The sequence below is a fragment of the Conger conger genome, chromosome 3 (assembly GCF_963514075.1).
Source record: "Conger conger chromosome 3, fConCon1.1, whole genome shotgun sequence".
NCBI lineage: Eukaryota > Metazoa > Chordata > Actinopteri > Anguilliformes > Congridae > Conger > Conger conger.
In genome coordinates, this window is record NC_083762.1 from 18,502,007 (window position 1) to 18,559,463 (window position 57,457).

Here is a 57,457-nt window from a genome sequence, read left to right on the forward strand (position 1 = left end):
CCGCTTACAACCCTGTTCAGGATAAGCGGGTTAGGATAATGAATTCATTAATTAATGTATGTCGCTCTGGATAAGAGCGTCTGCTAAATGCCTGTGATGTAATGCAGTGGAGTCTTGCGAGACCATTCCGTGATAACAGATTAGCAGAAGATGCGGGTATTTACGGGGCCTGCCTTACGTCATCTATCTCACAAGTGACTTTGTTGCGACCTGCATATGCACAAGATGGAGAAGTACTCCTGCTTAAAGCACTGTCTCTGATAGTCATACAGAATCAATAGAACAGTTGTTACATGCTTACATCTCATTTTGTTTGAGCTAGATAAACGAAGAAAGTTTTTTAAACTTGATTTGCCAGTGCAAAAAAAAAATCATCCTTTTTGACTTTTCGTTTTTGACGTTTTGACTTTTCAAAAAATAGATCAATCACAGTTGGACCATGCAACCCTGAAAGGCGGCTGAAAGAATTTGATGTTAGACAGGTTTTGGTGCGAACCCCCAGGGGCTAAGTGACAAAGAGAAGCATGAGCATGACAACAAGACAGGAAGAGCAGGCAAGACTGGAACTGGTGGTGAGTCAGGAAGAGGAGGGGAACAGTACATTGATAGAGCAGTGGGCTCAGTCACATGACCTTTCCAAAGGCGCTGCAGCTATTAATTCAGGCACACACAGCTCATTGGTTGTCAGGAAAATAAATGGCTAAAACTCCTATACAATATACTGTAACAAAAGGGACAGAAACTCACTATGGGGAATTACATTTGACAATTATGATTATCCAATGCAATAAAGGCTCAATAAATATGAATATCTTTTGTTAATACATATACGCAATATTTAGACCAGAAAGTAGCTTTTCACTAGCTTTCAAAAGGCCACTGTACTTTGTACCTTTTCCTAAGAATTCTCAAAGCCCATCACTCACACAGAAGTGAAATCTGATTGACTGGTTTTAAGGAATTTGCTTTCATTCTTAAAAGGGAGAGGGTAGTTATATTATATATAGTTAAATTCACCTTAACTATTCACATTCAAAGGTTAAAATGACCCAATATGAAACTGATGTTTATTGAGTATTGAGTGGGGATTAAATAAAATTGGAAGATAGCCACTGGGGGGTCATATACGGCAGTTTTTCATTCATTCTGTAACCCAATCTTTAAGATGCTAGCTCCTCCTTTCCCATGTACACAAATAATCCCAGTCCTTTTTTCCTGCCCATGCTGACAGTGTTGGCCAACATCTGCTGTAGAGATGAAGAATCGACATGTTTTTACACTGGGTTGTTTCTGTACTTTTTTCTTGATTACATATCACCTTATGTTCCAGCACATTGATAGGTAAGTCTCACAATGGATTGAAAGTATATTTTGAGCTCATGGAAAAGTGTCATTATGGAAAACATGTTTTATAATATTTTACTTGAGGGGCTTAAAATGGTCAAATGTATTTTTGTATTGTAGATTTACAAATAATGTCCAAATTGTTTACAATTTTAAACGTATTTGCGATGTGTATTGTCACGCTATAGGTTCACTCAGTGCATTGGGGAAGATCCTTGAAGAGCTGTTATGAAAAAAGGTTTTTTTTTTTTGTGCGATGATGATATTGGATAGGCTATTTTAGATATTTATAGTTGTCCGTTATCCGTAAATAGCTAAAATACGTTTCTGATGACCTGCTGGCAGTGACTGAAATAGTGGCCTTTGCAGATTTCTGCACTTGTAAATCCAAAACTGTATAGCAATGATGGAAGAATGTAGGTCACCTGATTTTTTTGTTTTTGTTTTATGTATTTACTATTGCATTTTTAACTTTTTCACACAAAAGCTGAGGCAGCTGTACTTGGAGACAATTTGAAATACTAGCCAATGTCTGTATTTATGTAATTATGAGTTTTGTAGCGATTGACTACACACTCTTGGACTTATAAGCCTATGTCATACGCCATACCAACAAGTGTTTAAGTTGGAAACTAAATTTCATTTTTAATTTTCGTTTTAGGGCCAGATTTACGTACACGAAGCTAGCAGCGCAAAATGAGGGCTGATGAGTTAGTGCGGTTGCAGTCTGCCAGTGATTAACATGTTATGTACGAAGGGTACAGTCAATTACATAATCAGCTGGCGACAGCGAATACAAACCGCATTTTGCGAAGTATCTTAAACAGCGCAGTTAAGTGTTTTGTGCATTGAATACCTTCCCTGCGTGTGGCGATATCCATGTATGGGCTGGCACATAAAAACGTATCCAGTGCAGGAAAAAATGTGTACATATTCCAGCTGGGGCAGCTATTTTTGTCAGGTTTTAGTCGGTGGAACTTAACAGAATTGTTGTCTAATTTTAGTTAAATATTTTGGGCTCAACTTTGAAATATTAAAGAGTAGAGTACATCTCAGTAAATTCATACATGCACATATTAACTTTACACATTGCATTTGTGGCGTACAAATGATTGTTTGTGGCCTTATGGATCTTGAGATATTAAACAATATACAGTATACTGATTTCATTGAGGGACAAACCAGGGGCCTGTTCCCTGAACCAGGATTGGCTGGATAAAACCCGGAACAGCTCTTTTTTACTTCAGTCCATGTTTCAGACTTGGGAGAGTTCCAGGTTTTACTCAGTGCAGTTATCCAGCTAAGTCAGCAATCCTGCTTCATGACACAGGCCCCAGGTGGATTTTGCAGTTGAGCCATCATACTCAAAAGCAAAGTAAGCATACAAATTAGGTAAGCATACTAGTAACCAGATAATTAAGGTGTGAGAGCCAGCCAAGCGCCCTTCTTATATAACCTGCGCCTGTATGCAAATACTGGTACCAACTCAAAGTGCGCTTTTACTGGCAAGTTGCACATTAGCACAACAGGCATTTACTGACTATACCCAAGCCTTTTCAGTTTTGAGTGTAAACATGTAGCTACAGTACACAAAACAAGCACAACTGCATATGTCATAGAAACTAAGATTACAGATACTTTTTGCAGTAAGTACATTTTTGTAGTTAATTGAATTGTATTTTCATGTTTTAGACCACAAACTCCAAAATGCCCCTTTATAAATTATACAGCCATTATAAAGCCGACAGGTTGTCAGAAACCTCTGTAAATGTCAACAGCTTCTGGGCCAATTGAAAAAGGAATCAATATGAAAAACAGGAGATGGAATATCATTTGAGGCATATTGAATGATTGAAACTATTTTTTTTAAACTATCATGTGCTGTGTTGTAGACAAGAACCTTTCTCTGTATTGCTGAGACTGTATCAGTGTGAAGAACTGAGGAAAAAGTATGATTCAATCAAAGACCTAAAACTGTAAGTATTTCAGATTCATGGCTGAGATCTTGTTGGTTCTGTTCTTCTACTTTTTCACTTTTCCGGCATAACTTGCCATGCAAGTAAATTTCCATCCTTTTATCTCTCCTCTTATCTCTTCCTTTAAATACTTCTTCCACGAGAAATAATTCAGTGAATTATTTTGGCACTTACAAAATTAATGGCAAACTAAAGATGGGTTTAACAGATTTACATTTATTTTTCACACAAAATGCATGTGACACATGACATTCACTACACTGCCTGTGGGAAAAAAAAGGTTCAAAAACATTTTAATTGAAGAACATATTTTAATGGTGTAAGGGGGAGGACCAAATGCAACCGAGTTGGGTTCTAAAAGTTACCCACAGGACGTGAGATAACCACTGATATTTTCTGAGGGCACTCCTAGAGACATGGGATACACCCCAGAGGAGGAAGGGCAACTCCTTGGCAATTAGCCAACTAACAAAATGACCTATCAAAACGGTCAAGAAGTTTAATTAGAGTCAAGCAAGGAAACAAACGGTAGGGAAACTTACATCCTACTGATTATGGTGGTCGTAAGACGAGGCGAGTAGAACCTATGTACGCCTATAGCGAGAGGAAGACGCCTACCCAGGCACCCTACTGCGCTATAGCCTACCTAGGAACGGAACGGTAATGCGATTACGAAAAACATACAAGAAATCCCGTCTCTGATTCCACAGCAGGAATACTGGCCCTAGCACTAGAATACATGAAATAACCTTTACAATTCAATTCCCTGACAAAGCAGGATTACTTTAAAAAGAGATGGGAACTATGAAACACATTAACCCAACTTCAACAACCAAAGAAGGATGCTTATACTGAGGCTAGAATACACAAAACAGCATTATGCCTCGAATGCCCCTAACAACACAGGATTATTTATACATTAGCAAAAAGTGCAAACAAACAGCCACGCATGTATCAAACACAAAAAACCCCTGGCCACCGAGAGTCACAGACCTCTCCAACTGAGCGGTCTGTTAACACCTCATATTTGTGCTCAGACAAATTAAAAAGTCTAACAGTGCTGAAGAAGTGATGAAGTATGACAAACAAGTCCCAGTTAACCAGGACATGGGACTTAAATAGAAAGGCACACAGCTGACCACAAGCGGCAGACAAGTGGAATCAGTAGTCAGCACGAGGGTATTGATTACCTGATAGCCAAAGTGAACTAATCATCAAATTGGCAAAAATACAACAACACAACTTCTAGTGGCGCAAAAAAGGTAGTGCCTGGAAATGACTATGGAAAAGCCTAGAACTGTGACAAATGGCAACGTGCACTCAAGCTGGTATGGACTTCACAAATTTGTTCAAAACATGATGATTCATGTTATCTCAGCATTATTTGACAATGTTCCAAAATGTATTTTGTGATGTTACTGAATGCTTTTGTTATGCTGCGTTCCATTTGTACTGGGAAGTCGGAATTTCCGAGTTCCCAGTCGGATATTTCAACTGGAACGCCCCCTGAGGTGGGATTTCCGACTGGGAAAGTCGGAAGAACTGAGTAACCCCGAGTTAGAAATCCAAGATGGCTGCTCCGTGCGTCAACGGTTAATAAAATCTCTCGTAATGTATTATTTAGCGCTTCTGTTTTGTTTTTGTGTAATTAAATAAGTGGTATACGTAGTACTGTCCAACGTCTATCTGTGGACATGTTACTACGGTGTTTGTATGTATAGAATATCGTGTAATGTGGTGTTTTCAACTGGTATTGCTAACAATGGCTACAACGATAGCAACAACAGCACTGGAGGCGTCCATCTTGGTTATCCGAGTTGTTTACTGGAATGCGGTCAACTCGGGTGTGACGTCATTCCCAGCTCCGACTTCCGAGGTAAATGGAACGCAGCATAAGTCTTCAAGTACCCCCATAAATATTCAATGGGGTTAAGGTCAGGTGGTTGTGAATTGTGCTTCCTTGGTCTTCGATTAGTTCTTGCAAAGCTTTGAAGTGACTTTACTTTGTTAGAATTCTTTCCAAAAACTTTGTTTATTTCCAGGATTACATGAAAAAAAAACATCCCAACAGGCTTGCACTTCCTACTGCAAATGATCGCACCTCCTCGCTTTCTTGATTGGGTGCCTGATAGAACCAATCTACTTCTGCCTTTAGAACACATACCAATACATAAAACTCCAGGCTCCCAAAGATTCAGGCTCCATTTTTCCAATGCGCCAAATTTAATTTTTCAAAATTCAGGTAGTAAGAAATGAGTTTCCAAACATGCACAGAGCATCCAGGTTACTCAAGAAGAGGAGAACATGGAAGCATTAGATTCTCCCTGTAGCCAATTATCATCAATCTCTGAAAAGGAATATAAATTATGGAATTAAACACACTTTACAGCCATGCACTTTCATTTCCGTGCACAATACGCACAGCTGAGACCACTCGTAAATTTAATTCGGCACCTACGAAAAAACTGACAGATTTACGTTCAATTTTGTTTGGCTCACGTTTGATAAACGAGGCCTATTGAGAGCAGGTGCCCTCTTTAACAGTTGTGTACACATACACACAGCAAACTAAGTTTGCCAAATTAGAAGAATTCCGTCTTGCCTTATCTTTCTTCCAGAAGGAAGGTTTAACCTAATTTATTGGCTAAACTAAGGACAAATGGTCTGGAGGTAGCCAAATAAAAGATGGGAAACTAGTAATCAATGTGTTCTTAAATTACATTTTTTAAACCTTACTTACTGCCATAGGTACCATCATGTGCTACTGAAGCATTATAGGGGCGTTGTTGTTTGCCAGGTCAGTATGACTACTCCAAGGCTCTTGCTCTCATTTTTCTTGTCTTGACAGAAACGAACAGTTTCCAGGCGATATGAAGCAGCTCATGAGCTGCCCCTGGAAAGTAAACATAACTCAAAAAGAGCGCTACAGGTACATCCCGCCAGGTATCCTGTCTGCTGCAACTGTTCATTATTCTGAGCTCACCAAATAAAAACATATTTATTTATTTACTATGCGGGCATTTTCTTGTATCCCCATCCAACTACAGGGTTGAGCTGTACTACAGTTGTAATGCCACTGAGGATCTGATTCTGACACAGCAAAACATAGCCCTGGGTCAGAAGATTACTTATGATGGAGAAATAAGAGTGAAAGTGGTGGACGACGCACTGCTGAAAATGCTCCCTGAGGTTAGGATATGTGCTGGAACAATTTGATTGTTCACAGAACAAGTCATATTTGTGTGTGCATTTGCGTGTGCGTTTGTGTATGTATGGTGAGCTCAATAATGTGTGGGAGAAAGACAAACACATACAATAATATTTGTCCCAAATGTTATAGTGGCTTATAATGAGAGGCAGTATGTATAAAAAGTGCTGTCATTTCTACATGGTGAACCAAAGTGTATAAAATTCATATTTGTCTCTGACTGTTTGTTTCTGATTTCCCAGCCTAATGGTTTCCATGACTTTCATTAGCACATCTCTGGTCCTCATGTTGACAAATAATGGTGTTGACCAATAACAGACTCCCAACACAATCAAAGGCCTAGACTACACTAGATACTGAAAGTTCTTATCCTTGCTCTATAGAAGCAATTTCATGCACCTGACTAATCAGAATTAGAATGCAATTGCTTTTTTTCCCTTAAAATGGGGGGGATATGGATAAAAAGGGATGTAATTTCTACAGTGATTACCCGATATGAATGTAAACACATGAGAGTCTGCTCTTTAACCTCATATTCATTCTTACATTTCAAATCCAAGTACCAAAAGAGCCAAAAGAACAGTAATTGTAAATGGTTGGCATTTATATAGCACCTTTATCCAAAGCGCTGTACAATTGATGCTTCTTATTCACCCATTCATACACACACTCATGGCGATTGGCTGCCATGCAAGGCACCAACCAGCTCGTCAGGAGCATTTCTAGGGGTTAGGTGTCTTGCTCAGGGACACTTCGACACAGCCCGGGCAGGGGATTGAACCAGCAACCCTCCGACTGCCAGACGACTGCTCTTACTGCCTGAGCCGTGTCGCCCACACTAATTGTACCTCTGTCCAAATACAAACAGACTGCACTGAATGTATGTATTTGTGAGTGAATAGCTTGGTTTTTTTAATTTAATAAAAAAATGTTGAGGTACTATTCCCCCCTGTTAGACAACCCCCTGGAGGACTGGAGGTCATCTTGGGCGCTGTGCAGTCGTTGGGAACGGTGGGATTCTGAGGAACAGCAGTTGTGGTTCACAGATTAACAAAGCTGATTTTGTTATAAGGTACAGTTTGATTATTGTTGGAATACAGAACATAGCCCTTGTTTGCACTGTTATCCAATGCAGTTGATAGATCAGATTTTCATAATTGCAATACGCTGTAAATATGATTCTGTGTGTTTAGACTGAAATCACATCAAGTTGTTGTTCTCAGGATTCTTCACTAACTCAAGACCAGCTATGCAATACAATGTTTTGAAAATCCCGTACATTTATTACAGGTCAAAAAGGGAAGGGTTGGCATACATTCATTTTATTCCTTGTCCCTGGACATTGCTAGCAGCTGCAGACCTGTAAAATATGATGGCTGGCATGGTGGCATAGTTAGAAGGGGGTCCTGGGTTGGCCTGATCCTCTGTAGGTGCATGTTCTCCCCATGTTAGTGGGATTTTCCTCTGGGTACTCCAGGTTCCTCCCACAGTCAAAGACATGCATGTCAGGTTTGGTACACTTCTGCCACTGCCCAAGGCACTGGCTTCAGAATAGGAAGTTGGTCCCTGGACACTGCATTGTCCATACCTACTGCTCAACTAGTATTGGTCAAATGCAGAGGACAATAAAGTATATCTTATGATGTGGTTCTTTCTTACTGTCTTATACAAAATATATTTTAATAGGGTTTAAGAAAGGTTTCCAGTAGTAGAATTCCTCCTGCCCCTCAATCGCCAAACTAAATGTAATGTTTTTTTTTTGCTTTTCAGGTTGAACCTAGCTCCCATCACATTAAGCCAAGATGTAGGAGTTAAGACAAGCTTGATTACTGCTAACCCCAGTCAGATCGAACGCAAGTAGGTACTTGCACTATTACTTTGAATACATCAAACATTTTTTGCATTGTTTAAACAGAATGTAGTATGTACTTGCAGTCAGCATGCTACTCTTTCTTTCCTTTCTGTCATTCACCAGAAGCCAAAATAAGAAGCCTGCACTGTTCCCTTACCCTATAAAATAGTCACAGGTCCATGGCCATCTTATACATCGCTCATATTGATAAACTCAACCCATACTCAACTCCTCCATCTCTGCAGCTACCCAAACATGAAGAAGCATCGGCGTCGTCTGGCACGTGATCTGTCTCTCTACGGAGGTGCCCCCCTTCTCATGCCTGCTTTTGCCTATAGACTCTGCACGGGAATCTCCTTCAGAGTTCACCAAGCCCTCCGCTTCCTCAACCCTCAGCAGAAGGTAGTTTTCTTCAACCCTAACTACTTGCGGGATCTGCACCATTACTGGCGGCGGAGGGGCCAGCGGGCATTCCGACTCTCCACAGGGTTAATGCTGGCGAGTGTAGCCCTGGAGCTGTGTGACGAGGTGCACCTTTATGGGTTCTGGCCCTTTAACTTTGACCTTTCCCTGAAGCAATTGTCCCATCACTACTATGACAATGTTGGACCGCGTCGTAGGGCACATTCTATGCCCCAGGAGTTCCTCCAGCTGCTGAAAATGCACGTTAAGGGGGCAATAAACCTCCATGTTGGGAAATGCCAGTGACCGCCTGCAGAGTCCTGTTTAGGATCTTGCTGTTGTTTATCTGATCACTTAAAAGACTTTACTCACCATCTCCACCATCAATAGATGAAATAGCGAAATGAATAACAAAACAGGTAGCCAATTGTACCCTATCTATATAATTCCAGCATTATGGATGTGAAATTGACAATGGATGTGAAAATGACAAACCAAATAACTCATAAATAAATTCAGATATTGTCTGAAGTACTTCTTGTCAATAAAAGGAAAAACAAAAAACATTTATCTTTTACTAAAGGCTTGTACAGTACCTGTTGTAATAATAATGTATATTTTTTAATATTATTATTATATTATAAAATAATATAAAAAATCTAAACATTTAGAGGGGTGGAAATCTACAGTGAGGTCCTTAAGTATTTGAACATTGGTACCATTTCTGTTCTATTGGCTCTGCGAATATGAGGCGTGATGCAGGCCATAACACATAACACAAAACAGGCCAATCAGACAACCCAAAATGCTCTGATGGCAAGAAATCAAAGAGAAGGTGAAATCACAAAATTACCTGCAGCAAACTCATGCTTGTAACATGCACAAACCAGCTCCCAAACCCAACCTTCCTCAGGCCTGAAAAACCAAGCCTCTTATGTAGCCTACTAATTAGGGAAGTGACCATAGCTACAGTGATTGCGAGTAATGACAGCTGGGGCCATACCTGTATACAGGGCTGGTGCTGCCACCTGGTGGACTGCACCGCAGTCATCCTTCCTGGTGCTACCCAGGTTGAAGTGCAGACTGTCACCTTTAATTAGACAGCGCATGCATATCAGGTGATCCGTGGAGGAATTACATCCTTTTTTATACATAGTATAAAAAAGCACAATAATGTTCACTGGGAGGCACTGTAATCATACACGTATGCATGGATGTATGAAATTGCTTACCAGGATTTTGGGCTGAAACAGAAAACGCCTTGCCTTGAGAAAACTGAAAAGCATGCCTAGAGCTTAATGGCTTGTTCCTATGATGAAATTCGATGAAGTTCAATTCCAAAAATATCACTGATCAGATTTTGATGGAAAAGATGGGTGACAGAGAATGATAGAATGATAGAAGTGCTAGTGAGAGCTCTATACACCAGTGTCAACAGTTTCACCAGCACTCAATCTCAGGGTTCCTTTTATTTTGAAGATTAAAGTCAGTCTCAAACTGGAGGATGTTTTTTCAGAGCCACATGAAAAACAACATATGTATTTAATAAAGATTGTGAGATGTTCAAGTTAGCACTGTTAATTAGCATCACTAAGTGTACAGAATAAGGCAGGACAACAGACAATATGTAGTTTACGTGTTTAAACGTAGACATCCTATACTATGCTACATTAAATGTCACTCACCAGTCCTGGGTCAAATATGTAAATGGAAATACTTTTCTATGCTTTACTGAGTTTGCTTTGTCTATGCTTCACTGTCGTTTACATATACAGTATTTATATCATGGTCTGGGTGAACACTCGATTGTGATTGACTGGAAGATGCATGTTAAAATGGTAATACACAGTTTGCTATTCCTTGCTATTATTTCTGTATCTGCTATTCCTAATCCATGCCTTCAAAAATTTTGTGCTGCCACCACTACCTCAGCATCCACCAGTGAGATCCCCATGAGGGGGGTTTGTAGTCACTCCCTGTTTCAGCAAGCTTTACAACAGGGATTGATAAGAAACAGAGCCGACGCTAAAGTTTGCATTTACAGTACCCTCAAAGAATATTGGAACAGCAAGGTCAGTTCCTTTGTTTTTGCTATACACAGAAGACAATTGAGTTTGAGGTCAAAGGATGTACATGAGATGACAGATCCAAAATTCTGCCTTTATTTCCTGGTATTCTTATCTCGATTTGTTAAACAACTTAGAACATATCACCTTTTGTATCAGACTACCCATTTTTAGGTGAGCAAATGTATTGGCACATGTGACAGGTGTTTCTTGTTGCTAAAGGTGCTATGTTCTAAGTAGTTGAAAACATCTATGTGCAAGTACAAGGAAATAAAAACGTTTGTCTCGTGTTCATCTTTTTATCTCAACCCCAAATGTATTCAGTATTTTGCAAAAACAAATTAATTGGCCTTACTGTTCCAATACTTTTGGAGGGGACTGTACATTAAACCACAATAAATATGGCTTAATTCATTGTGAGTTGGCTGACTGAATGTAATAATTTCCCAATAATTTCATTTAATATTTTGCACTTAACTTAATCGAAAATATAATAAAACCCAATAATATACGGTAATAACTTACACAATAATGTAATAATGTAAATATCCTGACTGATATTGTAATAAGGAATTACAATATCAGTAAACATGTTATTACATTATTGGGAATGTATTATGCTGTTTTTCCACTGTTGGTTCCAGGGTGTTGACATTGATTTCCTATAGAAATGAGGAAAGAAAATATTTATGCTCATCTCTTTCTCCTATACTTTTTTCTCATTTTCATTTCAAGTCAATCTAATGCTTTACAAAAGTAACATTATTTACAATATATCATATGGATCATTGTAATGTTCTGTTTTTAAAGAATCTAAAGTAATGTTGCATAAGTAATGTTACTAATAAAAGTCTGGAAAGTGCTGTCTTGTTTGTGTGTGTTTGTTTCTTTCTCTATGTGTGTGTGTGTGCGTGCGTGCGCATGTACGTGCATGTGTTAATAATGTTATTTACAGTGACTTCAGAAAGTATTCAGACCCCTTCACTTTTTGCACACTTCATTGTGTTGTAGATTTAATTTTAAATGGATACAATTGCCGTTTTCCTAATCAATCTACAAGGAATAACCCATAATGACATAGGGAAAACATGTTTTTAGAATGTTTTGCAAATGTATTAAAAATCAAAAACTGAAATCTCACATTTACATAAGTATACAGACCTTTTGCTGTGGCACTCCAAATTGTGGTCAGGTGCATCCTGTTTGCTTTAATTATCCTTGAGATGTATCTAGATTTGATTGGAGTCCATCTGTGGCATAGTGGACATAGTTTAGAAAGGCACACATCTGTGTATATAAGGTCCCACAATTCACACTGCATGTTAGGACAAAAACCAAGCCCAGGCCAAGGAACTCACCGTAAATAAAATTGTGGTGAGGCATAGATCAGGGCAAGGGTATATAACCATTTCTAAAGCTTTGAGTGTTGCCAGTAGCACAGCTTCAATTGTGAAATGGAAGTTTGGAACCACCAGGACTCTTCCTAGAGTTGGCCATCAGGCCAAACTGAGTAACCAATCAAGAAGGGTTTTGGTCAGGGAGGTGATCAAATACCCAACAGTTGCTAAGAAGATCTTCGGAAGAGATGAGAGAGAAGGACGACCATTTCAGCAGCACTCCATCAATAAAGCCTATGGAACAATGACTAGACGGAAGCTACTCTTGAGTAAAAGGCATATGAAACCCGCTTGGAGTTTGCCAAACGACATTTAAAGGACTCTGAGAGCATGAAAAAAAGATTCTCTGGTTTTATGAGACAAAAATTTAACTCTTTCAGCAGAACTCCAAGCATTATCTCTCATCACCTGGCTCATACCATACAGTGAAGCATGGTGGTGGCAGCATCATTGTATGGGGGTGCTTCTCAGTGGCAGGGACAGGGAGACTGGTCAGAATTGAGGGAAGGGTATGCAGCCACATACAGAGAGGTCATTAAAGAAAACCTGTGCCAGACTGGGGCAAAGTTTCATCTTTCAGCATGACAATGACCCGAAGCATACAGCCGAGACCATGCTGGAGTGGCTTTGGAACAAATCTCTGACTGTCCTTGAGTGGCCTAGCCAAAGCGTAGACTTAAACCTCATAAAATATCTTTGGAGAGACCTGAAGATGGCAGTTGCTTCCCAATGAGTTTCAATTTTAGTTTGCTAAAATTTCTAAAAACAAGTTTTCACTTTGTCATTATGGATTATTGAGTGTAGATTGGAGGGAAATAAAGTGTGCAAAAAGTGAAGGAGTCTGTATATGTAATCATATGACTGCTTCAAGGTCTACTTGTTTGGTGTTATTCTTACAGGCCTGAGATTGAGATTATCTGAATGTTATGTTTGTCCGTCCATCGTTGTGTTGACTGTACACACTGACCTACTGGCTTCTCTCTGGCAACTAAGTAATCACCTTATCATTGTTTGTTTATAAAAACAATTAGTTGATCTATAATATTGGGATTCAGGAAGGAAAGAGAACATGGATGAAAGTTTAAATAATTTGAGCCAGTGGTCCTCACTCTTGGTCACAGAGAGCCCCAGGTATCTGCTGGTTTCCATTGTTACTCAGAGTCTAGTACAGCAATTGATTAGTTAAAGCAATTGATTGCACAGATAACCAAGGGCCTGTTCCACAAAGCAGGATTATAAAGTTAGCTGGTTAACTGCACAAAGTAAAACCCGGAAAAGCTATTTTTACTTCAGTCCATGTTGGGCAAGGTCTGCGTTTCACTGTTTTTCCTGCTAACTCAGTAATTCTGCTTTGTTGAATAGGCTGCTGATTTCTTAGGTCTGAATTGGTTGCTGATCTTAAGAAAAAACCAGTAACCTCTGAGTCGCTCCAGGACCAGAATTGAGTATCAGTATAATAAAAAGGGAAATACATCTATCTAGAAATGGCCAGTGTAGCTGCAGATTTCAGTTTAACAAGATATAAAATACCCAATTCTACTTAAAGTCTTGATGAGGACCATGATCATATAATTAGCTGAATTTATTTAAATGAACATATTTTTTAATTGAACTGTTTATTTTCTGTGCAGTAATTGCAGGCAGCACAACTTCAGCTTACCTCTCAATGCTATTAATACCCTTCACAATGTCCTTCCTCTGTGAAATAGCTTGCTCTCTATTGCTTAGTGCAGAGGGATTCCACCTGTCCAAGCTCTTGACTGGCGTCCGACCAGTGCTGTAGTTAGACCCCTTTTGGGGAAGCTTCAGTACCGACAAAGTTTTTTCTGTCGGCCAAGGCGCTATAGCAGGCACATTTTATTTTTCCTATAGCCTGATCAAGTTGAAATTTTGTAAGTTGCATAATGCTTGAAGATCCTATGAAAATCTAAAAGGACAAGTATATTGCTCAAAAAAGGTGGCCACCATCAGCCAATCAAATTTCAGCAGTCACTTAGCTATCACCAATCATCAAATTTTTGTGGCATTAATTAGGATGTATGAAATGGCAATCCTTTAAGGCAACATTATCCTGATTGGCCAGATGATCAAATTTTTGATGCATTTTGATAAATTTGCTTGAAACTTGGTATACACAGTAACGTGTACAAACAAATATCTCAAAATGTTATGTAAACGCATTTGCTACATTAAACATTGTGCCTGCAGTAAGACAATTAAATGTAATGTGGGTGTGGCTAGAAAGATAATGAAACAAAAATTGGTGGCTCTATTGACAGGGAAGACCAGACTGTACCTCCAGAATTACCCCCAAGTAAATGTATATCATGTAAAACAATGATTCAATGGAATCAACCAAAGTCTTAGATTTTTAGAATAAATGACAGCCATGAGTCTTTTCCTATAATCTGTGATGAGGAACACATAGAGGGATTCCTGACCATTCCTCCATGCAGAACCTTCCAGAATCATTAATATGCTTGGGATTTTACCACAGTAACCGGTAGGGGTGTAACAGTACAATTTATTTTCATGTACATCAGTTTTGACTTCATGTTCAGTAGAGCAGAAAAAAAAGTAAAACGCAAAACTGCTTTTCATATATTATGAAACAGAAAACCATGGCTAACTAGCCATAATTGACAGAATTGGGCACATTAACACCATTTTGATGAACTTTTATGATAATTAATCATAATTGATTTTGGACCTCTCACATAGGGGAGACTGGGTCACAAACTAACACTAACACATTTTGTGTAGTAGAATTTGAATTAATGATTTGTTTGTTTGTATTATTATGTGCAAGCAGCAGGATGATTTTAAAACGTCATTTAAATCAATGACTTGGAGTAGAAGTTTCTAAACCTACACCCCAGGATTACTGTAAACCACAGCAGTATGACATGCACGAAGACATAGCCTAACCTAAACAACCATAGACAGCAGAAATCACCATTAATACAGGTTCTTGTTGATGAACCATGAGCCATCATTGTAAGCATTTAGAAGGGAATGTGTGTTTTGAGACCAAGAAGACCCTGTAAAACGAATCTTTCTTTATGAACTGTACTGATGAAATTACAAGGGATTAACCTCCAGCAATTATGAGAAGTGCAGATTGTGAAACGTGAATATAGTACATTACATTACATTAATGGCACACAGACACAGAGCGACGGTTGATTAGACTAAGCAGGAGACAATCAGTGACCTAAGCTGACATAATTGAACCAACAATTACGCAAGTATTGCCCCAAAGGGAATTTGTCTTTCACACAAAGAACAACATTAAAACATTAAATAATGAAACGGCCAAAAAGTGCATGAGTGCATAGCTTACTTATTCCCCAAGTATGTCGCAATGCCTCGCCAGTTCATTCCAAGGGACACTAAATTAAAATGTAATATATATGAGATTGAGAACCTATGCATGTGCGAGTGAGAACATTTGTATGTGAGAGAGAATATATGTGAGAGTAAAATTGATTGTATGTGAGAGTGAGTAGCTACATATGCATGTGAGAGTGAAAATCTATACATATACATATACATATACATGTGAGAGATCCAAAATGAATTATGGCCTAAACATCCCCTCATAGATTTTAAGAGTTCCTCACAAAAAAAATATTGTTATGCATGTGTATTAAAGCATGAAATTGTTTGGGTTATAGCACGTGTCAAACCAAAAGCCCGCTACTGAAGGAAAGAGCCTTGACAAAGAAAGCCGTGATGCTTTTCAGATTAGACTCGCGTTGCTGCTTATCACAGAACAGCATTTAACAAAAGCCACATCTCTCCCCTGGTTACATGTACATAGAGTGTCAACAACAAATATATAACACAGGCTACACAGTGTTACACAGTGGGACAAGTGAGGGCACAGACTGGTGAACTGCCATAGTTACATCCTTTTTTGTATTTACAGTATGTTTCCTTATTTGTAGGTGTACTGTGCAGGATGTCTCACTCCTGTGTTTGCATACAAAAAATGTGTACACCTCATTCTCAACCCCACCTTTCTGTTGCAGACAACTGCAAATCCAGCTCACCACTGTAATAGCCAGTTGTGATACAGCACAGAAATAAAAATGGCCCGAGGATTTTTAGCATAAAAAATACAAGTAGACAAGCAAAGTATTGGGTAGAACTGAACACAGACCCAGGTTGCCCGTGTATTATAGTAATGACTGAGCATGTCCCTGTCTGTCCAGCAATAACTAACATATAAACTTCTAAAATAATTAATGTAGCATTTCTTTGTCATTTATAATGACATTAAATGTTGAATAAAATATTTTTTTCTCATTACAACCTGAATATTTAGTTAAAAGAGTAGTGGAATGATAAAACCAAGAAAAATATTTAATTATTTAAATGTGTTAATAAAATTGCACATGGTTAACGTAATTAGTTAAGTGATATAACCAGAGGCCCAACCGTGCAGTGCTTTAAAAGTTACCACTAGAATTTGAAATTCAATTCTAAAGTGCACTGGCAGCCAGTACAAGAATGATAAAACTGGTGTAATGTGGGATTTCACTGCTGTCAGGGCCTATAAATAAAATCTCTGTTTCATCAGCATTAAGATTGAGGAAGTTACTACACATCCCATTTTTAATAGGTCTTCATGCAAAACATTCAAATTATTCTTAAGGTTTGGCATACCTGAAAAATATAGCTGCATGTCATCTGCATAATAGCGATAAAGCTTTTGAATACAGCTTCCTATTGACTTTGAAGACAAATGAGTACAATTATGGTCTGTCACAATCATCCTGACAAGCATGCCAGAAGGATTATCCCATTCCACAGCCATACTGTTCAGGACTGCCCAGGTGCAGGCTAACAATGGAGGCAGCAACAAACTGGAATTTCAGGGTTCTGCACATTAAACACAGACTACCTAAACCTTCTGGTAACCTAGACTGATTTACAGGCATCTGTATGTATTGAAACTGGGCAGAGAGAATTCTCCAGGCAAACCTAGGTGTATTTGTATAAGAGGGAAGGGGAGGAAATGCAAGGGAGGGTTACGCATAACAAACCTTTTGGCGTTCTCTGAAGAAGCTACCAAATGCTTTGATTATACAGTGCACTAGTATTTGGACAGTGACATTTTTTGTTGTTTTCACTCTGTGCTCCAGCAAACAAACAGTTGGGGTTAAAGTCTTTCAGTGTTACTTCCAGGTTTGTACCTCCATATTGGGTGTAGGAATTACAGACCTTTTTATATATAATCCCCCCAATTTTAAGGGATGTCTCTTGGACAGTTTCATTGTTAGTTCATGCATAAACAAAGCTAGCAAGTTAGTAAAGAGTTGATTCTAGGAGTGCCATGGACTCTGTTGTCTCTCAACATGTGAACCAAAGAAGTGTCAATGCCAATAATGAAGGCCATAATTAGGCTGAAAAATCTGAATAAATCATAGACATATGGTGTCAAAATAAAAAGTTTGCTACATTACTAAGACGCCAAGTCAAGTTAATGACCTGTTCTCAAGGCCATAAAAAATTGCTCTTTAAAACCATGTGAGAGGTAATTTCATGCACATAAAATATCCACATTCATTCATTACGTGTCATTTCGCAGATGCTTTTATCCAAAGCAACACATAATAAGTGCATATTGAAGGTCACTGGAACAAATACAAATACAAACACAGATAAAGTAAGTACCATTCTCAAAGTATCATCTATCCACAGCCATTAACATCAAGTCTGATTCACACAGTAACACACTGGCTAAGTTTGTTTTGGCTAAGTCTTAAGCTAGAAGTCAGGCATGGTTATAAAAGATATGATAAAAGATGACTGAAAAATGAAAACAAAATGGATGCATCATCACTGCGCAAGAAAAGGGTAATGCCACTCAGAAACAAGGTCATATTTTAACTACCCCTGAAAACTGTCTCTGTATACTTTATCCCCAAGCTCCTTTTAAAACACATTGCACAGAATTATTTCAGGTGTAATGGCAGCTCAGACATAAATAAAAACATAATAATATATTTGCTCTCTAAACTCAATGCACTCAAGTATGCCTGTTTTTTATTTAAATTTAAAGTTGCATTCCCTGTCATCCTAAACTACTTGACATTTAAAATGCAACATTTTATAACATGGAGCAAATGAGTTGCTACCATAATATGCCTCTGCTACAATATTTTATTTATAGGAGATGTTTCATGCCCAGAACTAGTTTCAGCCATTCAGCTGAAGATTTGCTTTTGTGTTTTGATCACTGCCTTGCTCCATAATCCAGTTACGCTTCAGGTACAGTGCACGGAAAGATGACTGGACATAGTCCATAAAGAATCGTCTGGTACGGAGCACAATTAATGGTTCCTTCAATAATGGGAGGTCATCAGGTCCTGAGGTAGCAAAGCATCCCCTCACCATCACAATACCACCATGTTTGGCTGTTGGTATGATGTTCGTACCGAGGAACGCTGCTTTATGCTTCACATAGTGGGACGTAGCAAAGCGACAACCAAAAAGTTCCACTTTTGACTCATCTGTTCATAGAACATTATCAAAAAAAGGCTTGGGGATCATCCAGGTGCATACTGAGGTTTTTTCTTGGATATCGCTGGTTTCTGCCTGGTTTCTCTCCCATTAATCCCAGTATTTGTTATTGTGGAATCATTAAGGCGAGAGAGGCCTGAAGTTCTTTCAATGTTCTCCAGGGATCTTTTGTGACTTCCTGTATGAGTTGTGGCTGTGACCCTTTGGCAAGAGATAATGGCTCTCACTGTAGTTCAGTGGAGTCCCAGAGCCTTAGACATGGCATTGTAACCCTTTCCAGACTGATATATTTCAAAAACCTTTTTCTTCTGGAATTTCCTTTGATTGTGGTGCATGTGGAATCAAGCATGTCTCTTCCATCAACTGAATCTACTTAATGAGTAACTAACTAATTTTTTATTTTTCATTAAATAAATGAAATAATAATTGAGAAATTGTCTTTTGTTTAGTTTCTATTGTCAAATACTACAGTAGGGAAGACTAGGGCACAAACTAACATGGGGCATGTTTAAACATGGGGATTTTGCGCAAGAATGATGGGTGTGTCTTCACTGAGGTATAATAGCAACATGCTTCTCATGTGTGAGTGGCTGGACGATTTGAAAACTTCTTAAAGTTATTAACAAATCCGTGATTTAGCACCATGAAGTAATGTTTTTTCACCAAAGGTTTTTTTAGAATATCTGGTATGTGACTGCCACAGACTAAATATGCATTGTTTAAATCACTGTCCTGTGGGTTATAAGACTGTATATATTTTACACATTTCACAAGCAAGCAGAAAGTGTGTGCCTTGCTGGAGTACAACTGACGCAGCTGGGGCACGTTGGAACGCTGTGTTCCAGCATGCCCCCGCCTGTTATAAATGCATCAGCCACAATAACTTTTAATGTAACGTTGTATATTCCATGTAGACCATACATTTATTCAGTACAATTTGGCACTCACTTTTATCAATTCCTTCCGAGACATCAATTTCATATAAATGGTGTCAAAAGACAATTTTCAGATGAAAAATTTACACAGTAAGAAATATTGGATTCACAAGATTTTGACTTGCCCCAGTCTGTTTTCTGACAGTTTGGATGCTGTTTAAACTTGCCCTAGAACTGTTTAAACTTGCCCCTTAGCCAGGGCACATTGGATCAGTTTCACTCCCGCTGCTTTTGACTGAACTGTAATTTCCAGGAATGCCCTAGAACTGTATCGACGCTCATAGCAAAGACATGTATCATCCTTCTGGATTAAAAATATTTGCTGTGATGTGTTTTCCAATTTAAGGGTTTCTTAACCTTGTCTCCCCACAAATATTGCAAGTCAGTGGGAGGATTAGTATTCATCTTTAGGAAACTATATCATTCTCAGGTATGTATTCTAAAAAAATCTGTAGTATATCATTTTCCAAACAAGTTTTCTTATTTATCCCCACCAATATATGACAGTTTAGAAATTATTTATTAAGGAGAAATCAAAGCATGGCAAATATTTATATATTTTTTTATCATGTCACATTAGGTGAGGAACATCCGATAAGTCTATTTCTCTGTCCTGTCATCGCCAGGTCCACCCCTGCGCAGTCAGTGTCCTTTATCTGACAAAAGGCTATAACAAGGCAACCGAGTCAACGCCTCTTGACTTCACTTTGGCATCTATGGATAGAATAGGCTTTTCTTCACAGTGTAGTTTGGCCCTTTTATTTATTACTGTTATAAAAAACCTTTTTTTAACTTCTTACTTTTATTTCTACCAATGGCAGTGTATCTTCTAAAATTGAGCGTTCTTGTTATGATGATTACGATGATGGTTCACACGTTTGTAGTCTTCCGTGGGACAATTTGGATGGTTAGGTAAGTTTAAATAAATAATTCTAGTAATTTACAGCGGATGCAGACAAGCCACTTCACGATGCTATATTATAACGATGTTATAATTAGGATACATAAATAACATAATAGCAAAAACAACAAAAAAAAAAGCTTAATAAAAGTATTCTTTTACATTACAAAGCACACAGTCATTGAAATATGTTTCTAGTTTGTTGTGATGCGTGTTTGTGACTCGATAGGAAGTCGATTTCCGTTTGTTATCTAACATGAACTTAAGCTCAGGCACTCGGAAAAGCACAGAGTGCACAAAACGTGAATAACAAAGTAAGCCATTTTGAAATTCTAATCAAGCGAGATATTCTTAATATCGAGGTTAATTTTTTGTGCATTTAGCAGCATTTCAGCTTAATACAGTCAAGTAGCGTATTATCCTGCTGGCTGCTTTATGTATCAAACCAAAGAGGCAAATTTTTCCATTAGGCTAATATGTATTCTGGAAAAAAAAAGTGAGAGTATTATTTAAAGGAAATATTTTATGAGGCTTATTGCCCATTTACAATTTCTAACCGTAGTTTATGGGACAGAGGCGAAAACAATCTTTACCAATACTGCGCAGTACGCAAAACAATAGCCTTTATTTGTTCCAACCTACTCCCTTTATACAGAAAGACGGGAGGGGGAATGCGATACTTTCTGAGAAAGTACTTAATTGTTTGCGAGAAAACTGTCTCAGATAAACTCCCTTCGTGTCATTGGTGTCATTTATAATGTACGACGTCATCCGCTTTTAGCTAATGACAGCATTGTTTTGTATCACTGACTTGGAACTCGCCATCCACAATTCTCATACATGCATTCTCATTTCAGAACAGGTGGGGATTAATTGTGTTTACGTGGTCATTTAGGGCTTTAAGTTTTATTTAGGAGCATTTGCTGAATTGGACATGCCATACTTCATAAGATAAACGTACAGTATGATAGAAATATGAACATTGTTCATAATTCCAACCATCTTTACTATTTGGAATTCATTTATGGGTGGCTGATGTTTGATTTCCAGAATTATTGGCGCCCAATCTGCACATAGAATACTGTAAAATAAAAAATAGTTATTGCCATAGACTGTATTTTCCAGCATGTGTAAGGTGGTGTGCTTTATTAATGATTCAATGGAATCAACCCATTTTTTTAAATTAAAAATTCCCCAAAAGAAACAGGTTTATTCACACTCATTTAATACTTTGTGCAAACACCCCTGGCAAAGATGACAGCTATCTTTTGCTGTAATTTGTGATGAGAGCACATTTGTAGACCATTTTTTGACTCCAGGTAGAACTTTTCAGAATCATTGATATCCTTGGGTTTGAGCTTATGGACCCCTTATGCGCTTATGAATGTTATTTTCACTTAACCATTTCTGTGTGGATTTTGATGTATGTTTGCAGTCATTGTCTGGCAGGACCATTTACCTATAACTAAGTCCCAGTTTCCTAGCAGAGGCAACCAGATTGTCTGCCAAAATTTGCTTTGGTACTTTGCTGAACTCATTATGATCGTAAGTAGTGCCCCTGGACAACTGGAAGCAAAATATCTCCAAAACATCAATCACCCACTGCCATATTTGTCAGTAGGTATGAGGTACGTCTCCTTGTAAATCCAAAGCACTGTACAATTGATGCTTCTCATTGATGATTCATACACACATTCACACACCAACAGCAATTGGTTGCCATTCAAGGTACCAACCAGCTCATTTAGGGGTTAGGTGTCTTGCTCAGGGACACTTCGACACACCCAGGGCGGAATCAAACCGGCAGCCCTCCAACTGCCAGACAACTGCTCTTACCGCCGGGCCAATGGTGTGTATGGCCAAAATGTTTCATTTTGGTCTCATCTGACCATAGCACTCTCTTCCAGTCATAATTCCAGTGATGTCTGGCAAACTCCAGATGCTTGGTTTTGTTTACTGTGCTCATTAAGGGCACTATCAGGCCAATCTGAGTAATTTAAATTTAAATTACATTTAAACATGTGGTTAAGGAACCTAGCTACAAAGTTTGGTTACTGTATGATGTTCTTTTCGTGCAAACACCTTTAGGGTAGAAAAATAATAATGAAAATCAGAAAAAACAGATAGGGTTCCAGTACTTTATGCTTGGACCAAAAAAATCATTTTAATAGGAATATCAACAATTTTAAAGGTACAATAGGTAAGATTTTTGTGTTAAAACATTGTTACAAGACCATTGTGAATCAATTCCTGTCATTGAAAAAGGCTCACTGACACGTTGACTCACCCTCTGCCTGTGTATAGTCCTTAAATTCAAGTTTCAATGTGTACATTTGTAGGCCGGTCAAATGTATCAAAACATTGTACAGCTGTGCAGCATTTAAAGCTCATTGGTTGAAAAATGGTTCCAACTGCCACAGCCAATGGCATTCGGGGGGCTTATTCTGGTTGTTCGTGTCGCTGCCCAAATTGCACTCCAGACAAGCAATCGTTGAAACTCTGTTTGTTATCGGAAGCAACAAGCAATTTGTAATTTACAAATATTCACTTACGATGAAATGTAGACAATATGAACATAGTAGCAACTTCAGCTAGATATTTGTACATTCGGGAAGCTAACTAGTAATCGCTAATTTGCTTGTTATAGCGAACAGGTGTTGTTTTATAACTAGATCAGGCGGCCTGTAGCGTAGTGGTTAAGGTAAATGACTGGGACATGCAAGATCGGTGGTTCTAATCCTGGTGTAGCCATTATAAGTTCCGCACAGCCGTTGGGCCCTTAACCCTGCATTGCTCCAGGGGATGATTGTCTCCTGCTTAGTCTAATCAACTGTACGTCGCTCTGGATAAGGGCGTCTGCCAAATGCCAATAATGCAATGTAATGTAGATAAGCAATAGTATACAGAGTTTCAGTGATCGCTTGTCTGGAGTGCAATTTGGGCAGCTACACGTTCCTTTTGTCTCTTTACATGTTCAATCATCTGTAAACCTTTATTTCTCTCAAACTGTAAGTTGCTGTTGCATCGTTTGTGACTATCACATCTTAGTTATATAGCCAGCTAGTTAGGCAGCCAAATAATTTGTTTGCTCACAATATAGTTGGTTAGTTAAAGTGAAAACTATAAATAGTGCTGTGTAGCACACCAAAGTCATGATCTCATGAAGTCATTTTCTTACTAGAACACTATGAAAAGGCGGCAGGCTCTCTTGCGTTTGTCACTGTCAGCTTTCCAAAACAGTGCACAAGAACACTGAACTGTATCATAACAATTTATATTACGCATTATATTCATAGACTGTGGGAAGCATAAGCAGTGTTGTGGTTTGAGGTTGTATGTTGTTGCAAATCCGCTCTTGACCGTTAGGAGCCCAAAATTACCTATTGTACCTTTAAGACTGCCCAGAATCGTTCAATCAACCTTCTGAATATTCTGTAATCGTCTCTATATATGTTTGCCTCTAGGCTTCCATGTGTAGGAATTGCAGCATTTTCTATGCATTGCGCCAAGCTTTTAGTACTTGGGAGAACTGACTGGTGAGCTGTTTCCTGTAAAGCTATGTGTCGATCCATAATTCGTTATCACAACAACAAAGCTTGCGACTCATATATGTTGAATTTACAGACAGTAAAAGCGGGGTTGTGTTTGAAAATCACATTTTCACAATTCATTTTTCAAAGTTTCGGCTGTTCAGCTGAGGCTGTTTTTTCCATGCAGTGAGGATGACATGCAATGTCATGCTAACTGAAAACAAAACTCAACATGAACTAGTGCTATTATAAGAAGGTATGAGTTGTTTTTACTGTTACAGTAGAAGTGTGAACGGTTAAACATTTAAACACGTTTAGCAAAAAATGATACCGATAACTGCTTCGTTTTTCTGAAAAAGCAGTTATCACTCAGTTTAATTAAATGCGCTTTCACCTCCAAATTAGTCAGACAATTGAAAGAAAGATTTGTAATAACTTCTGTCAGGCTAGTCCTTGCAAGCAGTCTTTGGCTATTTCAGGGGGTTAATGCAAACACCACAGGGAATTGAATGCTGCAGTAGAGTTATCAAATAATTTCTGTGTGTTTTAAATCTGTAGCTGTTGGTTCACTTATCCATGTTTATTCGTTGACACACAGATTCAAACTACCAGCAAACTCAACATAGCTTTCCACTGTGCTGTATATATAAAAATAATTAAAGCAATACATCTTTTGACAAATGTTGCACACAGCATTACTAAGTGGGAAAGCTATAGCCTCATTACGTGTATATTACATTACATTATTAGCATTTGATTTAGAGTTACAGTTGATTAGACTAAGCAGGAGACGATCCTGTGGCGGCACGGATGGTGCAGTGGTTAGCACTGTCCCCTCACAGCAAGGGGGTCCTGGGTTCGAATCCCCGTCGGCCGGGGCCTCTCTGTGTGGAGTTTGCATGTTCTCCCCATGTTTGCGTGGGTTTCCTCCAGGTACTCCGGTTTCCTCCCACAGTCCAAAGACATGCAGGTTAGGCTGATTGGAGAGTCTAAATTGCCCGTATGAGTGTATGAGTGTGTGAGTGAATGGTGTGTGTGCCCTGCGATGGACTGGCGACCTGACCTGTCCAGGGTGTATTCCTGCCTTTCGCCCAATGTATGCTGGGATAGGCTCCAGCCCCCCTGTGACCCTGTTCAGGATAAGCGGGTTAAGATAATGGATGGATGGATGGATGGATGGATGGAGGAGACGATCCTCCCCTGGAGCAATACAGGGTTAAGCGCCCAATGGCTGTGTGGATCTTATTGTGGCTACACTTCGATTCGAACCACCAACCTTGCCTGTCCCAGTCAATTAGCTTAAGGAAACATCCTTAGACCAGCAGCCTATCGTATTCATCGGATATTGAAAGCGAAAATGCCCTGCTTTAAAAGGGCCACACTAATCCTGTCACCATAAAGATTGCCCTTCGCCGCATGAAATCAAATGCATTGGCAACGTTTATAATATATAAGCCAAATTGCATAGAAAACATTGGCATAAAGATCCTGAATGAAAGCTTTTTTTAATGGCCGAAGAGAATGAAAATGAGGTGAGTGATGACACAGACTGCCGTGTTGCTGCGTTTTGCCGAAAGATACCTCAGCCAACCAAATGCGGCGGATAAACGCTCATTCCAAGCGGGCTGGTATTACATTTCAGAAGCTAAATAGCGGAATGTTTTGCTTTGCATGCAGGTTATTTGCATCTAGTTTAACCGCATTTAATGACACTGCTTTCATAACGAGAGTGTGTGCTAACTGGAAAATTGGGTTGCCAAAAAAAGCACTCCACTGGAGATCAACATAATACAGCAACATCTGAACTCTGTCGTAGTGCTGTCCTCTGAGATAAATAACACGTGAATTTTTGCCATTGTGTTTTCAAGTAGCCTTTGTTAAACAACTGCTATTCAGTCGTGCTGTCCGTGTCTTGTAATGCAACAATTATCTCAATAATGTCGCAGCTTCAGCAGCTGCCTGGCTCACTATTAAATTAAACGATTCTTTACAAAATAGGTTCAGGCAATATTCCAAACAAATAGCCCCCAATAGCGTCCAGACTATAGGCCAGCAGGTGGCGGTAGCATGCCGATTCTATTAATATTGCTATATTGTGTCTTTCATTTAAAATGCAAGTACTTACTACATTAGTAAGTACTTGCATTTTAAACGAAATACATGATACCCCCCCCCCCCCCAAAAAAAAAAAAAACTTTGAATTTACACTGGCTAAATTTCATTCTTTTGGACAGTACTTTTGACTACATTCTTTAGGCTGTATATTCCTGTACGCTTTTCAAGTTTGTGCACACCTCTCTTGATACTGCAGTCAGGCACCTCTGAATCTTGCGTCACATGCCACCCATAGCCTATTATTATTATTATTATTATTATGTACTGAAGGCAACACTGTACTTGATTGTATAGGCACCGCAGGCACGTTACACCCGCGTATATCGCGCATGGTCATTTCAGCCAGTTTATTTGTCTTGTGTCGAGAAGTTGTAGTTCCCATATGAACTGTGTCTGTGTGTGTGTGTGTGTGTGTGTGTGTGCGTGCGTGTGCGTGCAAAACCGTCATCATTTTTACATTCATATCCACATTCTTGAGAATATCATCAAGTTTCATGATGAAAAAAATTACGTTTATAGGTATTCAAAATCAAGTTTATAGGTGTTCATCTGTCTTGCATCGAGATGTTGTAGTTCTCACATGAACTGCGTGTGTGATTACATGTGTGTGTGTGTGTGTGTGCGTGTGTGTGTGTGTGTGTGCAAAACCTTGTCATCAAGTTTAAAAAACAAAAATGTATAGGTGTTTCAATGACATTCAAGTTTGAAATGGGTCCATTTTTTACCAAGCATAAGGGGGCTTGTTTGATAAAGCTTTCAAATAATATGTATTTCAGGGTTACTTGAAGAACCATACCTGTTCAAATGCATAACCCTACTTTGGTATACAGTCCCTTCCAAAAGTATTGTAACAGCAATTCCTTTGTTTTTGCAATACACTGAACACATTTGTGGTTGAGATAAAAAGATGAACACAAGACAAGAGTTCAGAATTTCATCTTTTATTTACTGATGTGTTAAACAACTTAGAACATACCACCTTTGGTATCATACCACCCAATAATTTTTAGGTGAGAAAAAGTATTGTAACAGAGTGTATTTAAGTAAATGAAAGTAAATAGCACTTAATATTTGGTAGCATATCCCTAGGGGGCAATATTGGCTCAGGTGGTAAGAGCAGTCATCTGGCAGTCGGAGGGTTGCCGGTTGGTCGCACCAAAGTCAAAGTGTCCCTGAGCAAGACACCTAACCCCCAAATGCTCCTGACGTGCTGGTTGGTGCCTTGCATGGCAGCCAAATGCCATTGATATGTGAGTGTGTGTATGAATCAGACATGTTCACAAGTCATCAAGTCTCTGAGCTAGAGTCAAGTCTCCGGAATGATGCAGCCTAAACAACAGTATGACTATAGAAATTCATCATGATTGCTATACTAGTTGAAGATATAGAAACCAGAAGTGTAGATGACATTTTGTATATGACATCACGTGTGTAACAACTGAAGAAACAGTATCATCAGGGGCACACAGAAAAAAACTGGTTACATTTCATTAATGTATTAATATATCAATGAACTACCACACCTGAGCCAACATTTTACCAAAAGCTTTGCCAAAACCTATGGTGTGGTAGTTAATTTATATATCAATAAATAAGATAATATAAATAACCATTATTTTAATAACACTGTGTGACTTGTGTGACATAATATGAACATTATCATGGGCCTGTAATATAAGATGAGGGTTAGTAACGAACTAGGGTTCTGTTACATGGACACAGATTAAGCTTAATCCTGGACTAAATACAGTTTTGTATGGAGAATCTCCAATTTAATTTTGTTTAGGACTAGTCTTAATCTGCATCTGCGACTTGATAATAATAATTATAACTTTATTAAATGGAATTACAGTGTTGAAATAATTTTGGTTTATGCTGTGTACATACATCTACTGATGCCTCTGGACACATCTTCAGTGATGTTCCTGGAATCATCGGGTGTTTCGGGTCTTTCAACATCATACACCCTCCTCCAGGTGACCCAACCGGGGCTGATCAGACCCCGGCTTGTGTCCAGATGGCTAGCTACCATGACTCCATGGCTCTCCTCTTTTGAGCCACAGCCATCTTGAGGCTCTCTCTGCCGCATCGGTGGTACTGCGGATGGCTCTCCTCTTCCTCTCTCCCACGATGCCTAAGCTACTGAAGGCTCTGGCTAAAGAACGGGCTGCGAAACCCCTGCATCCGACCTCCACCGGAAGACACCTTGCTCTCCACCCAGCCTGATGACAATCACTGACCAGTCCCGCGTACTTGGAGAGTTTCCTCTCAAAGGCTTCTTCCAAGCGATCTTCCCATGGGACCGTCAGCTCCAGCATCACCGCTTGCTTGGTGGACTCAGACACGAGGACAATGTCTGGCCGCAGGGTGGTAGCAGCAATGTGACTGGGGAACTTCAGCTGTCGTTCGAGGTCCACCAGCAGCTGCCAGTCTCTTGCAGAGGTCAGGATGCCAGCAGATGTTCTTCTGGCAGGGGTTGCCTGCTCCTCCGCTCTGACAAAGGCGATGGTTCTCTTGGAGGGTCGGAACTGCTTTGCCCACAGAAGTCCAGCGCTGATGGCTTCAGCAATGGTCTTAAGGACTTGGTCATGCCTCCAACGGTACCTTCCATCTCCAAGTGCCCTGGTACAGCAGCTGAGGATGTGTTCTAGGGTTCCTCGCTTGGAACACAAGGGGCACGCTGATGTCTCTGCTAAGCCCCATGTGTGCAGGTTTGACGGGCTCGGAAGCACGTCGTAGACTGCCTGGATGAGGAATTTGATGCGTTGAGGCTCGGCTCTCCAGAGCTCAGTCCAGGTCACTTTCCTCTCCATCGCATTCTCCCATCTTGTCCAAGCTCCCTGTTGTTTCATCCCCACTGCCCTGCAGGATCTTGTCTCCTCCTCTGCTGCTCTCACCTCCTCCTGGACAAGGCACCGCCTCTCCTTTCCCCTGATGTTCAATTGAGGAGTTGGGAAGGACCCTAGCCCAGCTCGGCCCCGTGTGACCACTCCCACAAGGTTCCTGTGACGTAGCCTGGCCTCTGCCTCTTGGACAGCATCCTCTGCTCTCCACTTCCTGCCAGTCCTCACTTGGATCCCAGCGTTGGCCACCTTTGGGTCACTCGAGTCCCTATACTGCACCACTTCTCTAGCTCTCGTCACCTTGAATTCCTCCTCCAAGGATCTAAAGGGCAGCTGTAGCTTGTTGTTACGCCCATAGAGAGCGATGCTGCTCAGGCTCTTTGGTAACCCAAGCCATCTTCGGAGGTGTTTGCTGACCTTCCTCTCCAGGGTCTCAACCGCTGAGATTGGGAAGGCATAGACAAGGAGGGGCCACAGGATCCTGGGGAGAATGCCGTGCTGGTACACCCAGGCTTTAAACTTCCCCGGAAGGCCTGACTTGTCCACGGTTTTCAGCCAGCCATCCAACTCAGTGCAGGTGGACTGAATTGATGATGTGTCTCTCAGACAGCTGTCAAAAATCTTGCCCAAGCTCTTGACTGGCTTCTCTGTGATGGTAGGGATGGCTTTACCTGAGATGTTAAACCGGACCTTGTCCTCCACCCTCCCTTTCTTCAGCACCATAGATCTTGATTTGGCTGGTTTAAAATGCATCCGGGCCCACTCCACCAGCTTCACGAGACCCTTCAGAATCCACCGGCAGCCTGGGACTGATTCTGTCGTGACTGTGAGGTCATCCATGAATGCCCTGATGGGTGGCTGCCGTTGACCGGATTTTGATCGGGGCCCTCTGCACTCTGGCTCAGCAGACTTGATGAGCATGTTCATGGCAAGGGAGAACAGCGTCACAGAGATAGTGCACCCTGTGATAATGCCAACCTCCACCTTATGCCAAGATGATGATGTTGCTCCTGAAGAAACCCTCATCCTGAAGTTGTTGTAGTAGTCAGCGATGAGGTCTCTACACCTGCTGGGGACATGATGTTTCATCAGAGTGAACTGGACCAGCTTGTGAGGAATGGAGCCGAATGCATTCGCCAGGTCGAGCCATAACACTGACAGATTGCCTTTGTTTTCTCTGGCCTCCCGGATTAGCTGTGTCACCACACCGGTGTGTTCCATACAGCCTGGCATTCCTGCAATGCCACCCTTCTGGACTGATGTATCGATGTAGGTGTTCTTTACCAGGTAGGTGCTCAGCCGTCTGGAAATGGCACTGAAGAAGACCTTCGCCTCGACACACAGCAGGGAGATGATGCGGAACTGGTCTAGCTGGGTGGAGTTTTCCTCCTTCGGGATCCACACCCCTTCAGCCACTCGCCATTGTTCTGGGATCTTCCCCCTTCTCCAGAACACTCGCATGAGTTTCCACAGACGCTGTAGGAGTTTGGGGCAGTTCTTGTACACTTTGTATGAAGTGCCACTTGGTCCTGGAGCAGAGCTAGCCCTCGCTTTGCGTACAACCTCTCTGACTTCCTTTAGCTGCAGCTCCGACTTGTCGAACTGCACTTCGGGTTCAGGGGGGTCTATAAGGATGTCGCACTCTCCCAACTCCTGCTCTCTCTCAGGATCGCTGTACGTCCGAGTGAGATATTGGTCTATGTCTTCCTGCGAGGACGCAAGTTTCCCACTGCGCTTCTGCCCCAGAAGGTCCTTCATAAACTTGAAGGGGTTGGCGATAAAGGCGGCACGTTTACGTGCCCTCTCACGACGCCGCCTCCGATGCCACTCTGCTCGGCGGAGAATCGTGATCTTTTTCCTTAGGATGCTCATTAGCTGGGCCAGGCCAATGCGCTCCTCTTCTCCTGCCACCTTGTGCTGGGACTTAAGCGTTTTCATCTCCTGCCTGATGTTATGGATTTTAACAGCTCTTTGGTTCTTTGTGTAGGGTGTTCCGGAGCTTTTCTTCTCCTCTTCACCGAACCGTTCAGCCGCGATGCTGACAACGATTGTTGTCATCACTTGCAGCTTTCCGTCGGCCTCTCCCTTTGCCGTCGCCTCCAGAATTTGGTCGACATCGTCATCAAACTGCTTCCACAGTGAAGTCATGCTCGCTGCAGGCCATTTGATCCGCCTCCTGACAGACTTGATGCTTGAGGGATTAGTCTGCAACACTTGGAGGTTCTGGGCACTGTGGGGTGACTCCGGGCCTGGCCCCTCCTGCGTCTCACCAGGTTGAACACCTGTGCGTTGTGTTGCTTCTGCTCCCATCGGACATTTCATCCTTGCTCGGTGGATCTTCAAGCCATTAATATACTCTTATATTTTCATTTTTAAATGAAAGGTAAGTGTAAAGCATGTATTATAATCATTTAAAAAATGAGTTCTGCATAATTTGAATGCAAGAAATCAGGAGCTATGATTTTGTGACTACAACTAGGCTACATTATGCTATCGGAAAACCTAGGTAGAATCATTTATCATTTACCTTGCTTGCAATAATTGCATCAAGCCTGCGACCCATTGACATCACCAAACTGTTCTTCTTTTGTAATGATTTCCCAGGCTTTTACTGCAGCCGCTTTTAGTTGTTGTTTGTTTTGTGGGATTTCCCCCTTCAATCTTCCCTTCAGGAAGTGAAATTAATGCTTAATTGGGTTAAGGTCTGGGGATTGACTTGGCCATCTCTGTACTTCTTTGCAAATTGTATTCTTGCCTTCCGATTCTTACTCCTGAGATTGTTTGTGATGTCACTGATTGATGTTTTTGGGTTTTTCCTTACAGCTCTCACAATGTTTCTGTCATCAACTGCTGTTTTTTCCTTGGTCGACCTGTTCGATGTCTGTTGTTCAGTATGCCAGTGGTTTTTCTTTTCCAAGTTGTTGTATGCTTGCTCAGATCAATTTCTCCCTTTTCATTGGAACATGTCACTTGTCGGGCGGCACGGATGGCGCAGTGGGTAGCACTGCCGCCTCACAGCAAGGAGGTCCTGGGTTCGAATCCCCGTCGGCCGGGGCCTCTCTGTGCGGAGTTTGCATGTTCTCCCCGTGTCTGCGTGGGTTTCCTCTGGGTACTCCGGTTTCCTCCCACAGTCCAAAGACATGCAGGTTAGGCTGATTTGAGAGTCTAAATTGCCCGTAGGTATGAGTGTGTGAGTGAATGGTGTGTGTGCCCTGCGATGGACTGGCGACCTGTCCAGGGTGTATTCCTGCCTTTCGCCCAATGTATGCTGGGATAGGCTCCAGCCCCCCTGCGACCCTGTTCAGGATAAGCGGGTTCAGATAATGGATGGATGGATGTCACTTGTCAGTCACATGTTCCAATACCTTTGCTCACCTAAATATTGGTTGGTCTGATACAATATGTTTTAAGTTGTTTAACAAATCTAGATAAAAATACCAGGAAATAAAAGCTGAAATTTGTGTTTGTATCTTCAAACTCAATTATTTTCAGTGTATAGCAAAAACAAAGGATTCGGCATTGCTGTTCCAATACTTTTGGAGGTGACTGTATATATAAGATGTTCCTAAGTCAAATAACTTGTTATAACTTAATTGCTGCTCTTGTGCTATGTTGCAGGGAAGACCATTCTGACTCTTCAATTGTAAAACTACAGCAGTGCACAAGACTGAGGGAAAAGTATGCTTCAATGAAAGCCTTTAAACTGTAAGTATTTCTAATGTGTTACTGATAGAATACATAAGGGGTCTTTATGTACTCAATTCAAGATTCAAGAGGTGCAGCCTATAGCCTAATGGCTATGTTGCTTGACTGGGACCAAGAAGGTTCAACATCTGAGACAGTGTTTGTACTGGGACAATGGGATTTAAAGCCGTGTTCAAAATAATTTCATTAAATGTATCAAGTGATTTTAATTCACAGTTATAATTAAAATCAAACACTAATGAACTCACCCGATCTCATTGAGTGAAGGTCTGTTACGATTGAAAAACCAGTTCAATGTTGCAGGCCAGTGGTCTTGTCCCAGCATAATGCAAGTGTTGTCCATCGTGAGAAAGTATCTGCACTTTCAAAAAGTGCCTAAATTATCAACAAAGGGAATGGACAGCAGGTTACAGTATCCTTTAAGAAAGGTGCAGGTCCATCCTGCTGAAGTTGACTTCTCCAAAGGAAGGACTCGGATGCGGACCCCATTACATTACATTACATTACATTACATTACATGGCATTTAGCAGACACTCTTATCCAGAGCAACGTACAAAGAAGTGCAAATCAAACACAAGTATGAGTGCGAAGAGGACCTGAGAGGACAGTACAGTTCTGAGTCCTAGTGCAAACATACAGATAATCAGAACCCTTGAAGAGTACAATCAACTTCCAAACTAGCATACCACAGTTGGCAGCTAGAATACCCTGAGTACAACAATACAACAGCCAATAAAAAACAACATTATCTATAACAAGTAACAATATCTATACAATCTATACATAAGTGCCATTACAGTCTAAGGCTAATCATGGTGGTGAGTTAGGGAGGGAAAGGTGTAGCCTGAAGAGATGAGTCTTCAGTCTGCGCTTGAAGGAGGTCAGAGACTCTGCTGTTCTGACATCCACCGGGAGGTCATTCCACCACCGTGGGAGCAGGACAGACAGCAGTTGTGAGCGTGAAGTGCAGGTGTGGCAAGGGGGAGGCGCCAGACGGCACGAAGTGGCAGAATGGAGGGGTCTTGTTGGTGTATAGGTCTTGATAAGGGATTGAATATATACAGGGGCGGTTGCTGAGCAGGGAGGTTGCTGAGCAGGGAGGTGACATCTGAATGTCTGGGAACATTGAATACCAGACGGGCTGCAGCATTCTGGATCAGTTGTAGGGGTCTGATGGCAGATGCTGGAAGGCCAGCCAGCAGAGAATTGCAATAGTCCAGGCGGGACAGGACCATTGCTTGAACAAGGAGCTGAGTGGAGTAGGTGGTAAGAAAGGGTCGGATTCTCCGGATGTTGTACAGGAAGAACCTGCTCGCCCGGGTCACCGTAGCGATGTTCTCAGAGAAGGACAGCCTGTTGTCCATCACCACTCCAAGGTTTCTTGCACTAGGGAATGAGGTCACTGTGGTATCCCCTAGTGAGATGGAAAAATCGGAGAAGGGAGAGGTTAGAGCAGGGATGAAGATTACCTCCGTCTTACCTGGGTTGACCCCAAAATAACAATTTGACGGCTAGTATTTAACAGAATGTTGATTAAGTTTTTAAAATGACATTACATTAGTGGCATTTGGCAAAGTGCATACCCACAGCGAGGGATAAGTGTGCCTCCAATTGCTCCAGCTACTTTCGGCTGATGTAGTTGGAGCCACAGTACACCACAACTGTCGGTGATGTTGAACGTACCTGAAGAGTAGCTGCGACCACAGCAGAAAGATCGCCACACAGGCACCTGGGTAGCAGTGTGTCTCGGAGCATTGTAGACTGAGATGTTGGACCATTGAGGTGGGGCGACATTGGCTCCAGCGGTAAGAGCAGTCATCTGGCAGTCGGAGGGTTGCCGGTTCCATCCCGCCCTGGGTGTGTCAAAGTGTCCCTAAACAAGACACCTAACAGCCAAATGCTTCTGACGAGCGGGTTGGTGCCTTGCATGGTAGCCAATCGCTGTTGGTGTGTGAGTGTGTGTATGAATGGGTGAATGAGAAGCATCCATTGTACAGCACTTTGGTAATGGTGCTATATAAATACCATAGGATAACAGCTTGTCGCGGCTTCTTGTGAACAATCATCCTCGGTGTTGTGGGACGCAGCGGGGGTGGACCAGCTGTTGTAATTGGTCCACTCTGAGGCGGACTCAGGGTAGAGGGACATCTGCTGGGAGATACTTCACCCATGGAAGCCATGGCAAGCTCAGCAGTGGCACTCACATGCTGGCTAGCTCACACAGCGGCTGGAACTTATTCTCCAGTTCACTCCTGCGCCCTTGAGCAAGAATGGTACACCAAGCTCCCCGCTCAATAGATGTAGAGCAGGCCGGGGACTGGGGACAAACACCATTGGCCTCCATCTATGACGCAGCAAAGAGTGAGTCAATCAGTTCTTAGTATTTCTTGATTTGTCTCAGTGCGTGGGTGAAGGCCTTTGGTACACCATCTTAGGTGAGCTGTTGCAGTCGGATAGCAACAGTAAGAGGTCAGTATGGAATGTGGTGATTTATCCAGCCTTTTCTTTCGTTATGCATGCCATTAACTGAATAACATATACATATACTACATTTCATAGAAAGACATAAAAGAAAAACTGCCTGTGGAAAGTACCTTGGGCGGATACAGCCATGAACAGTAGATCAACCCTGCTAGCCAGGTTTACGGAATTACCTAGCGATGTGTTCTTAGTGAGAACTAGCTAACGTGTAGGCCTACATACCAAGGATGTAATTTTCAGTTGCTTTTAGCATACAAATTGTATTGGCCTATTCCACCTGTTCTCACCTTGATTTTCGCTCTTCCCAATTTCAAATACTCAAAAACTACTTAGAGCAATGCACAGACATCCGCCAATCTAATATTACTAAAAAACATATAATCCCAAAGATGTAACCAAACAGTTTTCTATAGTAATTCTCCAAATCAAATGGATTTCGTAAAAAGACCCTCACCAACTCTACTTAGCCTAAAGGTATTGGAGCTTGAATCTTATGTGGTGCTTTAACTTTTAGAAACAAAGCATCTGGATAACTTTACATTATCCTTAATATAAATTTCTTTGTCAGGGCTTAGCTGGCTGGCTGTTGAGGGAGTCAGCTGTAGTTATCAAGCTTCCTGCCCATGCTAGTCCAAGTGTCTTGCTCACACCATTTTCTTTCTGACAGAAAAAACATCACCTTTGCAAATGATATGAAGGAGCTCATGAGCTGCCCCTGGGAAACAAACATAACTCAAAAAGAACGCTACAGGTACATCCCTCCAGTTATCTTGCCTGCTACTACTACTTATTACATTATTCTGAACACACTGAATGAAAACTGAAGGATTTTGTGTAGCTGATTATGCTGGCTTTTCCCACTGCAGGGTTGAACTGTATGCCTGTTGTAATGCCACTGAGGATCTGATTCTGACAACGCAAAACACTGTACTGAATCAGACTATTACTTATGATGGCGTGCAGTTAACCAGACTGGTGGACAACTCACTGCTGGAAATGCTGCCTAAGGTTAGAATATGTGCACATGATTGTTTGTGTGTATCTGTCTGTCTGTATGTCTGCCTGTATGTACAGTGACTTCAGAAGGTATTCAGACTCCTTAACTTTTTGCACTTTATTGTGTTGTACACGTAAATGTAAATGAATAAAACTTCCATTTATTCCCATTATCCTACATTAAATAACCCAGAATAATAACGGGTAATAATGACATATAACATAATGGCATGATAATGAAGTTAAATACATTTTTGGAAATGTATTAAAAATCAAAAACTGAACATTCTCTTTTGTATAAGTATTCATATTCTTTGCTGTGGCACTCCAACCTAGTCAGGTATATCCTGTTTGCAAGAATTATCCTTGAGATGTGTCTTGAACTTTATTGAGTCCACCTGTCTGCCGTAAATCTAATTGATTGGATATAATTTAGAAAGGCACACATCTGTGTGTATATAAGGTCCCACAATTCACATTGCATGTCAAGACAAAAACCAAACCATGAAGTTAAAGGAACTCTCTGTAGGCCTTGGTGATACAATTCTGGCGAGTCATCGAACAGGGCAAGGGTATGAAACCATTTGTAAAGCTTTGAGTGTTCCCAGGAGCAAAGTGGCCTCAATAATTCTGAAATGGAAGAAGTTTGGAACCTGCAGGACTCTTCCTAGAGATGGAATGACCATCTCATCTCAGTCTCTGACTGTCCTTGAGTGGCCCAGCCGAAGCCCAGACTTGAACCCCATAGGACATCTGTGGAGAGACCTGAAGATAGGACCTTACAGACACTTCTCATCCAATCTACCAGAGTTTGAGATGATCTGCCAGGAGGAATGGGATAAACTACTCACATCTAGTTGTGCAAAGCTTGTTGAGACTTACCCAAGAAGAATCGAAGATGTAATAGCTGCCAAAGGGGCTTTTACGAAGGCTCTGAAAAGTTTGGATGTTTATCCTTTGAAGCTTACTTTGTTGTTCATGGTTTTACTTTGTTACTGCTTAGGGGTTGCGGGTTGTCTATAATCAGATCTTGTCTGCCACTTGTCTTGTCCAGCTAAATTTGAACTTGCTGAATACATACCTGACTGAATCTGTTTTGTCTGCTTTGTTTAACTTGTTGTTGTCTTTTTTGTAGTGGCTTGTATGCCACTTTTATATTGTTCTGGAAGTCAAGTTTTAGTAGGATCTTCCGTGTTTTAACTAGATGTGCATCTTGTGATTTCATTAGAAAGCTAAATCCTTTTTATTAGAAGTTATGTCCCTGTTTAGCACGTCCTCTCCTGGTTGTTCTAGTCCAGGGAGTTGAAATGGATTGGCTGAGCTGCTTGGATGTTTTATATTGAAAACAAATTTTTTGAGGTGCTATTCCCCCCTGTTAGAGAACCCCCTGGAGGACTGGAGGTCAACTTGGGCGCTGTTCAGTCGTGGGGAATAGTGGGATTCTGAAGAACAGCAGATGTGGTTCCAAGATTAACAGGGCTGACTTTGTCATAAGGTAGGAACACTTGGATTATTGCACAAGTTTTAGGTTCCTTTCATATGAAATTAATAAAAAATGCTCTTCGCCCCACTGATTTTTTACAAATAATGGCAATGCTTCAGTGGCTTCAGAATGTATTCAGACCCCTTGACTTGTGCACACTTTATTGTGTTGTGTGTTCAAAACTGGCCATCAATCTACACTCAATAACCCATTATGACAAAATGAAATGCTAATTTAATGCTAATTTGCTAATTTATTCAAAATTAAAAACTGAAATCTTTCATTCACATAAGCATTCAGACCCTTTGCTGTGGCACTCCCAATTGTGGTCCGGGGTATCCAGTTTGCTTTAATTATCCTTCAGATGTGTCTTGAACTTGATTGATTTCACATAGTTTAGAAAGGCACACATCAGTGTAAATCAGGCCCCACAATTCACACTGCAAGTAAGGACAAAAACCAAGCCAGGAAGTCCAGGAACTCTCTGTAGACCTCCGCAAGAAAATTGTGGCAAGGTATACATGTAGATCAGGGCAAGAGTATTAAATAATTTCCAAAGCTTTGAGTGTTCCCAGGAGAATAATGGCCTCACTAATTGTGAAATAGAAGTTTGGAACCACCAGGTATTCTTAGAGTTGGCTGTTCGGCCAAACTGAGTAACCGGGCAAGTAGGGCCCAACCAGGTCAAACCAGTCAGCCCAGGTCGGCTCATGTCACCCCGCTTCTCATTGGCCTCCACTGGCTTCCCATTGCCGCACGCATCCGTTTCAAGGCCCTAGTGTTGGCATTTCAGGCTGCTAAGGGGACTGCCCCACCTTACATACAATCCCTGATCACTCCCTACTCCCCAGCTAGACCACTCCGGTCTGCCAGCTCTGGTCGGCTTACGGTTCCCTCTCTACGTGCACCTGGCGGTCGAGCTGCACGTTCACGCCTGTTTTCCGTTCTGGTTCCTCAGTGGTGGAATGACTTGCCTACCACTGTCAAAACAGCAGAATCCCTCCCCCTATTTCGACGCAGACTCAAACTCTACCTTAGTCCTCCCTCCTGATTTCCCCTGCCCCTCCTTTCTGATATCCCTATCCTTGTCTAACCCCCCCCCCCCCCCCCCCAAAAAAAAAAAAAAAAAAAAAAAAAAAAATGCACTTCTGATGACAACTATGTTTAGAACAGCATTTCCTGTGTATTTTGCTAGTTTCTGGATGTGATGCTCTGACTTATGGTAGAACCTATGCACTTGTAAGTCGCTTTGGATTAAAAGCGTCTGCCAAATGACTAAAATGTAAATGTAAAATGTAGGGCCTTGGTCAGGGAGGTGTCCCCAGCAGAGATGGGAGAACCTGCCGGAAGGATGGCCATCTCTTCATCTATCAGGCCTTTATGGTAGATAAAGAGGCTAGACTGAAGCCCCTCTTGAGTAAAAGGCATATGAAAGCCTGTGTGGAATTTGCCAAACAGTTAAAGGACTCTGAGAGGATGAATGCAGCGAAATACAGAGAGGTCCTTGAAGAAACCTGCTCCAGAGTGCACGCAACCTCAGAATTTGGCAAAGGTTCACCTTTCAGCACGACAATGACCCGAAGCATACAGCCAAGACAATGCTGGAGTGGGACAAATCTCTGACTGTCCTTGAAAGCCCAGACTTGAACCCCATAGAACATCTGTAGAGAGACCTGAATATGGGAGTTCACAGACACTTCCCATCCAATCTGACAGAGCTTGAAAGGTTCTGCCAGGACGAATGGGATAAACTGCCCAAATCCAGGTACACAAAGCTTGTTGTGACTTACCCAAGAAGACTCAAAGCTATAATTGCTACCAAAGGGGCTACAAAGTACTCAGTTAAGGGCCTGATTACTTAAATGAGAGAAAATGAGAAATTTACTTTGTACACCAACCTTTAGATTTTTAACATATTAGAAATGTGGAAATGTTTCCACTTTGTGATTTTGGGTGTATAATTATTGAGTGTAAATTGTTAGGTTAAAATTGTGTAGGGGTGAAGGGGTCTGAATACTTTCTGAAGCCACTGTATCCTGTATGTCACCTTTTAAAATGTATACTTCATTTTATTATTATTATTTGGGACCACAACCAATTACAGTACACGGTCAACCACACATGAATAATGGTAGTAATTACAAAGAGACAACATTGTGTGAACCAGAGCACAAAGTCTGACTCAAATCGTCAAAGAACAAAATGGACAAAGGAGAAAACCCAAATAGAATTGGTGCTCCTATAAAGGAAGTATTATCACTCAAGTCTTTATTACATGGACAAAACAACTGATTTGAGGACAAGAAATTGATTGTGAAATTCAGTTCCACGAATAATAAAAAAGATTATCTTTTGATTGTCATCTATGTAATTATCCGTTCACCTACTTATGGCCTCCTCAACATCTTCCTAACCATCCATGGGGATACTATACTTACTATACTATACTTATACGTAGTAGTAACCCCCAAATACACCAAAAAGCAGAAGTATCTGAGAGGCGTGTAGTCCAACCAGGCGCTACTGGAACAGGGTTAATTCAACATTTTCTTGTTTATCTGACTCAAAAAGATATGTTTAACTGCTCCTCTGTGCTAACAGTTCAACAAAAGGAACTGCAAATGTTTGCCAATACTGTGGCCTGTATAGCCAGAGGAACATTCTTGTATCTTGTAACAGCACTAGTGTATAGGTGCGTGACTACGGGGTGCTGGTATCCTATGTTATCAATGTCTGTAGGACTCTACACAATATATTTAACAATTTGCAATGCAGAAATAGAATGGCAATGTGGAAAGATGTATTATAAATGGATATACGCGAATGGCGCACAGCAGGTTGTATTAGCGAGTCTCCTCAAACCATTCCAAGTTTCCCTCTATATACCCAGGGTTTACAGGACAACAGCAAATAATCAAATAAAGAGTCACAAGATGGCTCTAACAACAATGGTCCTGCTGATGCTATCTCTGTATGTCTAACAAACCTGGTTAACATTTGTAGCACAGCTGGATACTGACTCACAGGTTTATTTCTCAAGATCTTTATCCTGCAAGCAGTATACTACACCACCAATGACACCAAACTATTTCCCACAACATTAGCTACCTAAAGACACCAAACACTGTATGTGGTAAAACCATAATCAATCCAGTACTATTTCAACTTAAAACAGTTCTGGGAGCTTTCCACTGAGATGGCAGAATTGTGCAGAGGCAGTGCAATGATGGGAGCAAAGTCTTGAAGGTTGCTGTAACTATGTGTATCCTATGGTCAGTATGCTATGTCAGTTTGAATGGGAAGATGGGTGGAATCTGACCTACAGTAATTGTTGTGCAATTTGGACTACACCAGGAAGCCATGTTTGGGTGACAGTTTACTACTGTAATTGAATTTGTTGTGGATGGCTCCTTAAAGTATGGTTACACCCATGGTCCACATAGAAAGTAGTGAATTAAATTCACTGGCTGTCCCAGTTGGATTTGCATTGACCAGGCCTGTCAGCCTGCAACAGGGACAGTGAAGACCTTACATCATGTAATGGGACGATGAAAAGGTTTGCACTGTACCCAGTGGTGCCGTTTCAGTGTCATTTTCATGGCCAGAAAACAACCTGATATGGACTGTGCCATTATGGGGCAAATGCATCTTCTCCCACAAACACCTTGACCATAACTAATTCTCCCTCTGTGAACGTAGTTTCAGGCAGTGGATTGTGGATTGTGGTCATTTGCTTTGTCCGACTGTAGCTGTTTAAGATCCGCATCAGCTGGCGTGATCACTGGGTCAGTGGGCAGCTTCCAGATTACCTGTCTTCAGATCGTCAGGGCTGACACCTGTCGCTTTGGAGGGAGGAGCTTGCAACATAGTTAGTTCTGGCAGCATGTCAGTGTGTTCAGGCACTGCTGGGTTTGTTCTAATTGCAGCCAAGTCTCTTCATATAGACTTTTGTTTATTTAGCTGAGTTGATAGACAGGCTTCTCCATGCTGGAGGCCCATGAAACAATTCAGTCAAACATCCACATGATAGCTTGGCTTGCCCCATGATTTTGAACATAACATTATCCATGTTATTTATTTATTTTATGCTTTTTTTTCCTCAATTTTTATTAAGGGTGCCAATAATTCTAGAGCCCACAGTATCTGCTCCATTCTTTTGAATTAAAGGTACAATAGTTAAAACATTGTTACAAGACCATTGTAAATCCCTTCCTATCATTGAAAAAGGTTCACTGACATGTTGACTCACCCTTTGCCTGTGTTTATAGTCCTGAAATTCAGGTTTCAAAATATGCAGTTGACGGGCCAGCACAAAACATTGTATAGCACAATAATTACAATAATTAAAACTCATTGGTTGAAAAAATGGTTCTAATTGCCACAGCCAATGGTGTTTCAACGTCAGCATGTTCAAAGAGAATGGGTGGGATAAACAGTGTTGCGGTTTGAGTGAGTTTGCTGCTGAAATTCCTATTTTGCCATTAGAAGTGTGTAATTACCTATTGTACCTTTAACTCCTATTATTATTAGAACAAAAGTGTTCCATAACTGGAAATCAGGTTATTAAAACATAACTGTACATAACTAACTAAACTGGAGTTTGCATGTTCTCCCTGTGTTTGCGTGGGTTTCCTCCGGGTACTCCGGTTTCCTCCATGCAGCAAGACATGCAGGTTAGGCTTATTGGAGAATCTACATTGCCTGTGGGTATGAGTGTATGAGTGTATGAGTGTGTGAGTGAATGGTGTCTGCCCTGCGATGGACTGGCGCCCTGTCCAGGGTGTATTCCTGCCTTTCGCCCAATGTATGCTGGGATAGGCTGCAGCCCCCCAGTGACCCTGTTCAGGATAAGCGGGTTAAGATATGATGGATGGATGTTATTGTACGATGGATGGATGTTTCGTACTTTGTATGCATATCCTTAGCTTGAAGTCTGCAACCCATCACCAGGTACTGAGTAACTACTGTAATTTCTATATGGTGAAACCCAAATAAAAGATTTCCCAATATTGACTTGTGTATAAGAGTGATGATAAGAGCAAAGTGCATAAAGATACTCTTTAATAAGTATGAGAGTATTCAATTTAACTATCTGTGAACTGTTTGATTACAAATCAAAAATTGTAGAGTACAGAGCCAAAATAAAGTATTTATGCCAAACATTATGGAGGGGACTGAAACTGAACACTACCTTTCAACCATGTGGCACTTTAGAACTCAGCTGTACAGCAACCCTTTTGGAGGTAAATAATAGGTACAAATATTTTTGTCAATTGGCTGAAAAATATATTAAACATGTTTTTCTTTGGAGGATCAATCACCATCAATCATCATTCACTAACCCAACCTTGACACCGTTTTTGCCCAACCTTGAAACCGTTTTTCTTTGCAGGTTGAATCTGGCTCCCATCAATTTTAGCAGAGATGTAGGAGTGAAGACAAATTTGATGACAGCCAACCCCACCCAGATAAAAAGAAGGTAAAGGCTGGTGTGTGGCTTGAAGCTTCATGAAAACAGATTAGATACAAACTTTTTACGCACTTTCCCTCCAATAGTTTTTACTCCGTGCCAGTAACATTGACAGAAATATTTAAAAAAACAAGCAATAAATATGAAAGCAGTCTGTAAATGGTGGAAATATATCTTGCTTGACACAATGGCTTGATGAAAAAAAGTTTTTTTGGTACCATTTTCCTCTGATTTATCCATTTGTCAATTTGTGCAGCCTATGCTCTTCTTCCTCATTTTAAACAATAATGAGCGAGCTCCACATCTAGCCTACATTTCCCTTATCAAATTCAACCCTTCATTCCTCACCTCCCTGCAGCTACCCAAACCTGAAGAAGCATCCCCAGCCCCTGGTAGACGACATGTCAAAGTACGGAGATGCAAGCCTTCTCATGCCTCCTTTCGCCTATAGATCCTGCACTAAGACTTCTTTCCAAGTTCACCAAGCCCTCCGTCCACTCTACCCTCAGCAGAAGGTAGTTTTCTTCAACCCTAACTACTTGCGGGATCTGCACCGTTACTGGCGGAGGAGGGGCCAGCGGGCACTCCGACTCTCCACAGGGTTAATGCTGGCGAGTGTAGCCCTGGAGCTGTGTGACGAGGTGCACCTTTATGGGTTCTGGCCCTTTAACTTTGACCTTTCCCTGAAGCAACTGTCCCATCACTACTATGACGACGTTGGACCCCGTCCTGGGGCACATTCTATGCCCCAGGAGTTCCTTCAACTACTGAACATGCACAGTAAGGGGGCAATAAACCTCCACGTTGGGAAATGCCAGTAAATCTGCCTGCATTCATAGACAGGAATATGATACTCTGGTTTAATCAACAGATCAACTATATTACTGAAAATGTTTTGGTCCATCTAAAGAAAAAAGAAAAACTCACTTTTCAGTCTGTCTTTTATGCTCCTTTTATGGGATTTTAAAATGATAGCTACAGTTGGCCTACTGGCACAACTAATGAAATATTTTGCAACAATAAAACAAATATGAAGACATACAGTGGTTTCGTGTTTCATTTGGCGTTTGCCTCTGCGGTAAGAATTTCGGCGGCCGGGAAAAATCATTCCGACAGTAGGGTCAGTCGTGTCGCATTTCGGACTGTAGATTGCCCAAAATCCATAGTGGTTTAGGGTTGCTTTTCACACAATCAGTACCAGGTGGCAAATGTGAGGGTATAGGGTGTATCTTCCACCGCAGCACTTAACCTACTTAGCACTAGCATCTTTTATACAACGTTTAAAGATTTAAATCGATCATACAATGGGACTTGCCCTGCGATGGACTGGCGACCTGTCCAGGGTGTATTCCTGCCTTTCGCCCAATGTATGCTGGGATAGGCTCCAGCCCCCCTGCGACCCTGTTCAGGATAAGCGGGTTCAGATTATGGATGGATGGATGGATGGATACAGTGGGACTTGTTTTCATAAATGTGAACTACAAATCTAGTATTGAATCATCTCGGATAACTGCGCCATTTTTTGAAACTTCGGGCGCTTTATACGAAGCAATATATTTCGAACTCTCATAATGGAATCTATGTTGTCTTTTACTCGCAAATCAAACATAGCACCAGCGGTCAAAATGAGAGAGAAACTGGCAGATAAATTAAATTCGTAATAATAATTCGATGTACTTGATTTCTAATAATGCCAACACAGTGAAACATTATATTATTTTTCATGATTTCTCATTCAATGCTTCAGTGTGGTGATATAAGAGAGCTAAATCGGACTGAATAAATGAATCGTCTACGTGTAATATACAACGTTACACTAAAAGTTATTGTTGCTGATGCATTTATAACAGGCGGGGAATGCTTGAACACAGCGTTCCAACGGGCCCCAGCTGCACGAGTTGTACTCCAGTAAGGCTCACACTTTCTGCTTGCTCGTGACATGTGTCGAATCTATACTGTCATATAATCCACAAGTCAGTGATTTAAATTATGTCTGTGGTGGGAACATATAATTGTCGGGGTTTGGAGGTAGTTCCAGTGGTGGTCACCAGGGGGCTTTATTATTTTCACCTGACCCTCATTAGTGCCGAGGGAGCCTACCTCCGGAAGGTATTTAATGACAGTCGGTCGACGCTTTACTGTTCGCTTATACCAAGTCGGTATGCACGCGGTAAGACTCTGAGCCTTATTGAGTCAGGTGTCGGGCAGGTTCGGGTTTCAGCCTCATTTACAAAACAAAACAAAACAAAACAAAAAGAAAAGGTAAGGAAGACGCTCAGCCTGTTGGTGCTGTGTGCACGCCTTGCCAAAAGCTGAAGCAGTATACATTTAAACACAATTGTTGCCGCGAGGCATTCCAGCCTACGAATTTAATTTAAAGTAAATCAGGCAAAAATCTGGAGAAAAAAAAAATTAACTCATATTTGGCTACTTGGCTACACAATAAGGTTTCCATGTATTTACAGCACAGCGCACGTCCAATGAATGAATTAAAGCGGCTGCCTTGACTCGCAATAAACAGACGGGTGGAAATCCCGACACTCTTTCAACTACATAAAACTTAACAGTGAACCATCAAATACCCCCAGATTTCAGTGCCCATCAGTCCCAACATTTAGCAATTGAATCAAACAGTCCAAAAGTAAATTAAATCCCAAACCAAAGCGAAAATCTTTTGATAGCCTACCGGTATGCTGCTCCAAACGAAACGCATGTCTCACAATAAAACGCACTTTAGGAAAAAAAGATCCTTAACTTGCTCTTATGTACGCTAATTTGTTATTGTTCATGAAGGCGTGTGTGGCAAGTTGGTATTTTATAAAGACGCATCTGTTTTGGATTTCATTAATGGTTTAGCTACTCAAGTTGCGTTTCTGAACGGTTACAGGAAGTGTTGAACAGTGTTGGCCCACTTTAAGTGTAGCCTTTTACTTTATTTCTAAGAATAAAATTCTACAACAGAAGCCTAATAAGAAATAAAGGCCTGCCTCGAATACAAGCCTGTGCTTTGTGCAGCCTAAGTAAATAAAAGATCCCGGCTACAATTTGAGTACTTATTTACGGTAGTACGTCAATGAAAACAAATCCATCATTGTTGCGCTAATGCAACTATGCAAACTCCCCATATTTAAAGGTCCTAAATAAATGTACTATATATTTTACATAACATTTTAATTTGGCAGAATAGTTCAAAACTGAATCAAATCAATATTTTTTGTGACCACCCTTCGTCGTATATATATATATATAATAAAGTCTAGGGTACCTAGGGTGCATATTGCAGAAGCTAGGTGCTGCACTAACTTCCATTTCAGCTTGTCTTTAACACATTGGTTTCGACAGCCTTAATACACAGTGGGCAGCAGAATGATTGGCACCCTTAATACAAATGAAGACAAAAGGCTGCATACAATGAACAACACAGATAACAATCCATACATTATATATATATGGGAAAACTATATACCTTTTTTCCAATACATTTCCTCTCATGTTTTAAAGTGTTTAACTAAGTAATCGAATTAGTTCTGAAAACCATAGCTGTCAAAATTATTGGCACCCCTAACTAAAGGTCTAAATGTATATTGTGCCATTCCATTACTTCACTGAAGTATAAAAACAAGATAACATGTATTCAAAATCACCTTGTCACCCATCAACATGGAAAAGGCCAAAGAACTGTCAATTCAGAAGAGACAATTTCCATTTCCATTTCCATTAATATTTTAGTCATTTAGCACATCCTAAGTGAGTTACAAGTGCTTACGTTCCTCAGTTCCTCAGTGAAAAGCATGAAATCCATTAATAGCAAAACATGCACATCGAGCATTTATAACCAAAAACAGATGGTAACTGACTGTCAGAAGTTTGGAACAAAGTTGCACAAAGTATTAAACTAGGGGTGCGAATAATTATGAAACCTGTTTTATGGTTTAAAATATTGGTTGATTCCATTTAATCATTAATAACACACATTACTTAACACCTGTTGCAAAATAAGCTTATGTCAATCAACAATTATATTTTAGTGTACAGTATTTTTCTGCATATTTAACAATATAAATATAAATAATACAACTGTATATAGCCCACTGTATGTAGCAAGGATTTCTGCTATAGGGTGCACAAATGCGGCAGCTGATTGTTGTGTATTAAACAATGCCTGCTAGTGCCCCACTCACAAAACGCATGCTTAGAAGCATATTTTCCAGGGTGACAGAATTAGATTCTGTGACCTTCCATATTGCAAAAGATATGGTCCTTATCTACACAGTTTAACAGCATGGGTTCATAAAGACCTTTCTAAAGTAATAAAGTATTTCTTAAGGTCACACTGGTGCGTGTGCATCAAAACTTAAGTACCCAGTACATCAAATGATGGAGCAGATATAGCAACAGTTAGTTCTCATCTGACCACTGCATGATACAGAAATAATTTCAGATTAATTAATAATCAGATTAATAAATTAATGAATCAATCTGTGCACATTACCTTATAATATAAATTAAATCCCTGTATTTATAAAAGTGCATATGAATGAAATTGGAATCAAAATGTCTTTATGATGTCAGATTATTTAAAATTTATTGTGGCTTCCATCTCTAGGCCTAATGAAAAGTGAACACACAAATTCAAAGAAACAATTTAAAGTTTGAGTTAAATGCTGTAGTTTCGCACATTATTTATGTTCCTTTGTTGTGATGCAATATTATTTTCTCTTTTATGATTTTTTTTTTAATGGTTCAATCAGTGTCTTTTCCACAATTTCATTTAGATAATTAAAACACCCTACTTTCAATGTCACAATCATTTGGCTCACCCTCTGTTTATATTCTGGTTTCAAAATATACAGTTCATGGACTGACACCCTGTACCAAAATATTGTACATCCATCCATCCATCCATCCATTATCTGAACCCGCTTATCCTGAACAGGGTCACAGGGGGGCTGGAGCCTATCCCAGCATACATTGGGCGAAAGGCAGGAATACACCCTGGACAGGTCGCCAGTCCATCGCAGGGCACACACACCATTCACTCACACACTCATACCTACGGGCAATTTAGACTCTCCAATCAGCCTAACCTGCATGTTTTTGGACTGTGGGAGGAAACCGGAGTACCCGGAGGAAACCCACGCAGACACGGGGAGAACATGCAAACTCCGCACAGAGAGGCCCCGGCCGACGGGGATTCGAACCCAGGACCTCCTTGCTGTGAGGCGGCAGTGCTACCCACTGCACCATCCGTGCCACCGATAAAATATTGCACAGCTGTACAATAATTCAAGCTCATTGGTTGAAAATTTAACCAATACGAATCATGTGAACACATATTAATTTCCTATGGAGAGCCTTGCAGTGCAGAACCTCAGATCAAATGATCAAGCTAGGCATTGCTGATCAACAGCAATTAACCACAGAAAAACAATTAACTGCAGTCTGCCCAATCAGGTACCAACTATGTGAGAGGTCCCTTGTTCATGCTAATCCCATTGGCAATTTATCAGATGGAACATGCCACATTCGTACAGTAAACAAAACTTACGTACTAAAAAAGTATGAGAAAAATGTATGATAAGAAAACGAAAATGTTCTTGCATGAGGCCCCAGTTTTGTTTGACAAGTTTTCTTATTTTGCTGTTTTTTTCAGGGATAGCCTATTAGAGGCAATTTTATAAAATAAAATAAATTAAAAAAATAATTAAAAAAAGAAGTGCACAATGATAATAGCCTGACTGTTTGTTATTCTTGCAAAGCTTGCACATGTAGCCCAATTTGAACACAAGATCTTAATAAATTAAATACTTATTTGAATTATGCCTTGGTCTTTTTTAGTTTGGCAGGGTTAATAAAAAGCAATAAAACCTTGGTATCATGGAAAACGAGCATGAGACGAGACGGTTTGAAGAAGGCTCCTTCGGGCCGCTAAGGGACGGGGTGTGGGCGGTGTATCTAATACTAGCTCTAATTGAATCAGACGGGGTACAATTAGCTACCAAATTGGGAGAAAAATATTTTCAATGTTACATTTTAAAGTCAAGACAAAAATACAAGATGGAACTTTTAACCAGCTGATGACATTCTCTGTACTGTGTATCTGTCACTCAATGTTTCTCTGTCATGGATCAAAAGACTCTTTTACAAACTAAATTCTAATTCAGTATTTTACACATCATAGAAACCATAATATCATGTAGCTTCCATGCGTCCATTCAGAGTCTCTAAATTATTTTCTGAAAACTGCCTAGACGTAGCTTCGAAAATTCTGAATGCTTTGGTGATATTGTCATCCAATTTAAAAAGGGGATTTGTCCAGTGTTTCGGCTATGGCTAAAACAAGTGTTTATGCAAAAGTTTGGGAGCCCTGTCCCTTTGGGAACTCCTTGTTCCTAGCAGAACAAAACATACCTGTTTTGGCTGAAAACCCATTTTGGTTTCCTCATTCCAAAGCACATTGTTCTTTTGCATACTTCAGATACTTTAGCTAGACCTGTTTTGCTACTCTTTTTTACAGCTCTTTTGCAGTTATGTGTGGTTTCTTCTGAGCATTTCTCATCAGGTCTCGGGCCATTCTATCTGAAATCAGTGGAAATAGGTAGTTTGAAACACTGAGAGAGTTTTTGTAGCATTCTCCTTCTTGGTGGAAATGAACCATCTTCATTCTGAAATCCTTGGACAAATGTTAAGAGGAACCCATGGTTGTTAATACCAGACAGAACAGCCACTGCAGTTGCATACATTAGAAGGCATGGAATTACTTCAGTATAAAAAGTTCAGGCCTGGGATTATACCCAACTCATTGACTCATTATACTCACCTGACTGATTGAGTAAATCAGTAAAACTGAACGTTTTGACCATACCCAACATCATCATTGTTTGCTGGGAAAATGGAATACATACAAGGAGAAGCACCTAATGTCAAATATGGTGGTTGGTCATTAATGTTTTTGAGATGTTTTGTTGCCAGTGGTCCAGGGGCAGCATTTAAGATCAATGGCAGAATGAATTCAACAAAGTGCCAGAAAATCTGGTTGCCACTGCTAGGAAGCGGAGTCTGGGTTGTTGGTTGATTGTCCAGCAGGACAATGTCTCCAAGCATACATCCAAATCCACACAAAAAACCCAGTCTCCAGACTTAAATCCCACAAAAAAACTTGTGGTCTGTATTATTTTTTTAGTTTACAGCACTTTTTGTGAAGTTTATCAGGGGTAATAATTGTAGAGCCAACAGTACATACATACATAATTGGCTAACCTTTATCGTATGGATTCCATAAACATTCCAACAAACACCACAGCCTTTGTATCCTGCGGCACCTCTGCCTTTGTCTCATGTAGAACTCTGTAGCCATGGAACCTTGCTGCACCACCACCATTGTCTCCTAATGTGTTGCCTCCTGCAGCACTTCCAAGGATACAGCAAAAACAACCACAACAGATATGTAAAGGTAAGTTAGGTAACTGTGAGCTTTCCAGACACAATCATGTTTGCTAATAATCATTGAGAATTATCATGCCACACTATCCTAGGATTTATATTGACTATTTCCTGAATTGTGTTGGCACTGGCGCCTTTTTATTTTATTTCAGAACCACTCCAAACCGTCACACATCCATAAACCATACCGTCAAACTATTCATACATGCTCCTACACTTATTCATATTATCCTTGCCAGCATTCATCTGTCCTGCCAAACCAGTAAACCACCATATACCTACTGTGCTTCTGTCTCTTGTGTTTTGGCCAGCACACACCATTTTTCATCTCCTCCCCAATATTGTGGTCCTTTGAGCCAGATGTGCTACATTTACACTTGATAGGATGGAACACAAAGAGCACCTGCTACACAGAGCAAGACCAAGGCATCAGGTGCAAGCAGCTGGCTATCCCTTAAAATGTTATTCTTTTCAATAAATAATTCCAGTTTGTCCCTTATTATAGATTCCAGTATTTTACATGTGATACAAGTTAGACTGACAGGCCTGTAGTTTCCTAGATCAATACGATCCCCTTTCTAATATATTGGTATTATATTACCTTGTTTCCAGTCATCCGGTATTTCTCCTGTTTCTAAGGACTGTCTAAAAATAATTGCCCGTGGTTTAAAAATCTCACTTAACTGAGTACCATCAGGGCCTGCTGCCCTGTCTTTATTTGTCTTTAGTTTATGTACTTTATCTAATATTATTATCTATTATCTAGTATTTCTCTTATCCCCTATCTCAATATTGACTAAGACATTCTTAGAACTTACTATGCCTTCCGGCTTCCTGCCTTCTCCTTTGTTATTATGCACTTGACCTTGACTTCAGTCCTCTTTATTTTTCCTTTTCCTACTGCAGTATTGAAAGAAGCAGTTGGAGAGAGAGAGAGGGAGAGAGAGAGAGAGAGAGAGAAAGAGAGAGAGAAAGAGAGAGAGAGAAGCTTAAAGGCTTACACACACATTCACCAAAAAAATATTTTAAAAAGGCATATCTTCATACGCAATTTGAGTGAGATGCTTCAAAAAGTACTACCCAAAAGCTGTTAACATTGTGAGAATCAGTATGAACATTTTTATTTATAATATATATATATATATATATATATAGAGTAAAGATTAAGAGAGTAATGGCAGTTAAAAAAAAAGAAAATTTTTTTAAGCCAACTGTCACACTCTAAGAACTGAACAATCCACCATTAATTTAAATAGCAGGAAAATCTGAATAAAAGGTTAAATAATTTATAAAAAATAAAAGACATCAAAACGAAAATAAATAGCACACCATTCTGAAGCAAGCTGAATAGTTTAAAGTTTGAACAAAGTATCAAGGTAAAAGTATGGTGAAGTAGTTCAGTGCCGAAAAACTGGGAAGAATAAAGATAGAATAAAGATATATAAAGAAATAATAATAAGAAGAAAAGGTAGAAACACACTGTGTGCCTACGCAGCTTCACAGCCCCCCAATTAGAAAAGGTATGAACACTGTGCCTACTATGCCTAATTATTACTGATTTACACAGTATTATACACTCACTGAGCACTTTTTTGGGAATAATACTGGGTAGGGCCTCCCTTTGCAATGAAAACAGCCTCAATTTCTCACGGCATGGACTCCACAAGATGTTGAAAATATTCCTTTGAGATTCTGATTTGTCAGCTGCACATTCATGCTGTGAATATCCCATTCTACCACATCCCAAATGTGTTCTACTGGATTCAGATCTGGTGACTGGGCAGGCCACTGAAGAACATTGAACTGTCATGTTCAACAAACCATTTTGAGAGGACCTTTTCTTGTCGACATGGTGCGTTATCATGCTGGAAGTAGCCATGGGTACATTGTGGCCATGAAGGTATGTACATGCAATAATACTCAAATAAGCATTCAAGCGATAGTTGATTGGTATTAACGGGCCCAAAGTATGCCAAGAAAACATTCCCTACACTATTACACCACCGCCACCATCCTGGACTTATTGCCTTGTTTACTGCTATGAACTCAGTATGGTGCTGTTGCAAGTAGGACCAGTTGTCTGTATGCATGCTGACTTCTCTTTTCCATAACAATTGCTGACAGCCCCCCCCCCCCAAATAAAAAAATGACAGGCCATCCAGCCCAGCAATGCTTGCCTTTTCCTACCCCTAAGTGTACCTACTGCTTAGTTTGCCTAATAGCTAAATAGTATCTAACACCGATCAAGCCTGGTGTTGAAAACCCCCAGTGCTTCTGCCCCCACTATGTACTGGCAAGCTATTCCACTATTCCACACATTGACCATTTGATGTGTGAAGAAATACCTCCTATTATCTGTACGGAATTCCTCGTTTGCCAATTTCCATTTGTGCCCTTTGGTTCTGCTAACCAAACTCACACTGAAGAGTAGCTAATAATTCACTTTGTTAATCCCTTTAATGAATTTAAAAGCCATAATCGAATCCCCACTACAGGGCCTGCTGCCCTGTCTTTATTTGTCTTTAGTTTATGTACTTTATCTAATATTATTATCTATTATCTAGTATTTCTCTTATCCCCTATCTCAATATTGACTAAGACATTCTTAGAACTTACTATGCCTTCCGGCTTCCTGCCTTCTCCTTTGTTATTATGCACTTGACCTTGACTTCAGTCCTCTTTATTTTTCCTTTTCCTACTGCAGTATTGAAAGAAGCAGTTGGAGAGAGAGAGAGGGAGAGAGAGAGAGAGAGAGAGAAAGAGAGAGAGAAAGAGAGAGAGAGAAGCTTAAAGGCTTACACACACATTCACCAAAAAAATATTTTAAAAAGGCATATCTTCATACGCAATTTGAGTGAGATGCTTCAAAAAGTACTACCCAAAAGCTGTTAACATTGTGAGAATCAGTATGAACATTTTTATTTATAATATATATATATATATATATATATATAGAGTAAAGATTAAGAGAGTAATGGCAGTTAAAAAAAAAGAAAAATTTTTTAAGCCAACTGTCACACTCTAAGAACTGAACAATCCACCATTAATTTAAATAGCAGGAAAATCTGAATAAAAGGTTAAATAATTTATAAAAAATAAAAGACATCAAAACGAAAATAAATAGCACACCATTCTGAAGCAAGCTGAATAGTTTAAAGTTTGAACAAAGTATCAAGGTAAAAGTATGGTGAAGTAGTTCAGTGCCGAAAAACTGGGAAGAATAAAGATAGAATAAAGATATATAAAGAAATAATAATAAGAAGAAAAGGTAGAAACACACTGTGTGCCTACGCAGCTTCACAGCCCCCCAATTAGAAAAGGTATGAACACTGTGCCTACTATGCCTAATTATTACTGATTTACACAGTATTATACACTCACTGAGCACTTTTTTGGGAATAATACTGGGTAGGGCCTCCCTTTGCAATGAAAACAGCCTCAATTTCTCACGGCATGGACTCCACAAGATGTTGAAAATATTCCTTTGAGATTCTGATTTGTCAGCTGCACATTCATGCTGTGAATATCCCATTCTACCACATCCCAAATGTGTTCTACTGGATTCAGATCTGGTGACTGGGCAGGCCACTGAAGAACATTGAACTGTCATGTTCAACAAACCATTTTGAGAGGACCTTTTCTTGTCGACATGGTGCGTTATCATGCTGGAAGTAGCCATGGGTACATTGTGGCCATGAAGGTATGTACATGCAATAATACTCAAATAAGCATTCAAGCGATAGTTGATTGGTATTAACGGGCCCAAAGTATGCCAAGAAAACATTCCCTACACTATTACACCACCGCCACCATCCTGGACTTATTGCCTTGTTTACTGCTATGAACTCAGTATGGTGCTGTTGCAAGTAGGACCAGTTGTCTGTATGCATGCTGACTTCTCTTTTCCATAACAATTGCTGACAGCCCCCCCCCCCCAAATAAAAAAATTACAGGCCATCCAGCCCAGCAATGCTTGCCTTTTCCTACCCCTAAGTGTACCTACTGCTTAGTTTGCCTAATAGCTAAATAGTATCTAACACCGATCAAGCCTGGTGTTGAAAACCCCCAGTGCTTCTGCCCCCACTATGTACTGGCAAGCTATTCCACTATTCCACACATTGACCATTTGATGTGTGAAGAAATACCTCCTATTATCTGTACGGAATTCCTCGTTTGCCAATTTCCATTTGTGCCCTTTGGTTCTGCTAACCAAACTCACACTGAAGAGTAGCTAATAATTCACTTTGTTAATCCCTTTAATGAATTTAAAAGCCATAATCGAATCCCCACTAAATCTCCTTTTGTTAAGCTTATACAATCCCTTCAAAACGTATTGGAACAGCAAGGCTAATTCCTTTGTTTTTGCAATACACTACAATACACAATACATTTGGGAATTTTAGCTTTTTTTTCCTGGTAAAGACTAGCTGTGTTAAATTACTTAGAACATAGCACCTTTCGTATCAGACCACCCAATTTTTAGGTGAGCGAAAATATTGGAATAGAGAGTATTTAAGTAAATGAAAGTAAATAACACTTAAAGGTACAATAGGTAATTTTGGACTTCTAACGGTCAAGAGAGGAATTGCAGAAACAAACACGCTCAAACCATAACATTGTGTATCCCACCCTTTCTCAGTGAATGCGCTGATGTTGAAATGCCATTGGCTGTGGCAATTAGAACCAATTTTCAACCAATGAGCTTTTTGAGTGCTGGCCCATCAACTACATATTTTGAAACCTGAATTTTAGGACTATAAACACAGGAAGAGGGTGAGTCAACATGTCAGTGAGCCCGTTTCAATGATAGGAAGGGATTTACAATGGTCTTGTAATAATGATTTAAGGCAAAAATGGCAGTGTGTTTTGGGTCATTGCTACATGATGAAGTTCCTCCCAATTAGTTTGGATGCATTTCTCCATTAGTTGGCAGACAGAATGTTTTTGTAGACTTCTGATTTCTCCTGCTGCTACCATCATGAGCAACATCATCAATAAAGACTAGAGAGCCCACTCCAGAAGTAGTCAGGCAAGCCCAAGCCATGATACTTCCTCCACAGTGCTTCACAGATGACCTTGTATGATTTGGGTCATGAGCAGATCGCTTCTTTCTCCAAAATCGGCCTTTCCATCTTGGTCTCATCAGGCCATAAAACTTTGTTCCAGAACTTTTATGGCTCATCTTTGTACTTTGCAAATTGTAATCTCGTCTTCTGATTCTTACAACTCATGAGTGGTTTACATCTTGTGGTATAACCTCTATATTGCTGGTCTTCTTCGAATCAAGTCTTCTTCAAATGGTTTATTGAGATACGTTCAGCCCTTTATAATAATAATACATTTTATTTATAGAGTGCTTTTCAAGGTACTCAAAAATGCTTTACATAAAAGTGATACAATGATTAAAATACAATTAGAAAGAAAATTACAATCAAAGAATAAACAGAGACAGTAAATCAGGCATTAAAAGCAGCTTTAAAAAGGTGAGTTTTGAGGGATTTTTTAAAATGGAAAGCGAGGAAGAGTCACGGATGGATTTGGGGAGAGAGTTCCAGAGGGACGGAGGAGGCCCTGTCTCCTCAAGTTCGGTGCTTGGTCCGGCAAGGGGGAGACAGGTGGTCTGGCACGGGGGAAACAGGTTGGCATCAGTTGAACGGAGGTTGCGGGAGGGAGTGTGGTGGTGAAGAAGGTCGGTGAGGTAGGGGGGAGCCTGGTTATGGAGAGCCTTGTAGGTGATGCGTAAGAGTTTGAATTGAATTTGTTGTCTAACCGGAAGCCAGTGGAGGGATTGAAGGACAGGAGTGATGTGTTCACAGGACCGGGGGTGGGTGAGCAGTTCGGCAGCATAGTTCTGAATGTAGAGATGGATTTGGTGGAGATTTACAGCTGGATGCATAGTAGTGGAAATGTAGATTGTGACAATGGATGATATCAATGAGTCTGGGATTTCATCTGGCGGAGTTCGGGAGTGTACCAAGGAGCAGACTGTATTGTTGTAGTAGGTCACTGTTTTGGTTTTGATGGGGGCCAGTTGATCAAGGCAGGAGGAGAGTGCATTGCTGTAGTAGGTGACAAAGTTAGATGGGGAGGTGAACACTGGGGGAGGGAAATTAGACATTTTTTCCTAAAGGGAGGCTGAAAAAGAGGAGGGGGAGATGGATTGGATGCTATGAAAGGTTATAGTGCATTTTGCTTTTGGTATGGGGGTGGGAATATCAATGTCCATGGTGATGACCAGGCGGCCAGAGATGGTGAGGTCAAGATCAGACAGGTGGTTTGTACTGAGACCAGTGGAGCAGACTAAATCCAAAATGTGACCGCGGTTCTGGGTGGGGAAGTCGATGTGCTGTGTGAAATTAAAACAGTGCAACAAATCCAGAAAGTCTGAGGCAGTTTTGCAGTCAGTGGAGTCAATGTGAATGTTATAGTCGCCCAGGAGGTGAATGGAAGATGAGATGGAGCTAAGCTGTGTCAGAAAATCAGGTATATCAGAGAGGAAGGACAGGTTAGGCTTAGGGGGGCGGTAGATAACAGCAATGACCAGAGGGGTAGGACCAGAGAGTGTAAAAGCAAGGTATTCAACTGACTGTGGAGGTGGAATGGAAATTGGAGAGGACTTAATGTCTTTCCGGTGAAAAACAGCAATGCCACCTCCACGGCCATCAGGGCATGGTTTTTCCAGGTAGCTGTAGCCATTGGGTGTAGTGTGGTTGAGTGAGAAATACTCCATAGGTTTATGCCAGTGAGACAGAGGAAATCCAGGTTATTGTCCGTTATA

The 57,457-nt window shown here is 40.5% G+C and overlaps 3 protein-coding genes across 3 annotated transcripts; 2 read left to right on the forward strand and 1 right to left on the reverse strand.

Moving 5' to 3' along the window:
* The first annotated feature begins 6,190 nt into the window (after nt 1-6,190).
* LOC133125201 (alpha-2,8-sialyltransferase 8F-like) lies at nt 6,191-9,088 on the forward strand. The gene is made up of 5 exons (XM_061236959.1): nt 6,191-6,249; nt 6,368-6,509; nt 7,485-7,600; nt 8,299-8,385; nt 8,626-9,088. Exons 1-5 carry the CDS (start codon nt 6,191-6,193, stop codon nt 9,086-9,088), a joined length of 867 nt encoding a protein of 288 aa, XP_061092943.1.
* A 19,190-nt stretch (nt 9,089-28,278) lies between these two features.
* On the reverse strand, nt 28,279-31,422 carry LOC133123422 (uncharacterized). Its single transcript, XM_061233886.1, has one exon. The coding sequence runs from the start codon at nt 31,420-31,422 to the stop codon at nt 28,279-28,281; it is 3,144 nt and encodes a 1,047-aa protein (XP_061089870.1).
* A 3,654-nt stretch (nt 31,423-35,076) lies between these two features.
* On the forward strand, nt 35,077-44,057 carry LOC133123423 (alpha-2,8-sialyltransferase 8F-like). The gene is made up of 7 exons (XM_061233888.1): nt 35,077-35,167; nt 35,221-35,275; nt 35,955-36,038; nt 36,154-36,295; nt 37,663-37,778; nt 43,159-43,245; nt 43,595-44,057. Exons 1-7 carry the CDS (start codon nt 35,077-35,079, stop codon nt 44,055-44,057), a joined length of 1,038 nt encoding a protein of 345 aa, XP_061089872.1.
* Nucleotides 44,058-57,457: the final 13,400 nt, after the last annotated feature.

Bases quoted from the DNA above. Each gene is read 5' to 3' on its own strand.
- LOC133125201 (XM_061236959.1), top strand. From the start codon at position 6,191: ATGAAGCAGCTCATGAGCTGCCCCTGGAAAGTAAACATAACTCAAAAA. The intron at 6,250-6,367 runs GTACATCCCGCC...ATCCAACTACAG, and splicing joins ACTCAAAAAGAGCGCTACAG to GGTTGAGCTGTACTACAGTT. The intron at 8,386-8,625 runs GTAGGTACTTGC...CCATCTCTGCAG, and splicing joins CCCAGTCAGATCGAACGCAA to CTACCCAAACATGAAGAAGC.
- LOC133123422 (XM_061233886.1), bottom strand. From the start codon at position 31,422: ATGAAATGTCCGATGGGAGCAGAAGCAACACAACGCACAGGTGTTCAA.
- LOC133123423 (XM_061233888.1), top strand. From the start codon at position 35,077: ATGGTACACCAAGCTCCCCGCTCAATAGATGTAGAGCAGGCCGGGGAC. The intron at 35,168-35,220 runs GTGAGTCAATCA...GCGTGGGTGAAG, and splicing joins CATCTATGACGCAGCAAAGA to GCCTTTGGTACACCATCTTA. The intron at 43,246-43,594 runs GTAAAGGCTGGT...ACCTCCCTGCAG, and splicing joins CCCACCCAGATAAAAAGAAG to CTACCCAAACCTGAAGAAGC.